Source organism: Salminus brasiliensis, chromosome 2, assembly GCF_030463535.1.
Source record: "Salminus brasiliensis chromosome 2, fSalBra1.hap2, whole genome shotgun sequence".
NCBI classification, from domain to species: domain Eukaryota; kingdom Metazoa; phylum Chordata; class Actinopteri; order Characiformes; family Bryconidae; genus Salminus; species Salminus brasiliensis.
In genome coordinates this window covers 15,126,629-15,197,997 of record NC_132879.1, presented here as the reverse complement: position 1 = coordinate 15,197,997, position 71,369 = coordinate 15,126,629, and the positions used below count along the sequence as shown (strand labels likewise).

The window sequence follows — 71,369 nt, the reverse complement described above, 5'->3', positions numbered from 1 at the left end:
CTACTACTACTACTACTACTACTACTACTAATAATAATAATAATAATAATAATAACAAGAAGAAGAAGAAGAAGAAGATGATGATAATGAAGACGAAGAAGAAGAAGAAGAAGAAGAAGAAGAAGAAGAAGAAGAAGAAGACCAGAAAACAACAGGCTCAGTTAGGATTAGTTAATGATGTTGCTATTCAAATGCTTTAATCTCTATCAGGTGTCTGCTGCCCACTTGTGGTCACACTTGGTGACACTTGCACATATAAATGCTGCGACTGGCTTAACAAGTGCTTCTGGATTTTAGTGCTGCTGCATTACTTTTACTAATTGCTTTAACAGTAACCTTAGATACGACATCAGAGCCCTTCAGATGTCTGAAGCAAACCTCTGACCTGGTAGCTATAAGGTGTGTGTGTGTGGGGGGGACTGGCTTCTCAGTGTGAATTGGCCACTTTCAGTTGATTTAGAAACAACCAGTGCTGTCTATGGGATTTGCTCTGTACTACTTTCTACAGTGAAACATCAGTGTGGTTGTAAGTAATGTAGGCATGGTCTTGATGGAAGTGACCCTCAGTAAGAAATGTCAGGGCTGTATGATGAGTAAACCCCCCTGTTTGCACATACTGCGGAACACACATAAATTGCAAATATGTCAAATAAATATAGAATTATGCCAATCTGGCAGTAAACAATTTTACTTGTTTCACAGGCAAACACACACTTACCGCTGAAGTGCATACACCGAAAAATTGTCTTTACGGAATTGATTTGATTCATAGGTTCCACACAAAACAACCAAAATTCAACTCCAAATGAAACCATGTATCAGTAGTTTATGAAAACAGCTATCCAGAATTTAGGAGCATTTTAACTAGTCAATACATCAGGCATTTTGACAAAGATGACAGCCAGTTCCAAATTATGTCCAAAATTGCATAATGGGATACTGTTATATATATATATATATATATATTCCAGGTCAGCAGCTCACCTGCTTTAATATCATTAAGGCCTGATTTACCAAACCAGATGTTGGATGATGACAATCATATTATAAAAGATTTTAGACTGCCATGAGGAGAGCTTTGGAGATATTTTAATGATGTGAAAGTATTATAAAGTCACTACTATTATTTGGATTATTATTTGGATGCATTTACATATTATTCAACACCTCATTGCAAATAAAGTTTGCAGTAAATCAGTATATCTAATATAATAAGTGGTTAATGGAGATCCATTTTTCTTCAGCAGTGAAGCTAAATATGTGTGTGTACACCTGTATATTTATCATTCTCTGAACTGTATTGGATGGAAACTGTAAATACTGTACTGGCCTTCCTTGAGGAAACTCAATGTTGTGTTTATTTCATGTAAATGTTAATCCTGCAGAGCTTGTAACTGCCAATCACTTTAAAATATTGAGAGAGAGAGAGAGAGAGAGAGAGAGAGAGAGAGAGAGAGGTGGTGGTGGTGGGTGTGGTGGTGGTGGTGGTGGTGATGGGGGGGGGGGGTTGTTCCGTGAACAGATCATTTCCATACAGTGGCGTTACATTGTGTGCGTGTGTGTCTGTATGTGTGTGTAAAACCCCTCCGTACCAATTTGTAGACTTTTATTGCGCTTTGATGTTTGGTGCTGGCAGCCTTTGATATGCGCGCGCGCGCTTTTCCCATGCAAATGCGCGGCGTCACTCGGAGGCGCGCAGCAGCACCGGGACACTGGGGGGGTTGCGGCTTTGAAGTGCAGGTAGCTGGAAATGAAAGACAAAAGGAGGGGGGGGGGGGTTGTCTGTCGCGTCATGCACGCGCGCACGTGGGTGTGTGTGAGAGTGTCTCACTTATCCATTAGAGGTGGAACTGGAGTCTCGTGGAGGTTTTGCTTTTAGCCAGACATGGGGCACATTCCTCTACTCCTCGCACTCGCGCTCGTGCTGCTTTCATTCAGGAAGCAGCAGCAGTGTGATAGGAAGGCAAATCTGTTCCTGGACAGCGCTCGTGAAGGCCTTGGGAAAGAAGCTGAAGAGCTGTATGGAGTGTCCAGGTGTGGTGAATCCCTGACGCCTCCTTCGTCCCTGTATAGTGCATTAACATTGGCGACCACTGGCTTTAGCATTTTCCCATGAGCCGACCTGCCTCTTCACAATGGAGCACAGCCTGTGGAGGTGTTCAGATTCACACACTGAACATTCAGCAAACAAGTGCTGTTTAAAACATTGTGGAAAAGAAGCAGATCAAGCCGTGTTCATTATATTGGCAGTGTTGTAACTAAAGCTGGGGATGCAGAAGCAGCGCTGACGACACCATCTGCCTTACTACTACTAATCAAGAGCACTGGAAGGTTCAGTGCTCTATAATTACGTTTAGTGCCTCAGTAGCCTGTCTTCTGCACCAGCCTTTTACACACACACACATCTCCTATCTGTTTCTTCCTGGTGAGGGTCACGGTGGGTCAGGAGCCCCCTCAGAATCATTGGGCACAGGGCAGGGATATACTGACACATCCGGGTTATGAAGTAAAGGTGAAAAGGTACAAATATATCTTGCCTTAAGGAAGGGTTTTCTATAGGGTTACTCACCATATATATATATATATGTTGATTTCTTTTTAATACAAACATATATGATATATGATGCCAATAGCAATTTGCTGCCCATTTCTTTTTAATACAAAAAATGTATAAAAATAATTAAATTATAATTATAATCTATATATATATATATATATATATATATATATATATATATATATATATATATATATATATATATATATTATTTATATAAATGTATATAATTATTTTTATACATTTTTTTGTATTAAAAAGAAATGGGCAGCAAATTGCTATTGGTATCATTCGTTTGGTCTATTTCAGGAGAATGAACATCCTTACTATAACAAGATTTCTTTGGACCAATATTGTTTAGCATCAGTGGAACCTTTTTTGGCATGCCTGTAAAACAAATAAACAACATCTCGTGTATCTAATCAGTTTACTACAGTAATTCAGGGACAAATCCATACAGTCCACACAGAGCTCAGCTACTTTTATTCTTCTAACTGCATTTTTCTGTCTTCTTCCAAAGGTGTTGTTGTGTTCTTCTGATTGTTCATTTTACTGAGTTCTTCTAATGGTGCTCTTATCTGTGCTCTTCTAACTGTGTTTTTGTCGTCTCTGAATTGTGCTATCCTAACTGTTCATCTAAATGTTCAATCTAAATTTTCTGAGATCTTCTAATTGAGCTCTTCTAGCTGTTCTTTTAACTCTGTTTCATTCTGCATTCTTCTTCTTCTTATTATTCTACATATGTTCTTTATACTGTGTATTTCTCTAACTGCATTTTCTGAGTTCTTGCAATTGTCTTCTTCAAATTGTGCTTTAACTCTGTCCTGTTCTTCTGTATTCTTCTATTCTACCTGTGTTCTTATAACTGCAGTTCCTCAGCTGTTCTTCTGAGTAAGTTCTTTGAACTGTATTGGTCTGTAATCTTCTACCTGCTTCTAAACCGTGTTTAACTGTCAGTATTCTTCTCTATTCCTCTGACTGGTCTTCTGACTGTATTCTGTGCTATAATATTTTGTTTCCTACTGACCTGTCTTTTTGCAGTGTGACCCCCCCCCCTGTATTCTGTGCTATAATATTTTGTTTCCTACTGACCTGTCTTTTTGCAGTGTGACCCCCCCCCCAGTTCAGATCCCCCAGCTCCGTTTCTGATGATCTTTGATCATTGTTCTCTCGGGACAATACAACAAGGGGCAATAATACCCCCCCCCCCCCCCACACACACACACACACCCCAACACCCCATCATGAGGCGCCCGTCATCTTGCCCCGGCGGTTGTAAAAAGTGCGCGCGGGCGCGTGCGTCACCGCGCTGCTGTGCAAACACACCTCGCGCTCAGGTGCGCTCTGTGCGCTTCAGGAAAAGGAAGACAGGAAAGGAAGGGAAGAAAGGGAAGGGAAGGTGAAGAGAGGGAGGGAGGTGGCGAAGGTGGTGAAGTCCTGGTTAAAGTCAAACCAGTGCTGCCCACGCGCTCGTGCTTGCGCTCGCGCTTCAGGCGCATTAGCAATGCGAAGATGTCCGTGAGCTACCTGCTGGAGAGGGACAGTGGCGGCGGCGCTGGAAGCATGTACGGGAACCCGGTGAGGCACGTGAACCTGAGCGTGGGCCCCCACCAGGGCATGTATTCCTCGCCCCCTTATTCGGACTACGGAGGCTACCACCACCACCACCACGTCGCCGCGCTCGAGCACCAGCAGAGCGGCTGGAGCCCCGTGTACGGGGCGCCACACGACGAGTGGCCACTGTACAGCCATGGCTCAGCGCACGCTTACCCGGGCCTGAGCTCCAGTGGCGTGGGCCTGGTGCCCGCACCAGAGCAGAGGAGCCTGCCGGCCTCTGCGGCTCCTAACACAGTGGTTTCTCCAGCTGTTAACCCTCATCTTTCCCCCGTCTCAGAGAGAGAGCAGGCCGAGTGGATGAGGCGCGCCGCCCCACCTGCAAACACAGGTACAGCAGCACTGCCTTCTAAACGGGGGGCTTGAGGGCTGTAATTGATTTGCACATTTGTTGGTAGAGTTTGAAAGCTTATTGATAAAGCTGAGCATATGATGTACTAAGACTGGCGACAGGGGTATTAAAATTAATTAATAATAATAATAATAATATGAATAATAATATGAATAATAATAAATAATAATCTATATTTTTTGTTGTACAATAGGACGTTTATGATCCAACTTCCAATGAAACCTTAAAATCTAAAGACAATAGTGGTCTAAAGACTATCCACATTATTAAACAGACTGTAACTGTGGAAGATCCCAGGCCAGAAACCTCACACATCCACACCTTGGTCTAACTTCTACTACTTATGAAATACCCAAACATCTTTGAGTGATGCCACAAAAGAACCAATGTTGGTCCCAATGTTGGTTTTGTAAAAAAAAAAATAAAAAAAATGTGAGTACGAAGAACCTGAAATTGGTGAGCTGACTTTTGTGAACCTTTAAAGGTTCTTTTTGGAACCAAACATGGTTCTTCTATGGCAACATTCAAATTACTCATTTATAGCACCTTTTACTTTTAAGAGTGTACTCTGTAACTGTAACTGTAGAGATACATAGAGATAGCCCATCAGGAAATCAAGGATTATCAAAGTCAATCAGCCAAGACATGGTTAATATCTGAAGTTTGCTTCTTTGATTTTGTTTTGTACTAGAGCTACGAGTTATAATTTATCAATTTATCACATTTGGGGGAATAGAGAAATTGTGTAAGCTTTTTTTTTCAGCACACCATTTTTTAAAAAATGAAACTGACCCCAAAGTAAGAAAACCCGGATTTATAGACAAATGTCCTTTTTCTAATGTGCATTATCCATTGATTGCAGCAGACTCTTTACAATTACAGTTAGAGTTTATGAGTTACCAGTGCAGTTAGAGTCTAATTTAGCTTTAATTTGAATGGTACTTGAAGTCTATCATGTCCTCCTTAAAGGCTAATTGTTATGAAGTGTGTTAATTCTTACAAAATTGGTATTTCTGTAAATTTGATTACATTTAATATGATAATCCTGAGGCATAAACCAACATTTAAGGTAAAGCATGCTTGCTAAACATAAAACATAAAAAATTGCCGCTGAATCCCACCCATGATTTCACAAATTGCCAGTGGTGTTGGACTATAATTTATGTAATATATAAAGATTTTACTTATAGAGTTTCCTTATAACTTTAACTGTAACCTAACTAACTAATATCAAGGCATACAATATACTGACTTACAGGCAGTCCGTGTTTAAGGCCATCCTACAGGACTTCCTGAGGTACAGCTGCTGTAGAGATTACTTTAGAAATTTGTAATGGATTTCTAAAAGCCAATTAAAGCTTACATAAAATGACACATGTATGTATTATGGGGCAGTGGTGGCTCAGCGGTTAGAGCGCCGGGCTATCGATAACAGGGTTGTGGGTTCGATTACCCTCTCTGCTCCCCGGGCGCTGGAGTTGGCTGCCCACCGCTCTGGGTGTGTGTGTACTCACTGCCCCTAACACATGTGTGTGTGTGAGTGTGTGTTCACTACCAGATGGGTTAAATGCGGAGGACACATTTCGCTGTACAGTGCACACTGTACAGTGACAAATACATGCACCTTTACATTAGAGAAATAAAATTAAATAGTATTTAATTATACTGAGTCCAAGGTATAAACCGCACACATAAAATTTCATGGATTTGAGCAATTCAACTAATATCAATGGATTTCTACAAGCTTACTTATAACAATAACTGTAACTAACTAAGATCAAGGCATAGACAAGTACTGTTTTTTAAGTTAATGTTTAATATCAGACATATACTGCTGAGCGCTCCACCCAAAACCCACTTGGGCTCATCGACCATTATATAATTCCCTACTTGAGTTGTGTTAATGGATTTCTACAAGCTTAACAATAGGTATAACTCAGATTTAAATAAACCTGAAACAAAATCACTTTTTTGACTTAAAGACAAGCATAATTCTTTACAGTTTGTGTTTAATATCCAACTGCTGCTCTAATTTTACTTCAGTGGAGAAAAACTAATCACACACACATAGCCTGCCTGACCACTGCTGTTGGATCCCTCGCATTATCGAAGATATCATGGATTACCCTCAGTTATAGGTTCAGGTAGCCATATTAATGGATTTCTATGAGCTTATCGGGTGCTACATAAAAGCTAATAGTTATGAGGTGATAAGAAAGTGGTATTCTTGTTTCTCATGTGTACATATGTGTCAAAAAGTCATCCAAAGGCCTTTTACACAGCAGTGGCCATAAAGTCATCCGCTGTTTGGTTTTAAAAATCATATCTGAGCAAAATTGTGATATGTCGACTCGGTATGTCACGTTTTGCTGGTATATGACATGGAAACATTGGTGTTAAAATTGGTTTACAGTCCAGTATTCACATATATGTTTATGTAATCCAAATTGGTTTATTTATTTATGCATTTATTCATTTATTAGATGCTACTGGTGTGTGTTACTATGGCCTTAACTATCCATATTGCCTACTTTATAACACCCATTATGGGGTTATCATTTGAGTACATTTGAGGACTCATATAGCCAGTGTTACCAATTAACCTCACAACTAGGGCTTTACTACTGTATTTTATCATTTTATTGACAGGCCAATTTTTCTGTGTCTGAGAGCCACAAACTATGATAATGAGCCATTAGACTACTGTTAATGTCATAGCAAAAGCATTTCTGTAAATGTGTAATGGGGTCAGTGCCGGACAAGTTAGTCGCATGCTTGAAGGGTAATTTCACCCATTTTACATTTACCTCAATCGGGGTGATGAAAACAAGATCATTGTTTGTAGTTTGATGTGACGTGGTTCATTTTAGAGAATCATACGCTTTCTTTACATCAATGGTGAAAAGGAACCATACTGGTGATGCAGATATAGCCATTTTATTTACTGTTATTTAATGTACTTCAGGAAAAAACCCCAAAGAGCATTTTCTAAAATTACTGTCTATATGTAATCTTTTTAAATTTACTTCAATTAAAATATTATTCATTTTAATTATTAATGATTAATTAAAATGTTATTTTTTATTTATAAGTTTTTTGTAAAGTTTTCATCTCCATATTTTGGATTTTCTAACAATATGTACTTTTTAAAAATATTTTTTTCTAAAACAATGTCTCAGGCACAAGGCAGCGTAGTCATACCCATTTCATGTAATAACTTTAAGTGATGTTGTCTTAAGGAGATATTTTTCAGGCCCGACATGATAGCATTAAAATCTTTATTTTATCCATTTAAATCTTTTGAAAAGCAGCGCATTTCACACAACTTGAAACCATGTAATTATGCAGCATTATTTTGCATTAGGTATTTATTTATTTTTTATTATATTTATGGTTACTGGTAGAGATTAAGATTACGTCAAGTTTGACATATTGAGGTACACCGGTAACCTGTATTCAGGTTATCATAGATTATTACATATGAGCTAAATTCCAAATTTTAGCTCACGGCCGAAGTAATTGCATTCAAGTGTTTTTTTTCATTTCATGTCATTACTCAACATAACTTATTATTAATTAATTTTGTTCTTCAGGCCCATAAAGTTCAACGCACAGCAGCACATTACGCAAGACTAGAGTGAATTTACATGACATGACAGTGTATAAACACACAGACAATTAATAAAGGCCATTAAGGAAATGGACAGATGTAAAAAGTATATAGATCGAGTCAAAGTAGAACATGAGTGGAAGAAATTGGCTTAGACATTCGTCAACTGTGAACTGTCAGAGATCATTTGGGTAGAAGTATCCCACAGTCACATAAGTCTACCTTCATAGCACAGCTAGATGTTCAAGGCCTGAGCTTAGGTAAAGGTCACATGTGCACTAGTTGCTGTACCATATGCCTTTGTGCAATACTTTAAACAAATCTCAAACAAAATTGGCCAAGCTACCCTACTAGATTTGTGAGTTTATGACAGTATAAAATAGTGAAGTGAGGCAAAACATTCTGTCCTATCATGAGCTGCTCAGCTGCAGTTCCTGAACCTTGTCAACTTGTGTGCTCGCCAAACACCACACTAGCTGATTTTACTAACTATCTCACCTGAGCTCGTACCTCATTTAACTCTGTATCACACTGAGCTCTGAGCTAATTTAACTCGCTATCTCAGGCACCATTTTGTCCCAGAGTAGCAGACCATATTGCCTAAATTGTTCCAGAAGGTCGAGGCTTGCTGGGAGAACATGCTAGACCCACTTGAGCCAGTGGCGTGATGAGGGTTTTGTGTTGTTAATGCACCGTGCATTAACACGGTGCATTAAACATAAACTGATTAGTAGTAAGTAAGCAGATCTTACTTCAGCAAGCCAGTGTACCATTTAGAAAAACAAATTGGTGACATTTGCTCTAAAACTGAAAACTGAGACATTCTGGTGATTTTGATTATATACAGTGGGACATAAAACAAGTGAAACATAAAACAGGATGAACCAGTGATGAACCAGGTTTGAATATAATGCTATGCTATATCAGTTGGATTTCTAAAACGTATAACAAAAAGAATGTCAAATAAATAAATAAATAATCTGTATCAAAAATATGTTTGGACCCCTAATACTACTACTACTATCACCCTTACCACTAACACCTAACTACCACTACTACTGCTATTACTACTACCACCACCACTACATGTGATAGTAGGTAGTATTAATAATACTAATATGGACAGCTACTAATACCACTATTACTCTGTTAAAAGTATAAGATCCTTGTATATAGAATAAGAACCTTTTCTTAAAGGTTCCTCAAAGCACCTTAAGAGGTTCCTAAAGTTCAAATTGAAGTTCCCCAAGGACCCTATACTTTTAACAGTGTACTACTACTACTTATGATAATCACAATAAACATAATGACATAAACCAAAAACAACAAGATTACAGTATTACACGCCTGGACCTACTACTACTACTACTACTACTACCACCATCATGATCGCCACTACCACAAATAAATACATAAATAAATAGATATACACTGCTTTATTTTCATCACTATGATCTTCAGCAGCAGTCCACAGAACAGTCCAGGTACGAGATGGGCAGACATGTATACAGTACTATGCTCGACAAGTTGCGTGTCCAAAGGTGGTGCGGTGTTGCCCAACATTAGTGTATTATCCATCACTGGGTCAAAGCACAAGGCGCCTTTTGAGCGCCGCGGCCTGTCGCCTGGTGAAAGATTTTCTGAAAAGCTAACATCAGAAGCCAGCCTGTCTGATGACATGCAGGCCGCACCCTGCTGTGTCCACTCCAGGAGGAACCCACGAAAACTGATAAGAGTGACAGGGGTGCATATGTGTGCTTGCGTGTGAACATGGCCGAGAGAGAAAGAGAGAGAGAGGGAGAGAGATAGCAGAGACATGTAGTAGAAAGAGAGCATGCAAACATGTCTGTGATCCACTGCCTTAAAAAGGCCTTGTTGGTAATGTTGGTAACTATAGCCGTGTGATGCATAGTTGAAAGCCACTGATTTACAAAATAGCGAATCTGATCAATATACAGTGATTAATAGCCATAGTGGCTGCTGTCCATAATAGAATTGTGTCCATAAATGCATGAGCTGGCATGGGTAGTGGGTATGGTAGGTCAGTCAATAAACATGCATTTTACATACATGTTGACAATGGTTACAGTTATTTTTTCCATCTACTGCCAAGTCTGTCAATTAAAATACATCTAGTTTTCTATATTTTCTTAAAAAGCTATTAAACTTACCCCCTTTTAAAAGGTCTGCTAAGTTAAATAGTACCAATGTTGTATTATATACATGTATAATGAATATTTACCAACAAACTTGTTTTTAAATAGCCAAAAACATTAATTCCACATGTTTGAGCAGTACTGTTAACTAATAGCACGGCTTATCTATCAGTATGTCTTAACACAAGCTCATAATCAGTATATCTACTCAGCGTCTCGACAGAATACATGCAAGATCAATACCATTAGTGACTAAACCAACGTAAGCGCTGGGTGTATATATTTGTTTTTTGTCTGTTTTTCTACAGTGCAAATATCTCCATTTTGATAAGGATTCCCCAAAAGCGTTGACTGTGGTGTAATGAGATCTTGACTCATTACATGAGAACATGACTTACTTTTGCCCTGTGTAAATTACATTCTGTCGTAAATAACTGTTGGATGACTGTGAAATTGTTATAGTTCTCAGATCACATTGCCTTTTTTTTTTGCAAATGTAGCATTTAAAGTTATTTAATTTAATTTTTAACCACCAAATTCTGTCAGGTTTGTATGTACTAGAAATGGAACTGATTTATTATGTTTATTATATTATAATTGATCTCACTTTTTTGAAGTTAGCCCGAATGTTTTTAAGAAATTTTAATAAATGTGCAGACTACAGAAACTGCAGACAGTTTAAGTTCTAGTAGTAGTAGTAGTTCTCAACCCTGGCCCTGGAGGACCCCCTGCCCTGCACATTTTAGTGTTTACTTTGCTCCCAACACACCTGCTCTGGCTAATCAGCAAATTAACAAACCCTCTAATGTGAAACTCAGGGTGTCTACCAAAACCAAGGGTGGAAAACCACTGGTTTAATGGACTGGTCAGGTCTCAACTGAACCCTTGAATCAAAGTTATGAAGTGACAATGATCATTAAATAGTTCATATAAATAACAATTAATAGTGATTGGTGTTTAATGTGAATGACTTAGTCTTAGTGTTTGACATTCAATGTTATAATGGCAGTTTATGTGTCGTGTAATTCGTTTGTGTTATATGCAAATAGAATAAATACAGGAGGTGACAGCTTTTGACATCTATAACAGGAAGCTAATCTGTAATCTGATCTTTCCTATATCTAGGTCAGGCCCTTTGACCTACATGTATACAAAGAAATAATGTTAACCTATAAATTAACCATATAAGAGCTGGTATTCAGCACCTGTACTGATCTAGGCTACCACAGACTACTCATTTTGGGAAACCAAAATTTATGTACTTCATTTTTACTCCAGTAGGAGGAAAGACCAGGACCAAGGACAAGTACAGAGTGGTGTACAGTGACCACCAGCGTCTGGAGTTGGAGAAGGAATTCCACTTCAGCCGTTACATTACCATCAGGAGAAAGGCCGAGCTGGCAGTGACTCTTAACCTCTCAGAACGACAGGTGAGTGAGCCAAAGACCACTCATAGAACTGAAACTCAGTAGGGTCGGTGAATAGGTTCCCTCAATGTGCCGTGTTACATTATCTGGTATGATAAAACCTAGGTATCGATGGTTTTTACAAAAACGGCATCCATTGTTAATTGGATAAAATGAGAACTGTTGTTTCACTTTAATTTGACGGCAGATCAAGTTTCGTAACTCCTATTGGCCTGTGTAAGGGTCCACACTTAAATTATTATGACCAGGAATCAGTGACGGTTCCCAATGCCACCGTCACTGGAACTATACAGCAAGGTTTCCAAATCCTGCCCATGGAAAACCTGCCTGTATTTTAGTGTATTCCTGCTTGGGCCCACTTGATCTAATGAGCTTATTTGTCTAGAGGTAGTCTAATTCTACAAGCCAGGATTGGGACAACTTCTCTAAAGAAGGAATTTCCAGACTATGCTGAAGTCTGTGCTCATTTATACACCGAGCTGGTGAACACCATCTTCACGACTGCTCCTGTTTTGTTCTCCACAGGTAAAGATCTGGTTCCAGAACCGGCGTGCCAAAGAGAGGAAGATTAACAGGAAGAAGATGCAGCAGTCACAGCAGGCCTCCACCACCACAGCCACCCCACCCACTGTCGACATCCACGGGAACGTTGCTATAGTGGCCAGCACTAGCAACAGCTTGTTGACGGACACGTTATCTACCACTATCAAAGAAGAATACTAAAAACTGCTGATAGCAGAGGTGGAACACTTAAAGTGAATGTTAAACAAAATAAACGTTTACACTACACCCCTCATCGATGCTAAACCAACCTCTCGTATCACAATGAAGGAAAAAAAAAAAAAAAAAAAAAAAAAAAAAAACATCACCGCTACACAAGTAACAGCAAATGAAGCACAGTATTTCTATGGCTTTGTCAGTAATCAACACCTTGATTAAGGAGAAGTGTAAGAGTGCAGGACGAGCAACTTGCGTGCCTTTTTAGATGACAATGTTGGATGTGCCTGAACTGCCGATGTTTGGAATGTTATTTGCCGTGTATAAAACCCATTTTTTGTACTATTGCTACACCAATGAGACAGAACTATGCAGAACAAGTGAATAAATTAGATACTCAGATAATCTGAGCAATAGTTCCTGATTTCATCTCAAATATTGTCCAGGAAGCTCTGTGTATAGATAAAAAATTCTACATTTATGATACATATCATCGCTGTCACACAAAAGCCTTGTATCTCAGTTTTTGCTATTGTTTCACTTGTTGTCATAATTCGAATCTGGCAGTTCATTGTATGAATTCTTTACATTGTATATAAAATGTCACGAATAATGGACCAATAGAAATAGTCTAGAATGACTTGGAGAAAAATCGTTTTACATTGACTTCCATTGAGAGTTAAGAAGGTTTTTAAGTCTGATAGCAACTATATATATATATATTATACAATGTACATCTCTGTCTACACAGCACAAGAATGTCATTCTTATATTGTTTAATTCTTTCTAAAATGAATTGTAAGAACTGGTCATGGACTTGGTCTTGTGTTTAATGCCCTTGCTGGTTCCATTGGGGCGATGCCAGTAGAGATGATGGTAAATAATTGCACTGCTGTCATGTGAACAGGTTGGCTGTTGAACACCTGGTGTGGATCATAAGGTTATGTGGAGCGATTCCTCGGCGAGAGGAGTTACTTTGACCCGATGGTCGTTAAGATCTGGGTGTGTCATGGCCAAAGTTGCTTCGTTTGTGGCGTAGTCAGATGATTCAGCTCAATCAAAGCAGCAAGATACGTGATCTTTTTTAACAGTTGACTCCTCTCGCCACGTCATTCAATTCAACCTTTGCTTCGGTGATGAATGATTGATTTCACAATTACACAATTACACTCGGCATACCCGGGTCATTTCGTGGTTGTTTGGAAACACTACAGTGTATCGCTAATGTGTACTAATATGTAGAAGCATGCAGGCATTTTACTTACACTTCACAGCTGCCCCACAGCAACCTTGTATCTCCATTGTTGCTGTTTATCAAAAGCTTCTTGACATAATGCGAATCTGGCAGTTGTTCTTTACACTGTGTCAAAATTTCATGATGAATGGATCAATAGAAATGCAGCAAAATGAAATGGAAATCCAAAATCATTCTACACTTTGTTTTCTTCTGTAAAGTTAACAGTTTGGAGATAGAAGGTTTTTGTGCGACAGTGATGATTTGCTTTTTGAGATCCATGTGAACAGCACTGCTGTGAGATTTGCTTTAAGATGAATTTGCTATGTGTTTTTTTGTTGTTTTAATACAAAAATATATCTGCCAGGCGTCTATATGTCTATAACATATACCATGATATGTAAATGCCAGTTATATTTGTCACCTACACTCTTAAAAATAAAGGTGTCAAAAAGAGTTCTTTGGCGTCATAGAAGAATCACTGTTTCCTAACAGAGCTTTTCAATATATGGTTCGTAAAAGAGGTTTTCTTAAAGGTTTGTTTTCTTGTTCTGTTCAATTTAAACCAAGAACCATTTAGGGACCTTTATTTTGTAAGAGTGTAAGTAAAAGTATTGAAAGAATGCTTCTATTTTTTTGTTTTGTTTTTTGGCTGATTTGATGCAACTGTAAATAAACTCGCACACCAAAACTGAGCTGTGGTGGACCTCCAACCTGCTCTAATAAGCAAAACATTGGTACACACTCTTAAAAATATAAGTGCTTTGAAGGGTTTTTTTGAGCGATGCCATGGAAGAACCACTTTTGGTTCTATTAAGAACCATATTTGTCATAAAGTATGGGTGTGAAGAACCATTAAGCTTGATTCTAAACATGGTTATTTATTAAAAAGTTACAAATTCTTCTATGGTATTGCTCAAAGAACCTTTTTAAATGCCTTTATTTTTAGAAGCATATGGACACAATCTAATGCACTAAAAAAAAAAAAAAAAAAAAAAAAAAAGATTTCAGTCTCTCAGAGACGAAAACGCTTGCATGAGCATGCCAGCCCCGCATGGGATGATAGTACCTCATAAAGAGTGACACCATGAAGAAGGAAGAAAACAGGTTAAATCCCAAATTACACAATACTGCCTATGCAGTGTACTACGCAAGTCACTTTACAGGTGCTAATCTAGAACCCGTAAAGGGAAGCCGCAAATGACGGATTCTAAATGTAAATCTGAAAACTAATGCTACCTGTGTGTGGGCCACTAAAAATGGAGTAAGGAGATATTTAAGATTCCGCCAGAAACTTGCAAAGGTTGTGACATGGTTGGTTATTTTCCACGTCCACAAGACATCACTGAAAACCTTGGATAGTATTTCTGAAAAGCTCAATTTTTTACTGACTAGGGTTAGTTTTTTCATGTGGAGGGGAAGACAAATGCAGACAATTTATTTATTTATTTTTTTAATATCTGGATACATGTGGATGGGGCCTCAAGGTAGGCTGTTATGTACAGGACACCAAATTAATTCTTCAATAAAAAACTGCGGGTAACAAACAAAAGCCTTCAAATAGACAATTTATGCTTAACATTTCATTTGTTCTGAAATGTGATTAAAGACTAACTGTAATAAACAGGCAACGGATGATGTTAGTGGAAAGACAAACATGAGTAACCACTGTCAACATAACTCCACTGTCCAAATTTAGCAAAAAACAACATCTCTGGGAAACAAGACCGTGAAACAGTATTGAGACTGACCTTAAAGCAAACGCTTACAACTTATACTGTCTGTGTGTTGTGGAGGACAGTCGGTCCTATGAATCTAAACACAACATTCGCAAAAACCTGAAGTACATGACATGCTTCAGTGTATATGGCCATTATTTTTGTTTACTGCATTTGCTTACTTCCTTTCCCCCCTAAAGCTACAGATATGAAAAATAGATGTTTACAGTAAGAATGCGAGAACAGAAAGGCCTGGTTTAAAGTTTGGGAACGCATCAAACATTAACCATGCGGAAGCAGTAAAGAACTGCTATGGATGAGGTGATAATGGGTCATAAAGATAGTGTACCACTGCATTCTGATACTTTTGACCTTAGACACCATCTCTGTTTCTGTCGGTCACTTTAAGGATTGCAGATAAAGGTTTTCTTGGTTACCAATTTTTTCTGTAGATATGCCGAGCACATTCTGGGGTTAAGGGAACACTTATATACTTATATACTTAAGTCCCAATACATAATGGAGGAGGTATGCATTTATTATTATAAGGGTGAAAATTATTATAGGCAAAACAATTAGCCAATGTGGCAAGAGATAATGAAAGTTAGTAACTTATTAAAGTAAACTGCTTTTGACGTGCTTTTTCTGCCCAGTTTAATGAACTCGCTACAAAACTCTTAGTTATAACCTGACAGCTAGAGCAAATGACCTGAATCCGATGTGTTACAGAAAGGCTCCCCAGAGCCAAAACCTAGGGAGATCTTAAAGGAGCACCATAGCTTCATCTCATCTCATGACATTTTTTATAATAACTTGTTCCGCGTTTCTCGTTCAGTAACAGTGGCCTGGCTTCACCTTCCTGAAACAGACCTGGCCTTGTCAATTATCAATTATCTGTTATCAGCAATAAACTGCTACGATGCATTTTCCTCTCGTGTTGTCCTGCTTTTTTGTTTGTTGGGTTTCTTTGCCCTCTAAAAACAGGAACTTGTGCAACAGATCCATAATCTGCTTCACACTGCGGTAGTTTGCAGACAGGAGCCACTTTTAGCCTGAGAATCGACATACAGCGCAAAAGTGCTGGGCACTGGCTAGAGGCCTTGTCGACTTTAACATGAATATTAGTTTGAATGGAGTGAGCCCTTCGTAGAATATCACAACACTAATCTACGACTTATACATTTTAGATACGTCATGCAAATAAAAAAGTGATCTGTTGTAATATTTGGGATGCAGGTGAAAGCCCTTTATCGAGGACTTGATCAGGGTGTTGTCACATATTATATACAAACACATACGTGACTGTATAAGACACATTAGACTGTTTCCAAACTGACTGATAACAAAATTAAAATATGTTGTTATGTCTTCTCATATTATTTAGTAAAAGAGGTTGTTAATTACAACAACAACAATAATAATAATAATAATAATAACAATAATAATAATAATAGAAGACACCTTTGGTAAAAATAAATAAATAGTAAAAGTAAAAAGAAATCGCAGAAATTAACATACAAGGTTTTTCCATGAAGATTACATTTTGTATAAGTTCTTTGGATTTAAATGTGTTTACAAACTCTTGCAATGATCTGATTACTATGTAAAGTGACAAAGAGTCTATGAACATTGCTATGTGAATAAAATATTATTTATTTACATTTAATGTCTAATTTAATTTAATGTCTTTATTTATAAAATAAAGTTGTCATATAACTAAATGTTATCAAATTTATAATTTATATTTAATGCATGTATTCAAATATAAATAATTACTACTTTAATTAATTAGGGTTTGAGTTTTATAATTTATATAATTAATTTTTTACATTGTCATTTATATTTAATGCATGTATTCATAATTCGTATTCATTTATAAATAAAACGATTCTTATGATTTTTTTGTAGTGACAGTAAATCTATGAAAGTTTAAATTTATGAATAACGTTATTTCTTAAATTTCTTATATTTAAAGTATATATATATATATATATATATACTTTAAATATAAGAAATTTAAGAAATAACGTTATTACTACTATACTAAGTTACTATATTTTTAGGATTAGTTTGTAAAGCAGCAGTGAGTCTATAAAAGTTTCTATATGAATAAAATGTTATTTATTTATATTTAATTAATGTATTCTTATATCAATAAAAACTATTCTTAAGATTATTTTGTCAAGTGACAGTGGGTCTATTAAAGTTGGGATATAAATATAATGATTTACTTATTGGCCCTAGATCAAAAGCTTGACATCAGTACTCAAGTTCATTTTAAGGTTAAAATCACATCAATCATATGTATAATTGCATGATTATTTAAATAATAATTAAAAATGGCAGACTCTTGAACATTTACATACTACTGACTGCACCCAGCTACTTTATATGCCAACATTAAACTTCCCTCACTTGACACACAATCACGTTTTGTAGTTTATTGCCTATATTTATTAGATTTATTATATCTCATCTTCTCTCGCACACTGTCCTGCCTAATCTAGATTTCATTCTGCATTTGATACGGAATGACAAAGTTGACTTTATTGACTAATTGTATCTTAGTGTTGTTATTATTATAAATATATTTACAGGGACCAATCTCTAGCATGCTGTTCACTTCTGATCCTCTGATTGAGTATTTAGGGTATAGGCCATGTTAGCTTTATGCTTTCCTCTATACTATGAATGCAGTTCATTACTGTAGGACTACAGGTCATGAATGTGAGTGTTTGTAGTCCTTAAGTGTTGTGAATCTTGTCAGTGCAGAGGAAATACTGGCTTTAGGAGGCCTGTGCAGAGTTGTAGCCACATGTGAATGGGATGATACCTGTATGATATCAGTCAGGAGTGTATAGACATACCTCTGGACACTCTGGCATCATACAGTTTAAGTCATGATCTTATGCACCTGGCTTTTAATATTTAAATGTTTTTCTTTCTTTTTATTTTGTTTAAATTGAAAGTGGGTAGCTGGTTTGTTAAGTCTTCATTCTATACCCTTACAAAAACAAACAAACAAAAAATATTTTTCATATTAACTATATTTAATATTATAAATACATATATATTTAGATATTTTTATTTGTAATATTTTTTCCCCCATTGTTCATATTGTTGCTATTATGTTTAAATAGATTTAAATCACAAGGCAGATTTAAATAATCGTCTCTAGGCACCAAACATTATATAGTTTATTCACAGTTTCAGTAATTCAAGACTCATAATATAACATTTACCATTTGTGAAAATAATGCATCACATGATCTGAATATTAAAGGCTTCCTACAAATTATTTTAAACAGCTCGAGTTGCAAACTATTCCCCCTTTATTAGGATCATTTATGTTCATATGTTTTTTTTCTATTATTGAAAACCCTCATTTCAAATTTGAGCAATGGTGTAATACCTTTAAAAGGACAAGTGGTACACAGGCATCCAAAATATACTGACGCACACTTGACATGAGCTCAAATTATAAAAGTCTGAAAGTCTGGAAGCAACCCCAGTTCTGTGCTCTTTGAGGTTAAAGGAACAGTTCGACAAAGAAAGAGATCAAGATCATTTTCAACTTATCGTAGATGCAGTCAATCAGTCACAATATGAATGGTGTCCAAAGTTTGCCTCTTTAGTTGTGTAGAGTGTCGAGTGAAACTCGAGCAAGTAATCACCTACAGTGTTTTCTATAAATAACACGGTCATGGCGAATGCGTGGTGGAGAAGCAGGGGAAAAAGGAGATGTAGCTTTGGCTTCAGCAGACGCACACAAACAGGGACACTCTCCATGCGGGGTAGTAGAGATGGTTTAATGGCTTAACGACACCTTTCGTGTTCACTTTACTGTCTAGACACATGAAATAAGGATAACAGTATAGCGGCTTAACTTCAGTGCACCGTCCTGCACAGGGAGCTACAGCTCAACGGTCAAGAACACAATAACTAGAAACCAGACCAGACATTTGGATGTGGTTTAGAGTTGTGTATTATTGACTGAGGCGTGTGGATATGCATTAATAAGGGGGAAATAAATGGGTAATTACAATGGGTAGATTATACAGTTTATTAGCAATGATAGCCAAGCTGGACACCAAACAGGACTTGGATGATTGACTATCCTGCATTGGGTTTTTAAAAACATTTACATTTGGTGTTCAAATTGTGCACCTTTTGAAAACAGTTTTTCAGGGTTTGTAACAGGAACCAAATGTGATTATGATTAATGTAAATAAAATATGATAAGGTAATCATTAAGACATTAAATAAATGCTATATTTTTTCTATCAAAGTGTGTTTATTTAAATAAAAAAACATTTCCTCAACAATTCAACAGAAAACAGCTGCCCCAGCACAAGCATTACAGAACCGCAGTCCTGTTTTAATGTTACTCTCTCACAAGAGTTTATCCGACATCACAGACCATCCCTGATGACATAAGATCAGACTAAAGTCTCTCAGAAACAGTTTTGTATCTTAAGGAGCTGCACCGTGAACAGTCCTCAAGGACCAACCCTGAGAACACCAACCCTGGAACCACGCAAACAGGCCTTGGTTCTTTAAGTCCACTAGAGGGAACCCTCAGCCACTCTCCTGAACAGCACCTGCCTCTGCTGTGCAGTCATGTTCTCACAGCTCTCCAGCAGATTGGCCACTATCAGTGTCTGCTGAACAGTCTTGGCCTTCACCCAAACCCTGCCATTCATACCCACCACCATCTCAAAGGGGAAAATCTTCTCAAGGTCCTTCACTATGTCACTCTGAGGGGCAAGTAGCCTGTAGGGAAAAGAAGGGTCGATAGAAAGAGTTAGAGGCTCTTTTTATCACAGATGTTTATCACAATGAACACAGATTTGAGCGTCTAGAACAGACAGAACATCCTTATACACATCACTTAGATAAAGGTTTAGCCAGTCCAAGGTTTTCTTGGACTGTTAAATATGTTGTGGTAGTAAACCTGATCGTCAAGCATGGCCCCATTTACAGTGGGGGAAAAAAGTATTTAGTCAGTCACCAATTGTGCAAGTTCTCCCACTTTAAAAAATGAGAGAGGCCTGTAATTGACATCATAGGTAGAGCTCAACTATGAGAGACAAACTGAGAAAAATAAATGTCAGAAAATCACATTGTCTGATTTTTAAAGAATTTATTTGCAAATAATGGTGAAAATAAGTATTTGGTCACCTACAAACAAGCAAGATTTGTCACAGACCTGTAACTTCTTCTTTAAGAGGCTTCTCTGTCCTCCACTCATTACCTGTATTAATGGCACCTGTTTGAACTCGTTAACAGTATAAAAGACACCTGCCCACAACATCAAACAGTCACACTCCAAACTCCACTATGGTGAAGACCAAAGAGCTGTCGAAGGCCACCAGAAACAAAATTGTAGACCTACACCAGGCTGGGAAGACTGAATCTGCAATAGGCAAGCAGCTTGGTGTGAAGAAATCTACTGTGGGAGTAATAATCAGAAAATGGGAGACCTACAAGACCACTGCTAATCTTCATCGATCAGGGGCTTCACGCAAGATCTCAGCCCGTGGGGTCAAAATGATCACAAGAACAGTGAGCAAAAATCCCAGAACCACACAGGGGGACCTAGTGAATGACCTGCAGAAAGCTGGGACCAACGTTACAAAGGCTACTGTCAGTAACACACTACGCCGCCAGGGACTCAGATCTTGCAGTGCCAGACGTGTTCCCCTGTACATATCATGGCGCGTCTGAAGTTTGCTAGAGAGCATTTGGATGTTCCGGAAGAGTATTGGGAGAATGTCTTATGGTCAGATGAAACCAAAGTAGAACTGTTTGGTACAAACACAACTCGTGAACACCATACCAACTGTGAAGCATGGGGGTGGCAACATCATGCTTTGGGGCTGTTTTTTTGCAAAGGGACTAGGACGACTGGTCCGTGTACATGAAAGAATGAATGGGGCCATGTATTGTGAGATTTTGAGTGCAAACCTCCTTTCATCAGCAAGGGCATTGAAGACGAAATGTGGCTGGGTCTTTCAGCATGACAATGATCCCAAGCACACTGCCAGGGCAACAAAGGAGTGGCTTCGTAAGAAGCATTTCAAGGTCCTGGAGTGGCCTAGTCAGTCTCCAGATCTCAACCCCATAGAAAACCTTTGGAGGAAGTTGAAAGTCTGTGTTGCCTCTAGAGGAGATCTGCATGGAGGAATGGGCCAACATACCAGCAACGGTGTGTGCCAACCTTGTGAAGACTTACAGAAAACGTTTGAGCTCTGTCATTGCCAACAAAGGATATATAACTATATATAAAATAAGTATTGAGATGAACTTTTGTTATTGACCAAATACTTATTTACTCATATATCCACCATTATTTGCAAATAAATTCTTTAAAAATCAAACAATGTGATTTTCTGATTTTTTTTCTCATTTTGTCTCTCATAGTTGAGGTCTACCTATGATGTCAATTACAGGCCTCTCTCATCTTTTTAAGTGGGAGAACTTTTGGTGACTGACTAAATACTTTTTCCCCCACTGTATGCTCACTACTAATTAAAGGAGTAAAATAATTAATAAACATCCAAACCTGTAAACACTCAATTCAATTTTAAAAACAGTGTTGTCAATCTCCCATTTTAATACAAGGTTTCATGCGTGTGCAATTATAATAGTTTTCATTTATAGCTTTATTGCTACTACTGATATTATATCAATCATTTTTATGATTTGTCTGTTTAACTGCAAATCGATATATAATACTATGCTTAAACACAATGCTCCAATGAACTCTATTATAAGGCTATTAGACTACATAAAGAATCACCTTGCAGCCAGGCTGTTGGATGTATGATTAATAAGTTGTTTTTTTATTATTAAAAATCAGACCATTGCTTTTTTATTATTAAAAATAAAAAACAGACCATTGCTGCTCTATATTATTTGTCCATATAATGCTATACTACAGTAGTATTTTTTCTGTGTGTTAGATGCAATGCCAACATTAAGAATAAAGGCACCATTGTAAACTGAAGCACCTTTGCTATCTCTTTCTGCCTTTTTCTCATGTCAAAGCACAACACAGTCTCCTCCACTGTGCTCACTGCTTATTTCCAGCAAGGCATTTTCATGCCATTAGAGACTCTTTCAGTCCTTACCCTTCCCCAAGTAGATAAGGTTTTCCATACTCCAGCTTCAGATTTGCCCATACACAACATTGACCATTACAAATGTTAGTGGGTTTTTTCCCCTATGGAATTTCTCCAAAATTCTGCCCTCATTACTGTGCCATCTGTAATAAATATTGATTGTGGCTTTAGGACACGTTATGATTAGAATTTTGAATGTGGTGGGATTTAGACTGTGCATAGCATTGTAAGCATATTCTCAAGGTCAGATGCTCTGAGAGACTGCAGGCGCTCTGCATACCTGCGCACTAATCCCAGAGAAACCTTGAAGAGAAGCCCATCTGCTCCGAATACTCCCATCCCATTGGCCCGTCCACAGCTGTCTATGCACACCAGCTCTGGCTCCATGTCTTTGTTAGCAATAATGAACTGTGAGTAAACCAGATCTCCAACCTATAAGAGCACAAAACACATACAGACCATTTTTAACTAAATAAGTAGCAATAAGTAAAAAGCATGGCTATTTACAAGGGATTCACAGTGATTTGCCAGAACATTAGCACCACCAGCTAATGAACCACAGCAGATCCGGCCATTCAAGGTATGGACTCCACAAGACCTCTGAAGGCATACTGTGGTATTTGGCCCCAATACGTTAGCAGCAGATCCTTTAAGTCCTGTAACTCGTGAGGTGGGGCCTCCATGGATCACACTGCTGAGAATTAGATGCCCATGACCCAGTCTCCGGTCAACTAGTCCTTTCTTGGACCATGTTGGCTAGGTACTGAGCACTGCACACCGGGAACAACCCTCAGGACCTGCCTGAATTTTTGCTGATGCTCTGACCCAGTCGTCTAGCCAACACAATTTAGCCTCTGATTATTATGCTTGCCCAGTTATCCTCCTTTTTCTATGTCATCCTCAAGAACAGACTGTTCACTTGCTACCTAATGCATCACACCTCTTGACGGATGCCACTGTAGATGAAGATAATCAGTGTCAGTGGTGCTTTAGTAGCTAATCAATGTATATCCTTCTACATATTTAGGGATGAACAATGTCATCATACAGAATCATATCATCATCTGCAGACAATTTAGTTTTTTTTTTAAAAAAGGCTCCAGACAGATGTTTACACTTGACCACAATATATAAAGCAGATATTTGATGATGTATTAATTCCATATGAGAAGAATGTCTGGACGATGCTGGGCTACTGCATTTCTTTATTTTACAGCTTTTGTATCCCTACAGAAATAAGTGTCAGATTACTCAGAAATCGAATGATGAGACCATCAAGAGTGTTATGTATGGGCACTGGCAAAAATACCCATATCAGGGCATGCTCATTTAAAGGCACTGTACCTGCACATTGGGTCTGTTTCTCTTGGTGGCTCCTTCAAATGCAAGGTAGGACAAGGATGCCTGCTCGCTGCCTCCAACATCCACTTTAAAGATGTCTCCGGACTTTGCAGTCACTATTCCAATCACGCTCTCCCCTTTGGCTGGAACATACTGGAGAAAAGGTTCAACAAAGAGCTAGAACATCTATACTGTAACTAGTATCAGACTTAGTTAAGGGTTAGTTTAAATTTAGATCTTATTGAATAGCTTTGATGTGGGCAGACTGTCAAAAAAGCATTTCACTGCAAGGTATACTGTGTATTAATATGTATGTGACAAATAAAATTTGATTTGATTTGATTAGTAAGTAGAAAGAACTGTGTACTGTCTATTTGTTAGTGATAGACAATATCTCAGGAAAAAGTTTATTAATGCAAACATTAAATAGATTACTGTTAATTACACTATTGTGACACTATTAAATGCATCTGTGAGTCTGCAGTTAAACTTTCTCCAAAATAATAAATCTAGTTCTTTACCTGTTGAAGCAGCGATGCAAAACTAAACACGTCCATATTTCAGCAGCACATATCTGGGATACACTGCCAGCATTTCTGTGAATGAGGGTCTCTTACCCGTTTCTGCTGTGAATCTATCCAGTAAAGATTGGGGGCTTTATGGCGGAGAATCCCACTTTTGTGCACCAGGATTTCGTCTCCGTTCCTCCGCAGCCCTGGACCGCAGATCACCTTCTCCGCTCTCACCACACTGTCCTCCGCCGCTGACACGTCGAAAGAAAACACATCTCCAGGTAGGATCACCTGGCCTATTTTGTCTTTAAAACAGGAATATATGGTCTCCATGGTCAAACTGCGCTCTCCCACGCTTTCCCTGCCCATGTGAGCGAGCGGCGGGCAATGTGACAACAACACCAGAGACACTTCCTGCAGAGCGGGGAGAAAAGAGGCTCTTCAAAATAAAAGACCCCACTGTAATTACAACAGTGTCCACAAAAAGTGACGTGTTATTAGTGTTAATAATATTAAATAATTATCATTATAATTAGGTTACAAGGCAAAGTTAAAAAAATAAATATGAGTATGTATAATTTACTTATAATTTATTTTAAAAGAATAACAACAATAATAACAATGAGATATGATGAGGTAGGTCTTATCGTCCAACACACACACATACACACATACACACACACATACACACACACACACACACACACAATTTCTTTCTTTCTCTCTCTCTCTCTCTCTCTCTCTCTCTCTCTCTGTACCTTTCGGGGAATTTTGGGTTATTTGTCTAAGCCTAAGCCTTTTTACAAAATATTATTACAAAATTGTTGGTATTAATAGAAGTAACGGGATACATCTTCAGATTTCTCAATATCTATTTTATGTAATTAATTAAAGTTTATGTTAATGACTAAAATACAGTAACAGTCGTTATATTTGTACATTTCAAATCACACTAAATGACAAATAAAATTACCTACTGCTAACAGAAATAAAACTGAAAGTGAAAATTAAATATGCGTTCAAATAAAGCGCTTAAATTAAATAAAAAAATTAAGTAACCTTAAAAAAAACAGTATCAGGTGTAATTTGTCTGAGTTACAGTAATACAGAGTTGTGTGGCCGGGCGCGGACGTGCGGAGCTAGTTCGAGCGGTCCGACGTGTTATTTCTTTCCTACCTGTTTTTCCAGATCTCGCTCACTGATTGGACGATAGTCCGTAGTAGAACCGCGTTTAGCCAATCGCCGTGCAGGAGGCGGGACGTGTCGGAATACGGGTGGGAAAGAATCACGCCACGAAAACTGCTGTTGTTTCTTTAAGTCTCTGCGAACTTAGTCCATCACTCTCGGAGTTGGTTATATGGGGACCAGCAGGGGATTTAACGCCTTAGCTTTGGGCAGCGTGTCGTATTATAACCTGTAAATGGTCATCGAGATCACTAGCGAGCTGGCTAGCTTAACTAGCTAGTGCTAGCCACCACTACCTGGTTTGTTTGGGTTTCTGAGCCAAGTGTGTGGATGGATGTCCCTCCGGCAGAGGTGGAAGGAGAGGCTGAAGGGTGTAAGTCTTTTCAGGAAAAGCCTGAGAAACATTATAAATGTGCTATGGATCCCGAGGTATCTGTGATGCTTCACTGTGCTCCCTCTCAGGGTCTGGAGGAACATCAAATCCGAGTAGAGATATCGACCAGGTAGAGATGCTGTGCTCCTGCTCACTGGATAACCTGTATTTCTCACACCACATGTCTGAGAGGTGAACCCCGATACTGAGACCAGCGGTGGGGGTATACTTTTACTCTGTAATCGGTATCAAGTATTATTATGGTTCATCTATTTAATCCCCCACATACTAGCTAATACCTAATACCTGTACTCAATAGAAAAGCTGCTGGTTAGACTAACACCATTATTAAGATCAGAGAAGGATAGTCACTGTAATCAGTTTAAAGTAGCCATGCTGGCCCATTTGATCCATTTTTGTATTATTGAAATGTTCTTAATTTGAAGTAGTTGATACTTTTACACTAATTTCAGATAAGTACTCAGAGTACTCAAGAACATTTGTGAGTAAAGGAATGGACTGGTTAAGTTAATACCATTATTAAGAGCAGTGGTGAGTAGGAACTATGGTAAAAATACTATATCACAATATATTAAAGATATTTTTCACAGTACCACAGACTAAATACATCAGTAGCAACATATTCCTAAAGACAACTATTCAGATCCTCTCCTCTACTGAATACAGTGATTCATATTCAGCATCAGCTGCCTTTCATCTAATTAAACCAGTCTAATTACACTGTTTGTAATGAAACCTGCAGCTAATCAGTGTTCTTTAATCACCAAAAATATCCTTAATATGATTACAAAAGCATATTCATCACAATACTATAAAATATTGTTATATTGCTCTAGTTGTAACTGTAATTAGGGGAAAAAGTAGTAATTCAGAATTTTCTTATCTTTATTTTTTATTTACTCAAGTATCAAGTACTAAGTATTCAAGCACACTTATACTTGTTCTAAAGAACATGTGTGAGTAAAGGAATGTACTGGTTAGCTGAGTACCATGATTATGACCAGAAGTGGATAGTAATTAGTCAAAGTAGTAATTCTGCTTAATTTTCATCCATTTTATAAAAAATACTCAGTGCATGATACTTGAATTGACATATTAAGTACTCAAATACAAATACACCCAGTAACACTTTTGAGTAAATTATATTTATGTTTTACTCAGACAATTAGTTGGTAATTATTTTTAGGTTTAGCACAGGTTAAAAAAAAAAAAAAAAAAAAAAAAAAATATATATATATATATATATATATATATATATATATATATATATATATATATATATATATAATGTCAAAGCCTTCTTAAAACCTTAGAAAACAGAATCTCTGGCATAAAAATGCATTATTATAGTTTTCTATAAGGAAGCTTTTTGAGACATTAGAGTCATCACTGTGAGACACACCAATTCTGACTTTTATTCAGTCACAATTTCACTGATGTAACATGACTTTAACTTTAGAATAGATTAGGCCATTCTAACCACCTCTGGCTAGCATGTTATTCATCTGAAGATTAAGCATTTCACAACTTTTAATGTATTCATTCTCTAGGTTCAGTCGCAGAAACGCTTCGGAGATTGAGAAGCACATTGAGGCGGTGTGGAACGACAGGGTGACCAAAGAGCCTTGGCTTTTTAATGGGGCCAAGTTCAGACTGCACTCAGCAGAACTGTCCACAGTCATTCCCAGCACATCCACAAACTGTGTGACAGGTGAGGAAGTCCTACAAGCCTTGAACTCTGAAGCAGTAGAGAGTGGACATCAGCTTGCAGACTGCTGTAGAGATATCACAGAGGACTCCCAGAAAGACGCAAATGTGGTTTCCGAGCAGCAGGTGCTTCTCAGCTTGCAGCTGGGGTTGACATGTTATAAAGACTTTCTTGGAACAAACTGGTCACAGGAGGCTGTGAACCTGCAGCGACGCGGAGAAGTGGAGTTTGGAGATCCTCAGGCCTTTCTGGCCCAGCCTCTTGGAGTTGGCGCTGTCATGGTCACCTCAGATGGACAGGTGGTCATGCTCAGAAGGAGTCAGAAGGTCGCAGAGGCAGCAGGTCTTGTGGACATACCTGGTGGTCACCCTGAGCCTAAGGTGAGCTTCTTTTTTTGGAAGGTCCTGATCAACTTGCCACACACCACTTAGGCATCAGATTGATATTCAGTAATTAAAGAATATCACAATATTTATCACAATTTTTTCAAGGACACATTGGAATGTCATCAGTACTTTTTTTTTTTTTTAGAGAAGAGCAGAGCAGCTCTGGTTTCACAAACTCCCAGTGTATTTTCACCTTCCAATCCCATCATGTATTTTGTGTTTTTAAGTTTGAGCACCATCATACTCCATGAGCTATATATATATATATATATATATATATATATATATATATATATATATATATATATATATATATATATATATGTATATATATATTTTTTTTTTTTTTTTTTTTTTTTTTTTTTTTTTTTTTTTTTTCTTTATATATACAGTATATGAATATTACACCATGTTAATAAGGGCAGAAACCACAGGCACACTGCAGAACACTGTATTTATTGTGTTTTATATGATACACTTTTTAGTTTTTCTATGTCTTTAAAATGTAATAACTATGATATATTACATTATCAAATGATTAAGGATCATTATTACAATATTAAATATATATTGTCACATGGTTATTCAAGAATTGCTGATGTATGATTTGATCACATGTAAAGCCCAATGCCAGCTTAATGTACTGTGTTCACATGGTACTTAAATGTCAGCCTTAAATGTCAGTCAAACCCATTTCCAAGGCCTTGGAACTGGTTAGTTGGCTCAGGAATGTTAAAGCAAAGGAAACATTGTCAAAACATAAAAAGCAGGATACTCCAGAACCAGGGAAGCACTGTGATATGTAGTAGATAATGAAGAATAGAAACGTACCTGTTTAGCAAAGAAACCGATGTAAACAGATGTAACAGAGTGGAAAACACTTTCTCTCAGGTAATGTGAGACATTGGTAGATCATTATAGGAAACCTCTAACTAAAGTTATTGACATATAATTTAATACATTACAATTATTTTATTGGTTTATTTCTATTGCCTTCATTTCCTATTTATTTTTTTTTAATCTGTTTTCAGGCTGTGTGTCAGGGGGTGAGTGAGGAAGCTATCAGCGTGGACCTTATGCGGGGCTGTGAGAGAGCCGTGGTTGCAGAGATATTCTCCTCAGTGTGTGCAGAAATCAGAGACGAGGTGTGTGCTTCAAACAACAGAATGGTGAATTACCTTTGGAGAATAAGGTATTCCCTGCATCAGGAATCAAATCACTGGGATACTGATAAAAGCCATGTGGGCTTTATTTCACTGATCAGAGCCATCAAGAAGTAAATGCTATGTGAAACGTTGGTGTTGTGTATTTCATGCAGGTGAATGTTCCACTCAGTTTCCTCAGCCCACCTGTTCTGATGGGAATAGCACTAAACCATACCAGTGCAGGACGACCCAGTGCAGAGTTTTACATAAGGTACATCCAATATACAGCTGGTGAAATAAGTATTAAACACATCACCAAATATATTTCTGAATGAAAATATATTTACTTCACCAATTTCTCATCCATAAATAATTAGATTTTGTGTGATATTGAAAAATGATACAGGGGGGAAAAAGCAGTAAACACGCTTATGAAAATGTATGTAATACTTCGTACAAAAGCCTTTGTTGGTGAAGACAGCTTCAAGAGTCCTCCTGTATGGAATAACTAGTCGTATGCATTACTCAGGTGTGGTTTTCTGGGCTCTTTCTGTGAACTCTGAAAATCTATGGAAGGAACTAAAGCTCAATTGGATTCAGCTTTATTTTCTGTCTCTGAAACCAATTAAGAGTTTCCTTGTCTTTGTGTTTGGGATCATTGGCTTGGTGAAATGTCCTCCCTTGTTTATCTTCATCAACCTAGTAGCCACCTGTTGGTATAGTGCACTGTTGGTATAGTGTTTTTGGGGCGATATGCAGTGCCTTTTTGACCTCCAAACATGGTGTCTATTATGGCATCCAAAGAGTTACATTTTGGTCTCATCTGACCAGGCTTGTCTAAATGTTGTTATGCAATCTTTAAACGCGCTTCTACAGGCTTATTCTTCAGCAATGGAGTATTGCGTGGTGAGCATGTATACAGGTCATGGCGGTTGAGTTCATTACTTACTGTTTTCTTTAAACAGTTGTACGTGCCGATTCCAGTTCTTTCTGTAGCTCTCCACAGGTGATCCTTGGCTCTTCGACACCTCTTCTGATCATTCTATTTATTCCTCTGTCTGAAATCTTGAAGGGAGTACCTGGTTGTGGCTGGTTTATGATGGAATTATGTTCTTTCCACTTCCGGATTATGGCCCCACAGTGCTTCCTGGGACCCTCAGTAGTTTTGAGTAGTTTTGTAACCAGTGCTATCAGTATGTTATGCACCAATAAGGTTGTGAAGGTCTTGAGCGAGCTCACTGGTTTTACCCATCATGAGATGTTTCTTGTGTGGCACCTCGGTAATAAGACACCTTTTTATAGGCCATCAGTTGAAGCAGTGGCAGTCAAAGAAATCAGCTGGTGTCATGACTTGTCACTTTTCTTTCTTCGTGTGTTCAATATTTCTTTTTACCTGTGTCACTTCTCATTATTACACACAACTTAATTTATGGGCAGCTATTGCTGACATATGGTGAGAATTTAATTTTTTATTTTATTTGTGAACTGCTTGCTCTAAATACCGGGCCCTCACTTCAGCACAGAACACTTTCCTTTTTGTGACCAGGTGTTCTTTGACTATGGAGGAGGTGAAGGACTTTTACTGGCGTGGAGGTCCAGAAGCTCATGAATCTACAGATATAGTGTTTCTGAATAGAGCGGTAAGGGGATTCTCAGTAGCTGTATAAAATGCTAAACAGTATCCAGTAATTAATCTGGCACATTACCAAATCATTTTTCCAAATGTGAATAATTAAAACTTCACAAAGTGGTAATTCATTAAATCACTGAGTGACAAATCATTGTTAATTTATAGGAGATGCTGCAGTTGGACGAAAGTGCCTCCCTGTGGTCAGAACTGTGCCCTTCAGCCAAAGGAGCAGTGCAGCTGTATCAATTAGTGAGGCCTGATGCAGTTTAATACACAAGAAAAATGCAACACAAAGCAGTAAGAGAAGCAAAGAAAACTATTATTATTTTTTTTTACCAACAGCATAAAAAATATTTTATGAAAAACAAAAAAATAAAAAACCCTTGAAGTTTAACTCTTTAATAGTTTTATACTTTCCAATTCATATCTGAAATTTTTATTGTATTTTTCTTTCCTAATAAGTATTATTTCAACTGTAATATAATGGAAATCTGAATGTCCCATTCACATGAGTGAGCCTGTTAAAATCTTTATTAAAATGAATGCTTCAAAAACTACAGTTTTCTCTGTGCAAATGTATTTTAACACTTATGAAAATTCCACTTTTGGGAGGGGGGATTCCACACTGGATGCTTCCTTTAAAATTCTATTTTTGTACCATTACAAATGATTGCATAGAACCAATAATATACTTATAGCTTAGAACTAGTACACGCTATAAAAACAGAATTAGTAATAAATACATTTATACAGGTCTCTCAACTTGTTTACCAAAAACCTTGATTGCCAAAATAATAATCTTGGTTACTATAGTAACCCTGACTTTGGTCAAAAGTGTTCCACTGAAAAAGAAGGAAATGAGAACAAAGTTAAAAGTCTGAATTGGAAACAAATATCTGATCTAACACTGTTCCATAAATTGCAATTTTTTTAAAAAACATATCTCAAATTTTATACAGTGTGTCTCTCACCTGTCCAGTGCATGGCTGGTAGTAGTCCCTATATCGCTGCGGATCACTGTTGCAGCCATAAGGCTGTGCAAAGGTAGAAGGGTGCCAACCCTGTGCATATTAAGAAACAAAAAATTAAGTTTTAGCAGTGATATTAAGTCCAAGTGATCTATAATGTGAATAATGGCACATTATGTATACAGTACAGTACGAGTTTAAGCACCTATCACATTATTTAAAGCCATTTGTTTCTACCATAAGTGTTTATAAGAAAGTAGTGGAGATCATGTGAGCTAGACTAAAGAACAAAGCTTGGCTCCAGATTCTCATGGATGCCCTGTTAATTTATTCCAACATAAGCTCACCTGATTTGACATTATTAAGCACTGCTTTACTAAACTAGAAGTAGGATGAGAACTATAGATAATACTAGACTCTCATGAGGAGAGCTTTTGATTTGTTTTAATGAACACAGTGATGTAAAACCACTACTTTTAGTATGAATGTTATTTGTTTGCATTTTACTGATCAAAAACACTTAGTGCCCAGATAAAGAGCTTTTTCGTTCTAAGTTTCACAGGTGTCTAAAACTTTTGCAGAGTTTTGTTTGCATTGAATAAACTTACGTATTGTTTCTGGTGTCCCCACCGTGGCTGGGAGTAGGGATGGTGACTGTATGAGCCTTGGCTCCATCCTGGAAAAACATTCATACAATCTGTTGTAATTTTCACAACAAAGCAACAAACTAGGTCTGCACCATCATCAGCATGATGACAAGGATAATCATCTCTTCCCCACACGGTCCCAATTCTCTCACCATATGCTCTTCTGCGTGGATTCATGTGAAGTTTCGTGTGTCTGTTTTGATGCTTCTTGCGCTTAGGGGGTGCAGGTAGGAGACGTTTGGCCTCCTCTTTGTAAGTTGTTAAGAGTTTATACACCTCCTCCTGGCAGAGCTCCACAAACAGCAGCTCCTCCAGAAGCTTCCCCTGCTCCGGGAGTGTGAAACTCACTGTGATCGCCGTAAACAGAAGAGAACGAAAGAAAATGTGCTATGAGAAAACAAACTGATAAAATAAATTTAATATTTCATTAAAACGGCAGGTCATGGCCATGCTGGCCTCCGAACCCTGCAATATGTCACATCATAAAGTCACACATCAAGAGTTCATTTTAATTCACTTTCATACCACTGCAGTAAACACAAATGATGCTTTAAGCTCCTCTTCAGGGACAGCTGTACCCGTGCGTTTATCATCAAGCTGAATTGTAAGAGGCATGTGAACCAAGGCTGTAGAGTAATATTACAGGGTTTTACACAAATCTGACTTTGGTATTTTGAGGTGAATTTGTGACAATGTTGCTTTGAATAAAGCTTCCAGCTGTTTTAATAAGCCACACGTGAGTTGTAACTTTAAATGCTGCAGTTTGATCTTTAAGCCAGTGGTTCTCGGTTCCAGTTCTCAAGATCCCATGAAGTGATTTTAGTTAAAGAGTGTAAGCAGCAGGAGTAGTAGAACATTAACTCATTCTTATCTAACTACAACGTTTATTATAATGAGGAAAAATTCCACAGAACTTAGGATTGGCCAAAAATGCTGAACCTTTGGAAAGTCAAATGGGTTGTTGGTTATTACGCTACATAATACATAGACTTTTTACTTGAAACAACAGATTCAGGAAGTGAAATAAGGACAGGGAGAGTAGAGAGTCATATTTTTCAGCTCGAAAAACAGACCGCTCATGGTTGGTGAAAGATGGGTAAATGGATCTAAAGAAATGGTTTAGAAAGTTTTACAGTGTAGATTTCACTGCATTTAATTTTGTGGTCATTCCTAATTTGAGTACAAACTGAGTACCTTTTACATTCATCTCTCAGGGAATAAAAAAAAATGAAAGAGGAAACACTGTATTAACATTATTATTATTATTGTTGTTTTTTTACATTGTGATCACAAAATTTAATGATTAATGTTTTAATATGATAAAGAGAAAAACATTACAGATATGGACATTAAAAAGAAAGTCCTTATTCATTCCATTTTTTTGAATTACTAAATTGTATTGAGTTTTTACTTTTATTTTTGGAATTATTAATAATTATTACCAAAATGTTATCATCAATGTGTTCAAACAGGATGCTCAAGCAGTTGTTCCTAAGGATTTGTTCTTAAGGAATTGAAAAATATTCAAAAATAGTTCAGTGTCACGAGTCTCCTAGGTCCAGGATAATGAACCACAGCTTTAAAGAATTACCTTTGCTCTTTAGCAGGGACATTTCAGGCACCTCCACACCCTCCTCTTGCTGTTGCCTTTGGAGACGCCTCTTCCACTCTGCATCTGACGGGACAACCACTACAGCCCTCCTTTGGTAACCACGGAAACAGAGCATCTTATGCTTCCGAGCAGATGGGTAAATGTTTGCCTGGGTAATGGAAGAGGGCAAAAATGTGCTGTTACATTCATGTTGTTCTAAGACAGAACAGGACCAGCATCAGCTGCAGCAGTTACAATTTGAGGCAACAAGTGCCTTAGAAAAAGAATGTAAAATAAAAATGAAAAACTATTTTTACTATTAAGCACACAATCAGCTACAACTGGCTCTATACATTCTCTTGCCAGACCAATAATAAACCACTCTACAGATTTGTGCCTACTTTTAATTTATACCATGGTTAAGCCGAGGAACTGTCGCCTCGGGGATGAGGGGTCTATGCAGTTCAGATGCACATAAATCATAAACCATGTCAGCTCTGCAGCAGTGTAACACTAGGAGAGAAAATTGACCCGTATCAGAACCACCCCAGATATAACAGGGCTGGATGTAAGGCAATACAAAGTCGCTGTAAGACAGGCTGATGAAAGCAAGACGGAGACATGCTCTATAAAAGGTATAGACATAATCTGTGCTTAAGAGCTTATGTCAGTTTTGTCTTATCTACAACATGCATTGAAGGCTTGGGGCTGCAGAACAGGCTACTGTCATGAACCTAAATATAACATGTGATTACACTGTCAAACTGGAATATATATATATATATATATATATATATATATATATATATATATATATATATATATATTGCATGAAATCCTGCTTTAGCTTTGAAATCATCACAGACACAAATTTCTGTTCCACCAAAGAGACCACACACTTGTTTAGAGCCAAAGAGGTTCATAAGTCTAAGGCATGTTTTACTGGCTGTCCAGCCCTGCTTCCAAAGTTTAGAACATAAAGTAACATCTAAAACGCATAGCTCCATTACTAAAATCGGATTACTGTACATACCACTGCTACATCTGAAACATTATGGTGCCTTGGAAAAGGTGTTCAGGCCCACCATGTCAAGTTCTGTTACTGTGAATAGTTGCAGAAGATAAACTGATCTCAAAACAGTCTAAATGTATGATGAAACATTTTATTTAACATTTTAAGTAGGAAAAAGAAAGAAGCACAAGCTTGCAAACATTTGGGCTCCCCAAGAAATTTGAGCTCTCATAATCTATATATAGCTTTCAGGCCTTAAGTAGACTTTTGCCCACAATGAGCAAACACATGTTTGGAGGAAAAAGGGTGCAGACATTGATGAAAAGAACACCTCTCCAACGGTTAAGCACAGGGCTAAGGCGAACAGGTTTTCATGGATTGTGTTGCAGCCAGTGGCACAGGGAACATTTTACTGGTAGAGGGAAGAACAGATTCAATAAAACACCAGCAAATTCTGGAAGTAACCATCATACCTTCTGTATGAAACCTGAAGATAAAAAGAGGATGCCTTCTACAGCACACACACCTCATAACCCACAAGGGACTCTACATTCAAAGGCATAAACGAATGGCCCTCACAGTCCTGACAGTCATCTGACCACAGCAGGACAGCCCAACAAGCTCAGAACTAGAAGCTGTCTGCAGTGAAAATCCCCCTTTTAGCTGCTACACAAAGCATTTTTGAGCGATGATATTTGCCAAAGGGGTATGTTACGTATTGATCATTGATTGTTGAAGATTATAGAATCTGTAGTATTTGCTTTTACTGCAAAACAAAACTGTATCAGGCTGTCTTCTTTTAACTTGGGTAAGGCTCATGAGTGGGTGTAAACTGCTATAGGCTGAACAGGTGGGTATATGTAATGCAATGACCGTAAAAAAACATGGACACCATGGTTCCTTTCCCTTCCGTTCTATAGAAATTAAGCCAAAACTGTTCACCATGTTGGCAAATTTGCAACCAGAGGTGGGTCCAGGCACAGGTGCTTATTAGAACAAGCATGTCTCAGAGCACCTTCATTATGCTTACCATGCAAAAACAGCGGATTTCCCCCCTGGGTACACAGTTCATCTTCTAAGTATAATGTTTGCAGTTCATGTAAGCTACACTACAACTCAACAGTAGGTTTTTACATTTGAACAATATTTACATACCACTATCTGTTTACATAAATACATCTACTTTCTTTAAATTTAGCAAGAAAGTTGGATTTTTCCTTTACAAACAATGTGAAGAGTCCCTAAATACATTTATATCCAGCCTAAAAACTGTTATCAATCTAATATCTTAATCGAAGTAATTAGTCCAACTGAAGCCATTCCTAATACAATTTCTATTTGAATGAACGAGGTGGGCAATCCTTTACATAATCTGTTAGATAGAAGAATAATAGCTATGTAAATACCTGTATCCTATTACATTCCCAATCAGTAAGTTTAAGTATCTTCTGCGCATGACAACGCTGAACATGGTGTAAGAGCCTGGCTTGTACAAGGCAACAGCAATTCCCATTATCACTGGACTAGGGGCTCTTGCAGTACGTTCTGTGGTGGTGAGATAATCTGCCATCAAGTTGCATAAAATCATAAGGGACTGTCGTGTCATACTGAAATTTTGCTTCCAAATCTGTAAATTCATTCAAAACGACTGTTTCTTACTAGTCTTTACTATGCACTTTCATCCAGAGGTTTTGTGTTATCTGCAGTGGGACTAGTGTCAATCTTATGTGCCTCGGAATGTTGCTCATGCCCCTTCTTTAATAACTAAATGTAACGTTTTCCAGAGTCCGCCATCATTTTAACTATATAAAAATAATAATAAAAATCTATCAACTAAAAACTAAATAACATACTGCTGCTCCTCTTACTCTGACTGGATTCATTGTCATGGTAACATATATACTAAACAATATTCTGAACATGCATTAAAGTACATTGCACTTGAAGCATGCATGTAAACAGAGATTTACATCAGATTGTCAAGAAGTGTGTCCGTATAAACACAGTCTATAAACGGAATGAATTCAACTGAATTGGAGAAAATCTTTGCATGTAAACATAGCCAATGTAACATTTACTATAGTGGCCCAAAACTACACCAATACCATTATTATTTATTACCTGGTCCAGGATAAAGTTCCTTCGCTTGTTTGCTGCTATTCTGATTAGGTGTGTGAGGCACTGTGTAGCCTGCTGCAGCAGTAACTCTTTGTGTTCTGGGCCTGGCAGCTGCAGGAGAAAGGACAAGAACACCACAGCGTCAGAAGAAGTAACATTACATGTCTTACTTTTTGGATGTACTGGTTTTGTAGGGATGTCTTGACACAATACACATTTCTATAAACTTCACAAGATTGTGTTTCCAGTATGTGAACTGCAAGGCACAACAATATCCAAATGATAATTATGGAAGTAAACATTTAATCATTTTGTCTTCTTATTTTCTATATTATTATTATTATTATTATTAATAATAATGATAATAATAATAATAATTTTAAATCAGGTCATAATGTGTATTGTACTGTACTGTTCTCACCCTCATGCACTGAAGGATGATGTTTGTGCTTAGCACATTGTAATGTTTCTCTGGGTTCTTGGCAGTGTAGTTCTTAACCCATTGGCTTTTTCCTGAGCCTGGCATGCCAACCATCATAAGAACCTACGTGGGAGAAGAGGAGCATAAAGACGTACCAGTGTTATTGGTATCGTAACCATAAGCCCTAAAGAAAAATCAGCCTAGAGTGCATAATTTGAAATAATTAACAGAAAGTTATTACCTCACAGTCCTTCCTATGTGAAGGGGGCAGGGGGCCTCGTGTCCGCTGAGCAGATGGTATGACATGTAAAGGGGAGTAACCTAGAGGCCCAGGATACCACACTGCTCCCTGTTCCAGGTTCAGGGACACAGAGCAGTTTTTACACAGAACGTGGGGGTAGAGGGCTCGGCCTGCAAGAGTAGAGGAACTAATACAAAAAGCCACTCCTAGCGACCGTCCGTTTTTGTAAAACAGGAGCTCTGCCTCTCCACCTTCACTGATGAACTAGGGAAAGAATAAAATGGCTTAAATCACCATCAATAATTAAATACTAAATAAATAAATAAATTACACAACTATAACATGATTTTAGATCTGCATTCATTTACAGGTGATTATCTGACTTTAACACAAATTACAAATTCCAAGTTAAGAACATGTGTTCAGATTTTATTTGTGAGGTAAAAGATTTACAGCCATTAATTTGAATAATTTATTGATTAGCCCTCTGCCACCATTGGTTTATTTAGTAGGCAAATAACTGGACCATACCGCATAGCAGCCAATGACATCTCCTTCTGAGAAGGGCTCTCCGAATTCCTTTGCTTTTCCTTCAGTCACTGCTTTGCCTACTCCATCCAACCCAAATGATAGCTCCTCTTCTCCTGAGACAAGCCATACAATGTAGAACAACAAGGATATTAATAACCAGAAAATAATTTTAAGCATCAATTGGTAAATACATTTCAACTCGATACTTTAGCTACAACAATAGCACTATTGAGATGACAGGCTCTTCATTTTTCACCTAGCTGAAGGCTTGTGCTGTCCACGGACCAGCCCACTCTGAGGACATGTGGCTCAGGGTCAAAGGTCATGTCCACCTTAGCTGCTGACAATTTCTTCACAAACTACAGAGGAAAGAAAACACAGCAATAGCAAACGTCGTCGTAGGTATAGCTATTTTTTATGAATGATTGAGAACACTGTCCCTAGAGCTCTACCTATTAAGCAAAGCATGTGGTCTAAGTAACATAAAGAATTACAAGTAATGTATAAGTAATTAAAAAAACTTTTACTTCCAGGGTCAAAACTTTTATTTTCTGCTTGACAAGACAAATAAGTGAAAGAATAGATGGAATAGAGTCAACAGATGAACGACAATCTAGGTGAGGCCCTAGAGCCCAAATTCTTACCTTGACTTCAAACCCAACTTTTCCTTGAGTAAACCCATGGGTTAACCTACACCCTGACTGCAGCAGAGGGAACTTCTCCCAGAGTAAGGGCTGACCACTGCACCCATCCACACCCAATTTGAAATGCAGGTCGCTATTGTCTGCAAGACACAAAGGCCAACCAGGCCGTTACTGAGGACTTACCTTCACACAAAGTAAAAAAGATGGCTTACATGAATATATGCCAAATACAGTGTGTGTGTGTGTGTGTGTGAGTGTGTGTGTGTGTGTGTGTGTGTGTGGATATGTAAAGTAACATTCCCCTAGTAGAGCAACAAATTCATCAATCTATCAGTTAATCTATGATCTATATCTGGTTACCAGTCATCTTAAAACAGAAGATTAGAGCAATGCAGAGTAAAATTCAAAAATCTAATGTAACCATTTTATTTTAATATGCCAACAATCCAAAATTTATCTCAAACGTTCCAGACAGGCCCATACCAGCTTTATCTCAAGCTTACCATATGGGCCTTTCCCAAAAACAAATGAAGATAGTGTCCTGGTTTGAATAATTTGAATTTCTTATATGTAGAGGGGTGCAAGACTGCGTTCACAGGTCTGTCACGTATGCCATTACTTATTAACTAAACCAACAGGAGTTTCAGATCAATGTACATTTGCATCTGTAGATCCTAGAATATGACCTGTGGCGTGTTGAACTGTGGGAAACTTCACTGTTTGTTAAAAAAATACATATCAAAATTTCTTAAACTTACAGGGATCCAGTCTAACCACATCATCATCATCATCATCAACCTCCATCTCATCCTCACTCTCTGGACCAGGTTCTGGAGTTTTGGCTCTGTTCGGTAATAAAAATATAAAGTATCAACCGAGATTCAGGGGTGGTATGAACATGAAGCATTACAGATAACCTCTTAATTACACAAAATCTTCTTCAATGTTACCTGTTATACTGAATCTCCTCTTTAAACTCGTAATAATTTCGGCCCTTTTCTTCATACGGCCTCTGGACGCTCCTGCCTTCAGTTTCCGGTGCTTCTGATGCTGCAGAATGAAAGAGTGGCATGTCAAAAAAATGCACCAATGCATCATGTGTGCATTTGCACTAGTAATGATTAATGTATCTTGGCTTTTAAGATACATTAGCTTGGCTCTCATTAGTGCATGGTGTCATTAGCATGGTGGGCTTGCCTGGCTGAGAAACTGGACACTGGTTTGCCACAGGGAAGGTATATTATATTTATATATATATATATATATATATATATATATATATATATATATATATACCTACACTATACTACACTAAAATCTTTGTGTCTTTATTTTCTATATTCCACTACTGTAATACGTTTATTCAGAGTATCTAAGAATCAAGTATCTTCTGAACAGTTTCTAAACACTGTTATCCACAGTGACTCTCTGTTATCCAAAGTGCTTTATTGTCCACAAAAAATAATAAATAAATAACTAAATACATCTCTAGCAAGTGAGACAAGGTGTGAGACTGGTCTTCATTTAAACACTTCACAAAGAGATGGGTCTTTAGTCTGCGTCTGAAGACACTCATCTGTCCCAGTGGATGTTTATTCCAGTTCTTGGGCTCAAGGACTGTTGAGTCATAGACACTTAATATAAATAATTAATAAAAAGTAATAAAATACTTAATATATTTTATTTAATTACTGTATTGTAATTACTTTAATTACTGTATTTACCCATTCATACATACCCATTCCCATGTTTGCGCAGCCCCTGTACCCACCTTCACTTCTTAAAATGACTTACACTGATTGTCCTCATTAGGATGAGACTGGCCGGAAGGCTGTGACATGGGTTTTCTGGACGTTGGTGGAGAACAAGTGGACACAGTTTCACGACCAGCATGGCCTTCATCAGCAGAGCTGGGATGAGCTTTTGAGAGCTGAGAGGCCTCCTGACCTTTAGGCTGGATTTCAGGATTGGCATCACTGACAGGCTGAGAGTTTGTTGTAACTTGCTCCTTCAAAGGATCCTCAGACTCCGGCTGCTTGACCTCCTCCTCCTCCTCCGGTCCTTCATCAGAGCAAGAGCAGGGTGGATGGGAGGCGTCGGGGTGGTTTTCTGTCTGTGTGCTGTGGTCGACGTGGTAAGCTTGCGACGCCTGTTCCCCTTCCTCGGGCCGTGGGACATGCTCCTCCAGGAGCACTTCACAGCTGCCTTCTGCCTGTACCGCCTTGAGCTCAGCGGATGCTGGACTGCTCCGACACGCTTCTTTAGGAGCACTGTGCTCGTCTGATGAGGATTTTTCTCCAGTGTTTGTATCTTCTACTGCTTCTATTGCAGAGATCAGGCGAGCCACCAGCTCGGCCTTCAGACCCTTTGAGTCGAGCCCTCGTTCTCGTAACTTGGCCCTCAGCTCGACTACTTTGAGTTTTTTAACGTCTTCCAGCGACATTGTTGGTTACGGTAGTGAAATACAGGTTGGCATTAAAAAATGAATAACTTATACACTGAACTTGCTTAAACTTACTCACAACAACAACAGAAAGCCTCTCTCCATGTTGTCGAAGGCGGCTGGAGAAAAATTCAAGCGAGCGTTTAGACTCCCTATTGGTCATTCAGCCAACAAGCCCCCGCCTTCCTGATGTATCATTGGTCAAAAAGCCAACGTGCCCCACCTACTCATTCTTTATTGGTCAAACCGCCAGCAACTCCCGCCTTCTTAATTTCTTATTGGTTAACCAAACAACAGCCCCCGCATATAGAATAATTATTACTGCAACAATTTTAATTTAGTGAATATATATACATTTAATATTATTATATTATATTATACGAATTAAACATGAACTAATTAGTAATTAACGAATTCAACCAAACAAACAACACATTTAATTTTTATATATTTATTTAAACTGGGCATGTTTTTTTAATCGCTAATTAATTAATTTTAACTATGAAAGCCTTGGCGTGGCGTATGTTTATCTTATCTTGTGTAAACAGTATTTCAAAGTTCAGATTTAAAATAATATTTACAGAAGAGACACTACAATTGAAACCAATAATCACTTCTTTAAATGTTATACGTGCATGGTGTCCAAAATCATCTGAAAAATAATTGAACACATCTTTGTATAAAATAATGCCATTCAAAATATATTTTTTTGTCTGAATTTGATCAACAAAACGAACAATTGTGGAATGGAAATATTATAATTAAATATTATAGGTATATGCAATAGTTTTAAATGAGCTTCTCGGACTTATTATAAACGTAAAACCTATACGGGACCAAGCCTTATTTCAAGAGAGCTCTATAAAACCAGAATAACCCAAATAACCGCAATTAATTAAACAACGCCTGTCCATACGTTTCGATGACGTCAACATTCAACGTGAGATTCTCATTGGTCGAGCCTCGTGGATCAGAGTTGACGTAATTTTCAACATGGCCGCCCCCTTGGATGACATGTTTTCTCGGTGTGTGGATCCCGGTAAAACTGGTAACTGCGTGGAAGTCAGATTTATTGATAATGTCAAGGTAGGTATCAATAACAGTATGGCTTGGTGATTGGCTCGGTGATCTCTGGGTGTAAACTGAGCTCGCCCATGGCTGTTGAACTGGATTGGCAGCTGCTCCTGGCAGCGCTGCCCTGCTCTGCATTAGCCTTTCAAACTACATCTGTAGTCATCCTGTAAGAAAATAAATATACATACATATTTAAGAAATTGTCTATACGATTTTTGTTATTCTGTAAATAAGTAATAATCTATAATATTTTCTCCACAATCTAACATTATTAGTTAATGTTAGATATATATATATATATATATATATATATATATATATATATATATATATATATATATATAATATTCCTAATAATCTGGCTTACTTGATTTGTGAGTTGCTGATTTTGTGCATATTTTCGCGTTATAATAGTCTTATTTCATAGTAGGATTGTATTACTATAGGAATATAGTATGGTAGGACAATGGCACATGGCAATTGTATAATAATGTGATGGAAGCTGTTGCTTACCAAGCAGAATATAAATGCTTCCCTCAAGTTCACAGAGAACTTGACTCATTTTTAAAACAATGTGCAATGGATGGATCAATCCAAAGTCGAGTGTTTGGGCTAACATGGCCTCTATTATGTCTAGCAAAACGTTTTAAACTTTGAAGCATGGTGGTGGTAGTAGTATGATGGTTGAGGGATGCTTTGCTACCATTGAGGGAACTATGAGTTTTGCTCCGTATCTCAGAAAGTTCAATAGAATGTCAAGTCATCTGTCCATGAGGTCAAGCTAAACCACAGCTGGTTAATGCAATGAGACAACCCCCAAATACACAAACAACTGTACTTTACAATAGCTAAAAAAAACAGTGCATTTTAATGTTTTTGTCCAAGTCTTGCCCCAGACTCAAATGCTGTGGTAGTACCTGAAACATACAGTTAATTCACAAATGCCTACAGATGCCTAATGTGGTTGGTGTGGCGCAACAGATAACACCACCACCTACCATTGCGTTACAACAACACCATGTGGGAAACCAGGGTTCGATTCCCGGTCTGGGTGACTGTGCTGCGCTACACCAATAAGAGTCCTTGGGCAAGACTCCTAACACTACATTGGCCCACCTCTGTAATACGAGTAACCTTGTAAGTCGCTCTGGATAAGAGCGTCTGCTAAATGCCATAAATGTAAATGTAATGTAAATGTAAATGTCATTGAGCTGAAGTAGTTCTGCAAGCAGGAGTGGGCCGAAATTCCTCCACTGCATTGTGGGATACTTCTTAATATTTAATACAGAAAGCATTTTTTGCTAAGGTTGATGTAAACAGTTATTGAATGGAAGGGGATCATCACTTTCACACAGAGATGTTGAATATCATTTTCAAATAAATACATAAAATGTCTTGCCTTGATGTGCTGTTTTTGAGTCCCTTTTATGCATGATCAGGTTTTGGTTTAAGATGTAATTTCATTCTGTGTTTCATTTGTCAGAACTTTCATATTATATTACATGAATATTGTGGTCATATCAGTGCAGTCTAAATCACATCAAGGGCCTTTTAAATGTTGTAAAATGTATAATTTTTGCAAGATATCACAATTGCCTGGTGGTGTTTAGTATGCATCATGCAGACTTTGTAACCCATGCAGTGCACGCAAACTGTCCTATCTGAAGCCACATGAAATATAGCCATGCATGCCTTACTTACTGAGATCCTGTATTTTTCTGTTAGGGAAAAGGATTGTTTGCCAAGAAGCCTTTCAAGAAAGGTGATACCATCTTTATTGAGCATCCCCTTGTCTGTGCTCAATTTTTGTGGAATGCCTTATACAAATATAAAGGTAAGTTTTATGATTCTGAATCTCTACATCTGCATGAGCACATACACTGTTGTAGTAAAAACAACAACAATTATAATTATAACAGTGGAATTACAAACATATATATATTTTAAACACTATGTTGCAGCATGTACCACGAGAAGTAGATAAATATAATTTGTATTTTTATTATAACACAATAAAAATACAAAAGGATAAAAATATAAAAGGAATTTAAAATATTAAGCAGACAAAGTAATAAGTAGAGGCAAAATGTACATCCACCAATTCCTATATGAGAGATCAACTCAAAGTCAGGGACTATATGGCATGTTAAGTAGGGAATGTTTAGTGTCAACAGTCAAATAGAGTTGAGTACATTTAAAAGACCTATAATTTCAAAAAGGCTAAGTAGCCAATAAACAAATGATAAAATATATTCAGACATATTAATTGTTTAAAATCAATGTTTGGTTGCAGATAATTTTATAAAATGTGTTTTAAAACTGGTTAATGGAAGAAATAGTAGATTATTAAATTATATTGTTTATCATTTCATGATTTCTTGTTGCTTAAATATAGAATTAAGTAAAACATATATCAAAATGTTATTGGTGCCTACTATGGTCATATGGGGGGGGGGGGGGGGATACAAAATAGGACCCCACATTTGGACATTTGTCATTTGGCCATTGTCCTCAAACAATAGTATTCCCCATTAGTTTTATGTGTTTAGTTATATTACCCCCACCTTGCAATGTAGTTAAAATGAAGATCAAATGTGTGGTTAAATCTTAACTATAAAACCCAACCCCCCCCCCCCCCCCCACCAGACTGTAGTACAATTCTGTGTTATCACATAACTGTATTTTGTTAACCTGGGTGTACTGTCCCTCTCCTTTCTCCAGCATGTGACTACTGCCTGCGTGCTCTAGAAACAGCAGAGGAAAATGCGCGGAGACTCAGCAGTCTCCCTGGCCTCAGCCTGCCTCATCCTGAGCTGTGTAAGGTTCGCTCGGAGCTACATCAGGCTTGTCCACACTGCCAGGTACTGTGTTCCTTCTCCTTTACATGAAAGCTGTGTGCACTGATGGTGTATAACCGTCATATTAAATACACTAGAGAAGGTTCTTAGTTTCTAGCTTCAGGGCTTATACCCCACTGTTTTCTCAAAGGCAAATATCTGCAGGTGTCTGCTGCAGTGCACAGGCACAGCATGGGAAAAAAGCCAGATTAGCTGCCATCTCTTTGCTGTCCTCCTTGGTCGTCTGGACGTAATGCAGGATCCTTGCTCCTTCGTTGATGTGTGTTGCTTCCTATAGGTGATGTACTGTAGCAGTGAGTGTAGGCAGGCTGCCTGGGAACAATATCACCAAGTCCTGTGTCTAGGCCCATCTTGTGATGACCCTGATCATCCGATCAACAAGCTGAAGGATGCATGGAGGTGAGCTCTTAAGGAAAGCATGGATTGTTGCTTACATTACCTTGTTTTCCTTTGTGTGTAGATTGTTTCAGCACATACTGTAGCATGTGGACTAGAATATGTCTTTTTGCATAGCTCTTCTATTTTTGCACGAAATGCTTATTAATCAGGATTTATTGTCTTACTCTGTGGTGTTTAGGAGTGCACACTACCCCCCGGAAACCTCCAGTATCATGCTAATGGCAAGGATGGTGGCCACTGTCAAGCAGGTACAGGATGTTTACTAAGTGATAATAGCCTTACATGTCCTTTCTACTATATTTTGGAACATTGTTGTGAGAATTTTACTTTTAATTGTTAACAACATTATATACACTGCATGAACAAAAGTATTGGGACACCTGCTCATTCACTGTTTCTTCTTAAAACAAGGGTATTAAAAATAAGTTCATCCTGCTTTTTTGGGGGGGTAACTGTCTCAGCTGATCAGGAAATATTAGCATTTAGCGACAAAAGTGTTAGTTAGGACAGGACAAGAGCACCATCCATCATTCCAGAGAGCACAGTTCTTTCACTGCTCCACAGCTTAATGCTGGGGGGCTTTATACCACTATAGCCCATGCCTTGCATTAGGAATGGAGCCACTATATTTATGTTTATCTGCTCCAGAGAGTCCTATTCTATTGGCAGTACTTCTCTACAGGGACTGGACAAGCTGTGTGTGGGTGTTTGCACATCTGTATCAGGTGCAACTTATAGTAGCTGAATCCATTCATTAAAAGGGTTGTCCACAAACATTTGGACATAAAGTGTATATACCATCTACAGTTAATATTTGCAGAAAGTCTATATACACCATGTGTCCAAATGTTTGTTGAATGCTTTCAGCTACTTTAAGCTGCACCCATTGCTGACACAAATCCACACAGTCACACAGAGGCTGTTACTGCAGCAAAGAGAGGACAAACTCCCTATTAATACTTTTGATTCCAGAAGAAACATTGGGTGAGCAGGGTGAACTTTTGTATATGACATGGCGTTTGGTAATGATCAACTTGTATACATGATTGATTTATAATTTTTTTTCAGGCTCAAGATAAGGGGCGCTGGCAGAGGCTGTTTTCCCACTTTTGCAGCCGTGCAGCCAATGAGCAGGAAGAGATAGCGCATAAGCTGCTAGGAGAGAAGTTCCAGGTGGGAAATGACAAGTCCTATCCACACTGGCACCATTACCCTTCCTTCATTTCTCTGCTTTTTTTAACCACTTTTCATTTTTCATTCGCCCCCAGGGACAGCTGGCATTGCTGCGTAACCTTTTTACCACTGCGCTCTACAATGATCACCTCAGCCAAGTCAGTACATATCTTATCATAGAGCAATTTCGGAGAGTTTTTATAGTGGTCAAATTTTCCCATTACTGTCTTTGAAATGAATGTCAGAGGCATGAAATGAATGGCATATGAATAGTGAACTGTAGGCAACCAACACTGTGAGTAAAATTCCTCTGCTTTGTGTGTAGTGGTTTACCCCAGAGGGTTTTCGCTCTCTTTTCGCTCTTGTCGGGACCAATGGGCAGGGTATTGGAACCAGGTAAGAACCGCTTGGACATTATTTCTTTCATCATTGCTGTAAGTTAAGTTATTTGTCAAACAAAGAGTGACCAGCCCTGCTTTTGGCGATATTTGGTTCTGTGACTAAGTTCTGGTTGTTTTTCCAGTTCCCTCAGTCAGTGGGTTCATGCATGTGATGCACTGGAGCTTCCCCGCCAGCAGAGGGAGCAGCTGGATGCCTTTATTGACCAATTATACAAGGACATTGATAAAGGTCAAGGTTTTCCCCAATACAGCGACTAACACATACATACCACACAATGCTGTAGAGATGAAAAGATTGATATACGCAACACTAAAGCAAACTGTTTAAATACACTTCTCTTCAAAATAAGTGTATATGTTTATCTAACACCATAGATAAAAATAAATAAAAAATATATATTTTTATTATTATTTGAGATGTTGAGCTAGTATGCAGTAGTTTTTTGCAAATAGATTCCAAATACCCCCATAGACATATATGGATATATACCCATATATATGTTATAATCTGTCTGTATCTATTTCCTATATAATAAGCATGCAATTTATTTTTTATAAATACAAGTCAAAGTTGGAGCATTTGTCCCAGTAACAACTGTCAGATTTAAATGATATATTATACATGTCTATAGATGTCCACACATATATGGAATATATCATTTGTATTTGTAGTGTATATATAACGTACAAAAGTTATATGATGTTATATGTTTTCCAATATGTTAAATTTAGAAGCTTGCTGTAAAATGTCCAGACAGATATCTTAAGAAAACCTTAAATTTACTTCCTCTAACAGATTTGTTACTAATTTTAACACACCCACAGTTGTATGCAGGGTTTACATACAACTTTTCCATACAACAGCATGTGTGTGTGTGTGTGTGTATATGTTATTGTATGTGTTCCTTTTGTCTAACAGAAACTGGTGATTTCCTCAACTGTGAAGGCTCTGGTCTCTATCTTCTGCAAAGTTCATGTAAGAAAAGTGATCTATGCTCATTCCATCTCATGTCCTCCACTCATCCACACTTATTCTGCACTTTAGTACAACATTATTTTAGACTTGAAGACAGGTCTTAAAAGGCCACCTGCCGTTGTCTGCTTTGTTGTCAAGGCAACCACAGCTGCGTGCCCAACGCAGAGGCATCCTTCCCTGACAACAACTTCCTGCTTCACCTCAGCGCCCTGAGTGACATCAGCCCTGGAGAGGTCAGAAGCGTTACATGTGGCTTTACACAGGGATGCAGCCTGCAGGGGACTATCCATGTACTCAAAAGTTTTGAGACTCGTATTGTCAGTTAGAATTACAGTGCAGGCTGAGGACCGGATCAGTTTTGGCAGCTTGTCAGAGAGAGTGAAAAGGCTTACATCTGCCCGCTCTGGTGCCTTCATAAATGATCTAGAAGACTGTTATTCAGACTGTTGTTCTGTTTTTCCAAGGCAAGTAAAATTCGAGAAGCTCTATTCCGGTGCTTAATAGCCTCTTTTGCATTAAAGAACACTTTGGTACAAAACAGACTTGTAGAGAATAGTCTGAGGGCAAATATAACCTTGAATACTTTAGTTGTGCTAAGCCCATGAATGCGACTGAAGAAATGAGGTTGAGTTTAAAGAAATGTAAGCTTGGGGGAAGTGAATGTTGTCTGCGAGTGGACAGCTACCCTTTCTTCTTGTTTTAAATGTACTTGTCTTGAATTACTGAGTAAAATAATGATCCCCTTGAGGAAAGTATCACATTTATTTTTTATATCTTAGATATGTATATGTATTAGACCATCATTTTTGCAGCTAATAGGTAGTGTATTTTAGTCAGATGTGTGGAGGGATGTTTTTTTACAGTACATTCCCTTCCTTAACTTTTAGTTAGATTCAAAAACATGATCAAAATTATTCTTTGCTGTTGTTCAGACATGATCAGAACCAGGCAAATCAAGCGAATGTTCTTGGGCTACAGTTGAGCTTTAAATCTATGCTGGAGGCCATAGCCCTTACAAGAATAACATCTCTGCTCGGCTAGTTATCACCTGGGTGAAACATGGATTTGGTTCCAGAGCTAATTGGTAGTCGACTGTAACCTTCCTCTCATTAAATTCTTTATTCTTGGCTTTCTGTAGGAAATCTGCATCAGCTACTTGGACTGTTGCCAGCGAGACAGGAGTCGTCATAGCCGGCACAAGATCCTGAGGTAAATGAACGCAACCCCTCGGCTGAGAGCACGGCAGTAAAAAGCCCATGTTGTGGCAGCCTCCAGAGGCGATCAATTACTTTTGAGTAGCCTCATGCCAGTGGGATCACCGGGGGGGGGGGGGGGGGGTTAGAAGGGTTAGTTCATGGGCCCCTGCTCTCTATTGATCACTTACTTGTCTATCTATGGTTTAGAATGCAGCGTACAGAAAACACAGCAGATTTATTTGGAAATTCCAGTTGATCTGAGGTATATACGCTTTATCCTTGCAAAAAGCCTCACTTCACCTTGAAAAAGCTGCAGCTGAAATCTCTGCCTGTGGAGCTGGAGCAGAAGGAAGCATCATCTCGATAACCTATTACCTACCCATCTTTTGTGTGTGTAGGAGAAGTTCAGGAGACCTTGAGAAAACATGGAGATCTGTTATCAGTAAGCACTGGGGGGAACAAATGCTGGCATACTAGATAATGTGTACGTGTTTTTTAAAGTCTACGGTACATCTGTTGTAATGTTTGCCTGTTATATGTTGGCAGTCATTAATTTTGCACCTTCATTACAGAAGAACAGGCTAAACTGGTGACCTTGATGGCTAAAATAAAACCTTCAACAAGAGAAAAACTGATGGAACAGAAGAACTGTTCAAGAGAAATTTGCAAAACTGAATCCTGGGAAGCTTCTCTCCTGCACTAAATGGTTTAAAATATTTAAGACAGTGAAATTTCCTCTGGTCAGAACACACGCTTGATTCCTAATCGTTATATGAGTGAGGAAAAACACTGTTTAACTAAAACAATCCTCAGACATTTCGTTTGCTCTTGATTATTGAATGAGTGGTATCACCATCACCAGAGATTCAAAGAGCTCTCTGAGGCCTTCAGAAAGAAAGTTGTAGATGTAGATGAGTCTGGAAAGGGAATGAAAAAGATCTATACAATTGAAAAATCATAACAATTTGAAATCAGCTGTCCACTGTAGTTTATAAGTGGAGAACATTTAAAACCACTGCCAACATGGCCAGGTCAGGCTGACCTAGCAAGTTCACTCCAAGTGCAGAATGAAACAAGCCTAAAATGACAGGACTTACAGGTAGTTCTTACCACAGTTGATGTGAAAGTACAGCATCTGTCATCAGAAAGAGACCATACACGTTTGATTTTAATGGGAGATATGCAGGGAGAAAACCCTTTAGGCAAGACTAAAGCCAGAGATCACCAAGACAAAGACCAGAAACAGACTTCTGGAACAATGTGCTCTGGACAGATGACTCTAAAGTTGAGTTACTTTGTCATAGTAACGATTCCGAATTCAGCTGAGCAGATTAACCTGTGATTAACAATTAACCTGTGATGGACTCTGATCCTGTCCAGAAGGTATTCCTGCCTTTTGCTCAATGATACTATGTTGGATTCAGACCCACCATGAGGGTCATGAGGACCAGGACGAAGCAGATAAGAAGATGGATGGATGGATGGATGGATGGATGATACAGAGGAAATCAAGACAAATAAATAAAGAAGTCTTGACATTGTCTTTTCCGACAGGTTCAAAACTAGGACATACAGTGAGGAAAATAAGTATTTGAACACCCTGCGACTTTGCAAGTTCTCCCACTTAGAAATCATGGAGGGGGCTGAAATTTTCATCTTATGTGCATGTCCACTGTGAGAGACATAATCTAAAAAAAATCACAATGTATGATTTTTGAATAATTTCTTTGCGTGTTACTGCTGCAAATAAGTATTTGAACCCCTGTGAAAATCAATGTTAATATTTGGTACAGTAGCCTTTGTTTGCAATTACAGAGGTCAAACGTTTCCTGTAGTTTTTCACCAGGTTTGCACACACTGCAGCAGGGATTTTGGCCCATTCCTCCACACAGATCTTCTCCAGATCAGCCAGGTTTCTGGGCTGTCCCTGAGAAACACGGAGTTTGAGCTCCCTCCAAAGATTTTCTATAGGGTTTAGGTCTGGAGACTGGCTAGAGCCACTCCATGGTTATCCTGGCTGTGTACTTTGGGTCATTGTCATGTTGAAAGACCCAGCCACGACCCATCTTCAGTGCACTAACTGAGGGAAGGAGGTTGTTCCCCAAAATCTTGCAATACATGGGCCCGGTCATCCTCTCCTTAATACAGTGCAGTTGTCCTGTCCCATGTGCAGAAAAACACCCCCAAAGCATTATGCTTCCACCCCCATGCTTCACAGTAGGGATGGTGTTTTTGGGATGGTACTCATCATTCTTCGTCCTCCAAACACTGTGAGTGGAATTAAGGCCAAAAAGTTCTATTTTGGTCTCATCTGCCCACAGAACTTTCTCCCATGACTCCTCTGGATCATCCAAATGGTCATGGGCAAACTTAAGACGGGCCTGGACATGTGCTGATTTAAGCAGGGGAGCCTTCCGTGCCATGCATGACTTTAAACTATGACGTCTTAGTGTATTACCCACAGTAACCTTGGAAACAGTGGTGCCAGCTCTCTTCAGGTCATTGACCAGCTCCTCGTGTGTAGTTCAGGGCTGATTCCTCACCTTTCTTAGGATCATTGATACGCCATGAGGTGAGCTCTTGCATGGAGCCCCAGTCCGAGGAAGATTGACAGTCATGTTTAGCTTCTTTCATTTTCTAATAATTGTTCCAACAGTTGATCTTTTTTCACCAAGCTGCTTGGCAATTGCCCCGTAGTCCTTTCCAGCCTTGTGGAGGTCTACAATTTTGTCTCTGGTGTCTTTGGACAGCTCTTTGGTCTTAGCCATGTTAGTAGTTGAAGTCTTACTGATTGTGTGGGGTGGATAGGTGTCTGTATGCAGCTAACGACCTTAAACAGGTGCTTCTAATTTAGAATAATAAGTGGAGTGGAGGTGGACTTTTTAGAGGCGGACTAACAGGTCTTTGAGGGCCAGAATTTTTGCTGATTGGCAGGTGTTTAAATACTTATTTGCGACAGTAACACACAAATAAATTATTTTTAAAAATCATACATTGTGATTTCCGGATTTTTTTTTTTTAAGATTATGTCTCTCACAGTGGACATGCGCCTAAGATTAAAATTTCAGACCCCTTCATGATTTCTAAGTGGGAGAACTTGCAAAGTCACAGGGTGTTCAAATACTTATTTTCCTCACTGTATCTCTGCATCTTCAATCATCAGTAGTGAATAGAAGTGTATCACATTGTTACCTGCTATGTGTTCCTCTGGTAAACTCATTGTGCGAAGATGATAAAAATAAGCGTTTAGCATAAAGCAGGAATACCCCCTGAACAGAATGGCAGTCCCTCGCAGGGAACCACAAACACATTCACTCGCGCCTTGGGGGCAATTAAGCATACCCAATTCAAAATAGCATCTGATATTATCCATTATCTGAGTTTCTTTAGATCCTTAAAATCAGTATCGATAACAGTTTTCAAATCAGTGGGGCCTAATATTTAACTTCTTATCGCCTTGTGACACTACCTGAATTTCTCCTTGTTGTGTCTTCCCCTTAGGGAGAACTACCTGTTTGTGTGCTCGTGCCAGAAGTGCATGTCCCAAATGGATGATGCCGATGTGACCTCTGAGGACGAGGATGAAGTAGAGGGAGAGACCGAGGGGGACGACATGGAGGACGAAATGACGGACGTGTGACGCAGGATGAAGAAACCCGCCTGTCATCTTTCTGTGGACGTTTACACTGGGTAGCATCACCTTAGAGAAAAAACACTCATTTCACCCAAAAGAACCTGCCTCACTGTCCATGCCGCAGAAGGCTGACACCCCAGGCTATGCAAAATATGTCTTTTTTTTTTTCTTCTCTTCCCCCCTCCTCCATTTTCGTCTCAAGCTCTCCTCACCTTTTCTGAATTCTGTACCATTAGTAATGACATGTTAAGAAGACTGCCATTTCCATTCCTTCAGACATTAATTACAGACTGCATCTGGGTAAGGATTTTGAATGGTGCTTGTAATTCTGTTCACTCAAGAGCAGTTATAAACCAAGGGAACAAATTGGGGACCAGGTGTAGAACATTGCCCATCTATGCATTTACTTCGCAGATCATAAAGCCTTTAGGTTTGATTGCATCGTTGAAAAGCATCCTAGATTTCTAGTTGGTTCTCACCGAGAGTTTCCTCTCAAGTACAAGTGACCAGTATGCAGCATGCCTACCAAAACTGTAGTTTACACATCTCAGAACCAGAGGCTGTGTTTGGTTCGTAGCCCTTTGAGCAGTTCCAGCTTGCTGTAGCAATTACACATCGCTGTAAATGATTGCAGCTCTGGCGGTGCCCCTAATGTGGGAGAGAGCCGGGAGTTCAGAGCAGGTCTAAGTTGATGGACCGTTATGTGGCAGGTATGCAGTGAGTTAGTTCTACTGTATCGGCTGCCAAGCAGATGAATTTTGCCTCAGGATTCTGTTTTGGATGTCAAACGAGGACAGTCTGCAGTGTTGCGGCAGATAGGAAAATCCTGGCAATCGCATTTTATACCTCTTGTCATAATCCTTCGGCACTTAATACAGTCATCGTCTGTTTACGGAATTTTATCTTCGAACCCTTCGCTCTTCCCTCGTCTCGCGGATGCCGTTATTGACAATTTTCTCCCGCCTGTCTCTTCAACCACATGCCAAAACAATTAAACATTTAAGGCGGCAGATGCTAAATAAAACATAACCGGAGACCTTCACACGGCAATAATAATTACATGTGACAGTTTGAGAGTGCTCTACCCTTAAATTTGAAACACTTTTTTTTCCAAACATTCAGTGCTTCAGTGCTTTTTTTTTTTATCTTGCTGAAGCATCAGACCAAATAATGAATAGATTAGCATACACTAGTGCCATGTCCTCCTCTTCTCCCCCTCCCCTTCAATTTCCTCCTTTGTTCTGCCATCAAGACAAGTATTATCTATATAACTTAATGCAAGTGCTGAGCTAGGATCAGTAATTTCTCTCTCCAGTCATTATGAATTCATTTCGGCATGCTCTGACACGCTCCAAAACATATGGATACTTTTTTCACATTTCATTGAATTGAATAGTACATGAAAAGGGCTTTCGTAAGCATCGGCAATGAATAGCATATTTACAAAGCAATAGTTGAGCATTTATGAACAGCTTATGTTACAAGATGACTTGAATTGTGTTACTATGTGTTCTTTATTATGATATACAGTTCTGTGCAAAAAATTTAATGAAAAAAAACAACTCATTTTCTGGGCAGTAAGTGTTTGTTTGCTCAATAAAACAGTAATGTTAGAAAAAATTCATACTAAAAGTAGTGGTTTTACATCACTGTGCTCATTAAAACATCTCCAAAGCTCTCCTCATGGGAGTCTAGTATTATTTATAGTTATCATCCAACAACTGGTTTGGTAAATCAGTGCTTAATGATGTCAAATTAGATGAGCTGTTGATGCAGTCAAACATATCCATGCGCTGGCTGGATATGTTCAGCAGAAATCTGGAACCAAGCTTTGTTCTTCATTGTAGGATATCAACTATTTTCTTCCAAATTAGAAATTCTTGTTATTTTGTTTCTTTTCTGATGTAATAAGTTGGGGTTAGAAGCAAAAACTCTCTTATTGCTTAGATAATTGGTTTTATATAATAATGTGCTTAGTAAAACCTGGGCAATAGGGGGGCTTCATAAAATTTGCTATGGTGTCTTGCGAATACTTCTACATACATGCCACAAGTTTTCATACATGTCAACCCTTATGTCAGGATCTTGGCCTTTACAGCATGCCTCATCCCATATTCTCTTGTAAAAACCAGTGATGTTCTAACCCAATCCAGGCATATTGTAGTGATCGGGAATTGGCTATTTTAATTCCAGTCCAGTTTTAGAGTCTTTGTTTTAACCACAGTGTTCAGAGGGTCATCTGGCGTCTTTAAAGCGGCATTAACGGACATCATTCCCAGCTATCAGCACTGAGGAGCATTCTCAAATTCAAGAGTTTAGAGTCTGCAGTGTGGAACATGAAAACAGACAATAATATCTGAAACTTTATAAAACTATCATAAGATCACTCTGTTTTACCAGCGGTGGTTCACACGCCTTTGGTTCTTTGTTTTTGAACCAGAACTGAAGAGCAGATTCAGAACTGTGTGAAGGCTAACGCTAATGCTAATACAACACACTATAGAAAACCCAGTCGTAATGCATCTACTTACAACAAACAACAACAGATATCGATCCAGAGTGATTTGACTGCAGTGTTTTAAATGAACCGGGAGTAAAATGGTCGGGAAGTCAGACTGGATTGTAAGATATTAAACACACTATAAAAGTCATTTTAAGAAGATATAGAAACTGTTACTAAAAAGTGATTTTACTGCAGTATTAATTAGGAGCAGATCAAAGAGATTCGGATCGGGGGTAAAATAACCTGCGTAGGGACCTCAGATATGCATAAGCACTAAATCATTCATAATGTGTAAGATAATAGTTGATTATTTAGTAATATCTATTAATGGTCACCAGATGATAGATGTTGTTTAATGAAGAAATTTACATTATACTGAGATACAAGGACTTAAATTAAGGTGGAAGACTATAACTAAAAGTTATAATTATGGGATTACACAGAGGCCTACTTTAGAACACCTTATGTCAGTGTGCATGTGCTTGTCATCTTGAGAGTACTGACATAATGCCAGTACTGTTGCTATGTGGAAACCAGGCGTCTGATCTAAAAGCCTAACACAAGCCTAAATTGCACGGTCATACCAAAAATGTGGAATGGGGATGGTGTTGGTATCTCAAAAACTGTTCTGGCAGAAACATAAGAATAATAAAAACCATAGCAACCACCTAGCAAACCAATTAGCGACCATAGCCATCACCTAGGATACCATAGCGACCAGCTCTGTAAATGTTCCTCAATGCTTATGTTATGAAGCCTCTATGTTTATAAAGTCTCACCAAATAAAGTGTTACAGTTTATGATCTAGGATCTTAGATTGTTTTGTCCTTGTAAAATACTGTACACTGTATCTGCAGACCATCTCTCCATGGCTCTTTTTGAATCCGCTCCTGCCTCTGTGCCTCTGGGCTCTCTCTTGCTGAATGGGGCTGTAACATGAGTCAGACATCCTGTGTGTGAGGATGAAAGTGGAAGCCTTATGAGGCATAGGCGATGGACACCTAGAGCCTCGCCTGCTAGGAATAACCTCCAGCGCTTAGAGCCGCCGGACCCTCAGAGCTTGGGCCAACAGTGCCGTGAGACCACTCTGGTATGTTCCGGCATAACGTCCCTGGGTGAATACAGCCACACAGCTACATCGGTTCAGATCAGCTGAACATGAGGGCCGAGAAGAAAAGAGCCTGATAGAGATGTTCAGTTGAAGATAGAGAGGGAGGGAAAGGAGGGGGCTGGACATGAGGGCATAACTTGAATGAAAGACAATTATATCCAGCGAAGAAAAAAAAAAGAAAAAAGAAGTCGTCGTCTTTATTCTGTCTAAACCCGAGGCCGGGATGACTCCGAATTTACATTTCAAAATGAGATCGGAGAGGAAGGGGAGGAAAGAGGGGGAAAAAACACACAGGCACATTATGATCATTGCAAGCTCACGCAGAGCGACTGAAATAACACCATTTGCATCTTGTGATTAAAACGGTTGGATCTTGTTTAAGCATATTTGTGACATTCAGATGCATTCGCAAAAGCAGCAATTCCCATTTATATACAGTTGTTTACACGTGGAGATAGCTAATGCTAACAACGGCTGCTGTTTGTCTGCTCCCGTTGACTTGTGAACAGCATGTTGGAAATTGCGGTTGCATATCACTAAATTAGCCGCAGTTCCTCTGAAACGACTTCAGTAAAGACAAGTGAGAAACTGCTTCGCTTCCGTCAGCACTGCAGCTCTCAGCCAGCAGAAGGCAAGACATATTGTTCCTTGAGGCTGAGTGTTTTACTGTGTGCTAAGGTTAGAGGGAACTTTTTTCATTTCTTCTTCTTCTTCTTCTTCTTTTTGTCTCCCTCTCTCTCTTTTCCCTGCTTTTTCTTGTACTTGTCCTCTCTCTCTCTCTCTCTCTCTCTCTCTCTCTCTCTCTCTCTCTCTCTCTCTCTCTCTCTCTCTCTCTCTCTCTCTCTCTCTCTCTCTTTCTCTCTCTCTCTCTCTCTTTCTCTCTCTCTTAATGCATTTATGCCTCTTTATCTCTGTCTGTCGTTCTCACTTTCTACGTTTCTGTGTCTCTTAATGTTTCTCATTTGCTGTCCAGATATCTTGCTCTCTCTGTCGCTGTCTCCATTTCTTTCTTCCCTTCTTTTTGCCTTCTTTGTTTCGGCAAGGGCCTCCAGTGGGGCTGCTGGAGGGCTGCAGCTGACCGCCACCGTAGCTGACGTCACTGCGGCCTTTTGTCAAATACAAAAACACACGGTTTCTTGTCACAAAACAGCATTTATGACAGTAAAGCTGAATAAGATTCTTACTGCTCATAGCTTTAGGACACCATTTTTATGTCAAGCACAACAACTGTTGTCAATGATATTTCAGAAGTGGTCCTGGTGTCCTTAAATTAAAGACAAACAGAAAAAATGAAAAGAAATTAAGAACACATATATATGTTTGAATTTTGTCGTTTATGTCATTTGTGTGTGAGGGAATCAGATGTGCATAAGGAACTAAAATATTACAATTTTGTTCATTTTTAATAGTAGTAATAAACATTAAAATCGAATTTTAGTAAATTATTATTTTTCCCTCTATATCTCTCCTTTTTTTTCTCTCTTTTTTATTTTCTCTCTGGTTTGTCTTACTCTTTCTCTTTACCTTTTTCTTTCTTTTCTCTTTCACTCTCTTTCTCTTACACTTTTTCTCTCATGGTCTTTTTTCTTTCTCATGCTTCTCTCTTACTCATTCTTTCTCTCTTTGTTGTCTTTTTCCCATTTTTCTTTCTTTTTCTTTTCTCATTCTCTGTCTTTCTTTACCTCTTTCTCTTTCTTTTTCTTTCTCTTTTCTTTCTTTCTCTTTCTCTCTTTGTGTCAGATTACACAAATTCAGCCCAATTTTGATTGTTTTCTTTCAAAGCTGAGAAAATTTCCTGCACCAGGCCCAAATATGAGCGTCGTAAATGAAGAACAGTCCATGTAGTGTGACATAATTGAAGAACAGCGATGTGACGTGTGGGATGCCGCACAACACAGCACAAATAACCTTTCTCTTACTTTTTCTTTCCCTTACACTACTCTTACTGTTTCTCTTTTACTCTTACTCTTTCTCTCTTTTGTTGGAGCCAACACATTTCCAGAGTTAGGTCTGAATATGAGCGTTGTGAACGAAGAACGGGCCATGTAGCGTGACATGATCAAAGAATAGCAATGTGATGTGTCGTACTCCACACAACACTGCATGATTCCGCACAACACGCAGACACAAAAATTGTATTTTGACATATTACCTAGTTTTACTTCTTACCACAGGTTCCTTGACTTTGACCAACAGAGTGCTTCCAGAAGCACATATGCAAACATGGTGAAGAGCAAGAGGGATGCTGCTGCGAACTAGGTACACTTATGTAATGTTATTGACATGTTACCTCAAGTACTTTTTGAAAGACAGGCAGCCCATACTGCTCTCTTTGCAAAGCCCAGGAACACAGCTACTTTGTTTGTATTTTTCTTTTCTCAACACAAAACCGCCAGCACACACCATGGCTTGTGTAGCCATGATTGACCATTTTTTGACCCTCCGTCCTGTGGGTTCATATGCAACCTATATGTGTGAACACGCAAGTACAAGAACAATGATTGGATGGCGTCAAACATGCAGTGTTGCCAGTATCCTGATTAAGACACGTCCCTAATCTGACACTGAACATTGTGAAGGTAAAAATATTGTGTAGTCTAATTCTGGCATTACTCTTTCTTTCTTTCTTTCTTTCCCAAGTCTGACCTGCTGGTTTGTGTTACTTTGGGTATATCTTGCAGTCCCCCACTGAGTAGACTGTAAAGCAGAAATGGGCCCCAAACGCTACAGGTAGCACACGGTCTTCTAGTGTGAGTATAAATGACGTGTGAGATAGCTGTGGTTTTAACCTCTGTGTCCCAGCGCTGCCTGATGTCAGCTTATTTATGTGACACAGTCATCACATATATGTGTAGCCACCTGGTTTGCTGGGAAAGTTTTCTCTACTTCCATAGCGTTCACAGCATATGGAAGCAGTCAGCATTAAGCCATCCAGATCCGTCGGGGCGGCCCACAAGGGCGGCCGTAAAGCTGGATGACGGACTGCTTCTGCCCAGCAGGCCTGAAGGAGCACTCGTTTGCTCTGGCTCCCCAGACCCAATCGAAATAAACACCCAGTCTAGCGCAGATTAATTTCAGTATAAATGTCCTGGAGTTCAGCTACATTGTTTCGCGTTCAGATAGAATGGTCTAATTTTCTGGAAAGTTCAACAAACCATTTCCCTTCAGTGCAGGTGAAATGGTGGACGTTTGTCAAACTGGCCTCGAACAAAGCAGCTAAAAGAAAAAAAAAAGAAAAGGTGTTCAGGCCTGTGCTTTGGGTTATTCGTTTTTTAAGTGAACGAATACCCTAGAACACTTTGGATAGTGGCCAATGGATAGTGGCCTCCCTTCACAAAGCATTTTAAGGCAGTCAGTGGCGAGTGCCCTGTAGTAGAAACAGCAAAACAGTTCCCATATAAAGCTGAACTATCCTTTTTATATGCAGATACCACAAAGTAATCCGCAAGTGGGTTTATTTGTGTTGTATTCCTGCCGTCCTACATGCTGCGTGCTTGTTTCCAGCATCCCACATGGATTTTCAGTTTGGTATTAATTATTCTACCCACTTGCAAGCGCCTCAAGACCTTTGGAATATGTTGACATTTACTAAACTTGTCCAACCCTATCCAATTTTGAAGCCCAGACAATCACAATAAAGCCATGCTAGTTTCTGCGAAAGAACCAGAGCGTGCCCACACAGATGATTTCATCCCTGTGGGCCAGGCAAATCTGTCCTTCCGAGACCCCACCACCATCCGAAATCCTGAAGCATAAATAAAGGCAAAGGAGACACACTGGTCATTCAGTCTCGTATCTTCTTATCTGCTTCTGTAATTCTTTTCAGCACATCTCTTGTTAGATGAAACTAATTCTTTTTTTTCCCTGCTTGGCATTTTACACTCTGCAGTACAAAAGGAGGAACAGAGCGCAATTATGTATAACCAGTGCTGGGAGTCGGAGACGTCCAACGCGATATTCCGCAAAGATAAGACGGCTTCCGAATGCAAGAGCTCCTTTCACGTCCGGGGGGCGAGCTGTTTGATGCTTGCACTTTTTAGACAAAAGGTCATATTCATGAAGAAGCTATTTGAGACATTTTTGGGAAAACCACAGAAAGAACATGAAACCGCGGCTTGACTGTACTGTGATTTCATCCGTTTCACTCTCCAAGGTCAGCAAGTTCTTCACACTGACCTAACTGACCACTTTAATGGACGCTCTGCCTCCTTTAATGAATAACCCCTTAGCGGTTTTGTTTATTTTTTGTTGAAACATATTATAGCAAAGACTATTAATCCAGCTCTGACACTATGTTGTAGTAAATAGTGCTCTGCGTTTCTGTCGAATGTGAAGTCCAGTTGGTCATGGCCATTAATATTCCTTGTGGTTGAGGGCTGCGGAGGCAGACAATAGTGCCGACTATAATATGAGCAGACTACAAAAGGCCTATATGAATTCTGAATGCTGATGCTCATTACGGGGGAAAGACTCTATGGAAATAATAGGCAACAGATTAAAGCCAGGCCTCTGACGTCACAATACAAAGAAGCCATCTCTTCGTCTTTAAAATTGATATCCTTTTGCCTGCTCCCCATTTTCCCCTGATTAATTGCTCTTCAGCGATCTGAATTCGCTATGACTAAATGCACCAGCGTCCTCCCATGAAGTCACCTTAATTAGCAGTGTTTGGGGTGCAGCTGAAATGCCATGGATGCCAGTGCCGGCGGAGACTGCGGAAGTGCGCGGGATAAAAGGCTGCATTGAAATGACCAAATGAAAAGGTTTCCTTGCTATTGAGATTTCTTTCTCTTTTTAAAAAGCTTCCAGACTTTGCCACCCAACTGACCAAATCATCTCAGCTGCTTTCATTACTGCTCTCATAAAGAAAAAAATGTGTGGTCTTGCGCTTGGTGTCACATATTGATTGATACGAGAGCTCCCCTCAGCCTAAGCATATGCCGTACTGAACGCACAGCCTTATTGACTTACTAGGGGAGTCAACAGACAGAGTCAATAATTATGAATTGCATGAATTATATTGGATCTGTTGTTGATTAAAAGACTATTTACAAGAGATGTTAGATCATCTATCAGATGAAAGTTAGAACTGGTCCCTTAAATGGTGAAAGTGCTCTATTGATGACCTGCAGAACAGAGGTATTTGATTTCAGTTCTGGAGGCCAGAGACTAGTTTAGTGATTTCCTAGCTCAAACAAACCCCTTAAAACTGGCAGTTGGCCTCCTCATGCTGTGCCCGCAAATGCGTTTTTTCTTAGCAATTGTTGCAAGGCTGGACAAGCTTTGCAGAATGTCAGCAAAAATCCCGTTCAACCTAATGAATTTTTTTGGCTGGGCTGTGTTGTTGTTGGTAATGGAATCTAGGCAGGTTGGAAATGACAGGATTTTTTAAATGGGGATTTTTCCATCATTCTGTTAGTCCAACCATAAAACGCTTGCTTTGACACATTTATTCATTCTGAATAAATATTTTGAAATTAATTAAGCAACAAATGTGCACGAATTGTACCATAAAATAACAGCTTCAAAATCATTTTGATGCTCCAAAGAATGGAGTCTCTGTCACTGCCACTCCATGTAACTTTGGTGAAATGGGTTGGACACCTCGCAAGAGCTGTGCAATGCTGTGTAACCCGAGTCATATTTGTGTAATATCCTGTAATATTACTCTATCGCATCAGTCAATGCGCTTCATTCACTTCAGATGTCCAAGAGGGGAAACTCATGGCACAATTTATATTTTCGACAGTGATATAAAACTGAATTATGCTCCCCAACTGTAGGGGGAGCCCAGTCCTAAAAAAAACAACAATTCTCACATTATGCTGCTTTAAAGCTTGTCCAACAAAAACAACAACAACAGTGGCTAAGAAAGAACACATATAAACTGATGAGCCAGTTGAATGTCCCTGCTGTAGAGTATCTTAACTTTAATGACACAGCATAACTAATGGAGGGCTAGTTTGGATTCACAAAGACTTACTTATATTAAGAACTGTTTTATCTTCTCAGTCCTTTATCAGCATCTCACACAAACATTACCATTGTCCCGCTTGGCTATAATTTCTGTAGAACCTATGGGTTCTTGAGGAATTACTGCTTCCTGTCACAGTAATGGCTGTGCCCGAAGAAGAGCGCAGGTCCTCTGGGAACTGACCTCTATCACAATCAATAGAGGGGCCCTTTTCTCTCTCTCTCTCTCTCTCTCTCTCTCTCTCTCTCTCTCTCTCTTCCTCTCTTGCAGTGTCTGTCTGTCACGCCTCATATAGTGGCATGCAAAAGAGTGGGTACCCTTGGCTGAATGTTCTCTTACAATGAACAACTAAGTGAGTAAACAATGACCTAATCTCCAGAAGGTTGTTCTCCATTGTTATTTTGAGGTCTATACACAGATTTTTGATGGTGCTAGTCAGGAGACTGTGGGGACCATCACGAAACCTGCAACTTGCTCCTTTTGAGGTAGTTCATTGTGAATTTTGAGGTGAGCTCAGGATCATTATTCAGCTGTAAAAGCCATCTACTTTTCATATCCAGCTTTTTAACATTTCTCATGTTCCCCAGGCCACCGACATAATTAATCTAAGCTTAACAGCTGGAGATGCATTCTTTTCATGAATGTCTGCACTCTTTTTTTCTCCAAACATACTTTTGCTCATTGCAGCCAAATATTCCTGTTTTAATGTTTACCTAAGGTTGAATTTTTATGGTGATGATGCAGGAAAGGTTTTCTACCGATGACTCTTTTTCAGTGAAGGTCATAGTTTTTGCCGGGGTTGCTGTAGAACTGTAGAACTGTAGAACAGTGGACCATCACTCCAACGTCTGCTCATCTTCTTGAAGGTAAAATGGGGAAGGGGGTCAATGTTTTCTTTTTGCAGTCTTTTGAGCAGTTCTTTCAGAAGGGTTTCTTGATCTTTCAGGCCTAAACTTGACCTCCACCGTTGGTATTACCTGCCATTTTTGAATTACATTAGAAATGTAAATAAATGGCTAGCTGAGAAAACGTATAGCCTCATAGCCGTCTCCTCCTCATAGCCTTCTCCTGCTTTGTGGACATCAACTATTCTAATTTTCAGCGTGGGCAGTGGTGGCTCAGCGGTTAGAGCGCCGGGATATCGATAACAGGGTTGTGGGTTCGATTCCCGGGCTCGGCAAGCTGCCACTGTTGGGCCCTTGAGCAAGGCCCTTTACCCTCTCTGCTCCCCGGGCGCTGGAGTTGGCTGCCCACCGCTCTGGGTGTGTGTGTACTCACTGTGTGTGTGTGTGTGAGTGTGTGTTCACTACCAGATGGGTTAAATGCGGAGGACACATTTCGCTGTACACTGTACAGTGACAAATATGTGCACCTTTACCTTTACTATATGACCTGCAATAACTGCAATAACATGACATTAACACCAGTGGCAAATATGAACAAAGTGAAAAACTATAATTTTAGTGAAACAAAATATTAACAATAATAAAAACTGTAATTCTAGTGATACAAATGACAACCAACAAACAAGTTTCATTTTGCACACAAACATAGAGAGCAGAAGTCCAGTAGAAGTCCATGATGTAACTGTGTGGAGAGTGTTATCCACTCTCACTCTTAGGAAACAGATCTGTCTCTCTTATTGGCATGTAAGCTGCACAATATGGACCTGCACTCTCCAATGAAATGGTCTGTTGCCGAAGCAGACGAGAATTCCTTCCTGTTCCTCCAGGCCTTGTGGACATGAGCTCTGCCATTAAAACCTCCTGCTTTAAACCGGTCTTCCAGAACTCTCACTTTCAATTGATTACACATAAAAAAGCCACACGGGGGGGGGGGGTGGTTTTCATAAGATACTTCTGTTTCCTGTTTTCTTTCGGCTGGAAATAACAACACTGAGGAGCTCACTTGTCTTCTATGCTGTTTTCATAGTTTGACTCCTTATGGGCTGTGAAAATATAATGAGGTGTGGAGAAAAATTGGACTACGTCGCTAGAAGGATGTCTTCATAGCACAATTGAAGTGCTAGATGCATGCACACAATTATTAAATCACTCTAGGCTAACTAGATTTTTTTGTGAATAGGTTAATAAATGTCTCACACTGCCAAGCACAATCTTTCCAGAGTGCAGAAATTAAATGAGTTCTCGGCTTGCGGTATGTCAAACACTTACGGTTACGTTGTGACACACTATATGTGGCCCTGTAGTGAGTGACATTTCTTTCTTCCTCTCTTTTTCCCCCCACTTGCAAACAATCACATGCAATCATGTTGACAATTACCCAGAGTGACCTTTGGTAAAAAATGCTTAAGCACAGTTGGGCGTTACGCTCATGATGAAGTCCCCGCAGAGTATATTGACAGAATTACACGTATTTAGATGGAGATTGTCCTCCGTTGCCTGCCTGTTTTAAGTGCTGTTGTAAGCGTACATGTTTAACCCAGTTCCACTGTGGAAACGGTGCAAAGATGAAACTGATCATATACAAATGCAAGATGCAATCATCGCAATTATCGACGTAACCTTGATCAAGTTCATGAACGTGGAGTGTCTTGCTTCCACCTTTCTCACCTCGTTTACCAATATATGTTTGGTCTTACAGACGCGATATGCTGAACACTTGCTGTCTCCATTACTGTATTTAACTTTCAGGCACTCATAACTGCATTTAGATACAAACTGTGTAATAATAATAAATAAGTCAAAATAAGAGCTTGGTACATAGAATTGACATAACATAAACCTCTAACACTGTTGTATTTCCTATAACAGTTTGAGACGAGACAATTCCAAAATCTGACCACTGTTTCGTAACTGTCTATATGATATTTATTATATTTGCTTATATTTTATTATATTTACACTTTCAAAATTCACATACGTCCAGTCCACTAGCAAAAGTCCTAGTCAAAGCTTGTGAAACCATAAACCTTAACAGCAACTTCGGGAGGATATGGAGTTGTTGATACTTGATACTGCTAGTTATGGAAATACAGGTTGCTGCATGAATCAAGCCTTGTGACTGCGGCTTTTCCTGTGCCAGTGTCCGCGGAAGGGGAGCTTGAACAAGCCAAAGCAGGGGGGAAGCAAACAGGAATCCATGCTATGCTAAAAGCTTATGCTAGTGAAAACAAACTGAACTACCTCAGCTGACTAGAGGGAAAAGGGAAAGTACCAGCTTTTTTTTTTTTTACTACTACGACTTGAGGAAGCCATAACCGGGGACATGAGTTTGGGCAAGGCCAAAAGCTAATCCAGCTACAATCTTTACAAGCTTACTAATGAATGGGCAGCGACAACTAACCTTAAGACTCGGATTTTTAAGAATTGTTACAATGTTTTTGTTGCAGTTTTAAAACTATGCTATATTTATTCTGAGGTGAAATAACAGGGTTGTTAAACGATACCTGAGCATTTTCTCTCCAATCAAAATCAAATTACAATACGCACCATATTTCTTTAATTAATATATTAAAAAAATCTAAATAAAAGTAAAAATTCTCAGCTTCTAAGGCTTAATGCTCCAGTGTTCCAGTTGGCTGTGAGCACTTCTGTTAATGCTCAGGTGCTGAGTCAAAATACTTTATTTAAACTTTTCAGAATTCTTGCTTTGAAGTGTTCCCTCCTCCCGCCACCTTTTTTTTCCTCGCAAGAGCTTGAGGGCGTTCTGAGTCTTACAGGACGACGTAAAGTTGGCAGGGATAAACTCCTCCAATGTGATTAAAGCAGGCGCTGCGCGGGCCGAACGGGCCCAGTCGGTCCCACATGGCGCCCATGTTGCGTCAGGCAGCCTCCTGAGGAAACATTTAGCTTTTATTTACTATAAACCTGTTTAGTGTGGCGAGGAATAATGCAGCTGAAGTGACAGATGCCTCTGTTTAATACAGAAGAAGTTCTTGGACTCTTTGTGAGTATTTCCTCGCTGCTCTGGGCTGTCGGAAATCCGGTGCTCCGCTGTGATTCCCACAGTGCCGAAATCTTCCAGTGAAGTGCCCCCGCCCCTCCCTAGAGAAAGAGGGTATAAAACTCACCCTTATTGCTTAGCAGACTGGGGTTCATCAGCAGCTGCATGCTACACCGGCCAAGCAAGCTGTGACTGGTGGCTTTCTGCTGAAATTGCCCTCGGGGCCAAATGCTTATTGTATGGGTCACTTTCCCTGCACCAAATGGTCACCTCTGAGGCCATGTGGGCTCTTTAGAAATAGACTCCTTAATAAGCCATGTGTAGCCTTTATGATCTTCTGACATTGAGGGTCAGCAGTGTTTTAAGAACAGTACTAGTCCTTTACTTGGATTTAGCTTGGATTCCAGCTACAGTTCTGAAAAGATGATTTTTGACGAGCTGTCAACTCGCTTTTTAAATGTTTTTTAATTTATATGAGTATATTTTCCTTGTTATGTTTTAGTTACTTGAGACATAATATAGATACACTATATGTGCAAATGTTTGTGGACACCCCTTTTACTGAATGCCTTTAGCTGCTTTATGTTGCACTCATTGCTGTAAAGATGTGCAAATGCGTGCACACAATTTTTGGCAAAAAAATAGGACTCTCTGGAGCAGTTAAACATGAACCTATTGGCACCATGCCTAATGCCAATCTTTTAAATGTACTTCTACTTTTGATATATGTGACACATATATCCTAAAGCTGGGTCATTTGACCCTTGTTGTGACAAAAGTATAAATGTTGATATGTAATTAAAGTGTAAAATTTATTTTCTTACATTGGACAGAAAAAAGTCACATTGTATGTAGGAAGTTATGAATATACTTCCAGCAATGAGAATAAAATGAGAAAAGGAGACACAATGTCCCAACTCTTTATATACTCATTGATTTACCTGGTTACGTGTAGCTTATTTGCAATACACTTATACTACTGCCATATACTGCATAGACTTCATTAAAAACGCATTTTTAAAAATGGCCAGCAGAACATCCTTTAGAGACAGTGCCAGCTTGAAGGAAACATCACTTTAAGCCACCATGAAAGTTACAAATATTGCATTAATTCATAGAATTTTATTTAGATTTTCGAATGACTTTTGAATTTGACAGCATTTTAGCTAAATTGGACATCTCAAACTTTTTTACCTTTTTAAAAATGTATTATGTGGTTGGTGTGGCGCAACAGATAATACCACTACCTGCTATTGACCTACCACACCACGTGGGAGACTGGGGTTCGAATCCCAGTCTGGGTGACTATGCTGCGCTACACCAATAAGAGTCCTTGGGCAAGACTTCTATCACTACATTGGCCCACTTCTGTAATATGAGTAACCTTGTAAGTTGCTCTGAATAAGAGCATGCCGTAAATGTTATACCATGGATGAAAGCTCTTGGTGCGAAATCTATTATTTGAATACAATTATATTTAAAATTATGTCAAAGTAGAAGATACAGTCAGGTAAATCCATTTTTGTACCATTTAAACTAAAAAACAAGCATCAGAATTGTTGAATTCATATAAAAATGATACTTCAGCATCTGTGAAGCTACTCCAGTTACTTAAAATGACTAAAATTACGAAAATTCAAGAGGTTTTATCACTGTTTTAGGTGGTTAATTTAGGAATGGAACAAAGTGTACACAGATATCTACTTTCTGTGGTTGTGGTGTTATTGATTTTTTTGCACTCTTCTTTGCGGCTTCAGAGTTGCGGGATGCCATTAGCCACTGCAATGGTAAAATGACCCACATTTGACTGGCAGTGTTCAGTACATACATTCAGTGTTCAAAAAGTGTTGTTTTTTTATTTATGGTTCCAAGAAAAATCTGCACGTAATGTAGAATAATATACATAATGTGATATAGTACAATGAGTAGAATTTCTTGAAATGTACTTTTAGGTTTTTTACTCTCACACATTTTATTTCACAAAAAAATATATTTATATATCTATTTCTGTAGCGATCCAAAAAGTGTTCTGCTATGGCTTCACCCAATCTCTGCAAGAAAGAGATTCAGGACTGTATCCATGAAAATTGATTTATCCTCTTCCGACATGACCACTGAGCTATCAGAGAGAAGATACACAACGTGCACACTAAGGGGTTCAAATGGTTTGTGTGAATGGTTGCTTCTTTTGAGTCGTGGGACGCGGGGAAGATTTCCAACGAGCCCTCAAAAGCTGCAGCTCTGTTGGCCAACGGCTGGTTTGGACAGCTTGGGCCCCCTCCTGAGCGCTACTGTGAAACGAACACACTCAGGAAACTGCTGAATTATAGATGCAGAAACAGGAAATTCCTCCGCCCCTCAGCCACTGTCAGTCAGCTTCTGACCCCTGACCTAATCAATTAGCTAAGCCAGAGGCAGGCGGTGGGGTTCCTCCTGAGACATGCTGCATGTAGGTTTAATTTATGAGGTGCTCATGGATTTCAGAGGCCAGACCTTGAGAAGTGGGTGGCCACTCTTAGCAAGGGCTAAAACTGCATATTAGCAAATTCAATTTGCACAAACACCCTAAAATTGGATTGATGATGTCGTGATATTTGTAATCTGCCTCAAAGTTGCTCTATGCGGACCTCGAGATTGCTTGTTTAGTTGAGCATTTCATGGATGATTGTAATAATATATTACCAAGTAATGCAATTACCTGGGACCAACAAAAAAATGGATTCACAAGCAGAGTTCATCAAAGTTCCCTGAGCAGCTACTTAATTGAACTGGGATACGCAGTACTACTCATGTTTGGCCTTGTTCCTGAGGCTGCCTTTCTACCAGCTACAGAATACAAGAAACGCAGTACTTCACACAAGCACGCAAACAAAACACAGTTGCGTCACAGCACTGGTTATTTTCTTTCACATTTACATTTAAGCCATTTAACAGATGCTCTAATCCGGAATGGCTTACAGAAGTGCTTCACTTTCCACTCCTTGTATCCTCCTAGTATCTTAGTGTGAGAGTCCAGAGATCAAGTTTAGACACTGCCAAATACAAAAGTCAATACTAATACCAAGAAACAAAAGATGCATAATAAACTATACTGTGCTTGAATGTCAAAAAAATAAAAGTATGACATGAGTGTGTGACACAAGCCTATAATAAGTGCAATAAAAGAGTGTGCTGATTTAAGGTTTCTTGAAAGAGATGAGTCTGCATTTGAAGAAAGCAAGCAACTCTGCCATTCATCCACCAACATGGTTCCAAGACAGGGAAAAGTCTAAATGATTGTCTTCCATGCATCTTGAAGGATACTGGGTAAAGCTGATCCATACCTTAAGCTCAAAGGGGTGTTTTCTGACATGGCTGGTCCATGTCAATGGTAACATTGAAGACGTGAAGTCGTGTTGCCATGTTCTGGCAACTGACCAGCCAGAAAAGAGTTGCAGTAGTCAAGCCATGAGAAGATGAGTGACTGAACAAATTATCTGGATTTCATAGAGGAGAAGCCTGCATGACTGAGATTTACAATATGAGTGTACAACAATAACTAATCATCCGAAACAACACCAATACCTCATACTTCTACATCTGGGGTGACGAGAGATTTCTCGAAGAAGATTGTGGTGTAGTTTCGGGGATGTACAGTTGCTCAGTCTTTTCTGGGGTTAAGTTCAAAGTAATGGGCTGCCATCCATGTCAGTGAGACATGCCGAGATACAAGTTGCAAACCTGGATGTCAGAAGGTGGGAAAGATCTATCAGATAATAGGTTTGTAACACTCATAATGCAATGCAAGTGTCGGCTGCATTCTGAGTGTTTCCAAAAGGAGCTCTATAGTAACACTAAGCTGTCCTAGACAGTCAACGCACTTTCTACCAGTCAGCTGTTATGACAGATAATCAGTTTGATGGGTTTTTCACAGAACTAGCTTTCTTGAATAAATATAAATATGACACATTCTCGCTTCTTTATTCTAACAAAACATAGAAAGCAGCACATACTGCTCTACCGGTGACATGTTTAGTTGTAGAATAATAGTACATCCCATTTAGAGACACCCTGACTTGTCTTCTACTACCCTGTTAAGTGCTGAATGTTTAAATGCCTACATTAACGTAAGCATGCTGCTGAGTTTGTACAAAAGCTTGCCTTGCATTTGCAATACATTCACTGACCATTATCATTTGCATTCACACATACTATCATTGAGCATAATTAGGCAGGGTTAATATCTCTCCAACTAAAACTCACCAATAATGATTTGGTGTTAAAACAGTTTCCTGTTATAAAGAATGCTACCATAAACAAATCTGTGTATTTTGTTGAGCACATTGCGTTCACATCCACAATGCAGGCTAGAAAAGGTAAGTGAACCTATGTGTTAATGACCTCGCCAAGAGCTAATTGGCGAAATGTGTTTAAATTAAGGTGATGAGATTAGAAGTTTCACAAGCGCTTTGCTCAGTAAATAAAAGCACACAAATCTGTTCTTCTCAAATGAGTGTGTTTAGTGTGAACCATGCTAAGATGTAGACAACTTTCAGAAGTTACAAAGATGTGTTGGGTATATATGAACGCTGCAATTGCGTTTCCTAAGACCTGGTGTACCTCAATACACGGTTAGACAAAGTGTCCACAAATGGAGTGTTGCTACTTTCAGTAGTGGGTGTCCTGGGAAGATTACGCCAAGAGATCTACAGGATACTAAATCAAGGGTTAACTTACTTTTTCTAGCCTGAACTGTGGA

At 38.8% G+C, this 71,369-nt stretch overlaps 5 protein-coding genes across 6 annotated transcripts; 3 read left to right on the top strand and 2 right to left on the bottom strand.

Moving 5' to 3' along the window:
- Positions 1–3,951: 3,951 nt before the first annotated feature.
- Positions 3,952–14,083, top strand: cdx1a (caudal type homeobox 1a). The gene is made up of 3 exons (XM_072668285.1): positions 3,952–4,502; positions 11,568–11,719; positions 12,242–14,083. Exons 1-3 carry the CDS (start codon positions 4,070–4,072, stop codon positions 12,437–12,439), a joined length of 783 nt encoding a protein of 260 aa, XP_072524386.1. The 5' UTR covers positions 3,952–4,069; the 3' UTR covers positions 12,440–14,083.
- Positions 14,084–18,560: 4,477 nt separating this feature from the next.
- LOC140545269 (exosome complex component RRP40-like) lies at positions 18,561–25,724 on the bottom strand. Its single transcript, XM_072668277.1, has 5 exons — positions 25,539–25,724; positions 24,468–24,776; positions 23,854–24,003; positions 22,790–22,941; positions 18,561–20,158 (listed from the first exon to the last, which is right to left on the bottom strand). The coding sequence occupies exons 2-5, from the start codon at positions 24,729–24,731 to the stop codon at positions 19,951–19,953; spliced, it is 774 nt and encodes a 257-aa protein (XP_072524378.1). The 5' UTR covers positions 24,732–24,776; positions 25,539–25,724; the 3' UTR covers positions 18,561–19,950.
- nudt22 (nudix (nucleoside diphosphate linked moiety X)-type motif 22) lies at positions 25,636–31,435 on the top strand. Of its 2 annotated transcripts, XM_072668276.1 has the most exons (7): positions 25,636–25,920; positions 26,010–26,050; positions 27,492–28,029; positions 29,067–29,180; positions 29,354–29,451; positions 30,727–30,820; positions 30,976–31,435. In XM_072668276.1, the coding sequence occupies exons 1-7, from the start codon at positions 25,882–25,884 to the stop codon at positions 31,078–31,080; spliced, it is 1,029 nt and encodes a 342-aa protein (XP_072524377.1). In that variant the 5' UTR covers positions 25,636–25,881; the 3' UTR covers positions 31,081–31,435. The 2 variants fall into 2 exon arrangements, with proteins under 2 accessions (XP_072524377.1, XP_072524376.1); XM_072668275.1 differs by having other exon boundaries at positions 25,636–26,050; positions 30,976–31,434.
- On the bottom strand, positions 31,153–41,492 carry LOC140545227 (heterogeneous nuclear ribonucleoprotein U-like protein 2). The gene is made up of 14 exons (XM_072668274.1): positions 40,778–41,492; positions 39,934–40,033; positions 39,742–39,827; positions 38,984–39,123; positions 38,596–38,698; positions 38,340–38,452; positions 37,809–38,072; positions 37,568–37,690; positions 37,150–37,257; positions 34,017–34,185; positions 32,578–32,772; positions 32,387–32,454; positions 31,782–31,871; positions 31,153–31,652 (listed from the first exon to the last, which is right to left on the bottom strand). Exons 1-14 carry the CDS (start codon positions 41,424–41,426, stop codon positions 31,578–31,580), a joined length of 2,283 nt encoding a protein of 760 aa, XP_072524375.1. The 5' UTR covers positions 41,427–41,492; the 3' UTR covers positions 31,153–31,577.
- A 927-nt stretch (positions 41,493–42,419) lies between these two features.
- On the top strand, positions 42,420–54,817 carry smyd5 (SMYD family member 5). Its single transcript, XM_072673583.1, has 13 exons — positions 42,420–42,512; positions 44,226–44,334; positions 45,222–45,361; positions 45,636–45,757; positions 45,936–46,005; positions 46,826–46,930; positions 47,026–47,088; positions 47,256–47,326; positions 47,454–47,560; positions 48,251–48,307; positions 48,446–48,540; positions 49,446–49,516; positions 53,005–54,817. The coding sequence occupies exons 1-13, from the start codon at positions 42,420–42,422 to the stop codon at positions 53,141–53,143; spliced, it is 1,242 nt and encodes a 413-aa protein (XP_072529684.1). The 3' UTR covers positions 53,144–54,817.
- The last annotated feature ends 16,552 nt before the right edge of the window (positions 54,818–71,369 follow it).

Bases quoted from the DNA above. Each gene is read 5' to 3' on its own strand.
- cdx1a (XM_072668285.1), top strand. From the start codon at position 4,070: ATGTCCGTGAGCTACCTGCTGGAGAGGGACAGTGGCGGCGGCGCTGGA. The intron at 4,503-11,567 runs GTACAGCAGCAC...TTTTTACTCCAG, and splicing joins CGCCCCACCTGCAAACACAG to TAGGAGGAAAGACCAGGACC. The intron at 11,720-12,241 runs GTGAGTGAGCCA...TGTTCTCCACAG, and splicing joins TTAACCTCTCAGAACGACAG to GTAAAGATCTGGTTCCAGAA.
- LOC140545269 (XM_072668277.1), bottom strand. From the start codon at position 24,731: ATGGGCAGGGAAAGCGTGGGAGAGCGCAGTTTGACCATGGAGACCATA. The intron at 24,004-24,467 runs GTAAGAGACCCT...CCTTTTCTCCAG, and splicing joins TAGATTCACAGCAGAAACGG to TATGTTCCAGCCAAAGGGGA. The intron at 22,942-23,853 runs GTACAGTGCCTT...GTGCTCTTATAG, and splicing joins GAAACAGACCCAATGTGCAG to GTTGGAGATCTGGTTTACTC.
- nudt22 (XM_072668275.1), top strand. From the start codon at position 25,878: ATGGATGTCCCTCCGGCAGAGGTGGAAGGAGAGGCTGAAGGGTGTAAG. The intron at 26,051-27,491 runs GTAGAGATGCTG...TTCATTCTCTAG, and splicing joins CGAGTAGAGATATCGACCAG to GTTCAGTCGCAGAAACGCTT. The intron at 29,181-29,353 runs GTGTGTGCTTCA...TATTTCATGCAG, and splicing joins GTGCAGAAATCAGAGACGAG to GTGAATGTTCCACTCAGTTT.
- LOC140545227 (XM_072668274.1), bottom strand. From the start codon at position 41,426: ATGTCGCTGGAAGACGTTAAAAAACTCAAAGTAGTCGAGCTGAGGGCC. The intron at 32,455-32,577 runs GTGAGAGAATTG...ATGTTTTTCCAG, and splicing joins TCCACGCAGAAGAGCATATG to GATGGAGCCAAGGCTCATAC. The intron at 31,872-32,386 runs GTAAGTTTATTC...TAATATGCACAG, and splicing joins GGGGACACCAGAAACAATAC to GGTTGGCACCCTTCTACCTT.
- smyd5 (XM_072673583.1), top strand. From the start codon at position 42,420: ATGGCCGCCCCCTTGGATGACATGTTTTCTCGGTGTGTGGATCCCGGT. The intron at 42,513-44,225 runs GTAGGTATCAAT...TTTTTCTGTTAG, and splicing joins GATTTATTGATAATGTCAAG to GGAAAAGGATTGTTTGCCAA. The intron at 45,758-45,935 runs GTGAGCTCTTAA...TGTGGTGTTTAG, and splicing joins AAGCTGAAGGATGCATGGAG to GAGTGCACACTACCCCCCGG.